The following is a 72089-nucleotide window of genomic DNA, read 5'->3' as shown; positions in this document are numbered from 1 at the left end:
GATACTAGAAAAAGACTCTAGCATTTTGTAATTTTAATACATTTTAAAAATCCAAAATATGGGGCGCCTGGGTGGCTCAGTCAGTTAAGCATCCAACTCTTGGTTTCAGCTCAGGTCATGATCTCAGGTTCATGGGATGGAGCCCCATGTCCGCCTCTGTATTTAGCCTGGAGTCCGCTTAAGATCCTCCCTCTCTCCCTTTGCCCCTCCCCATGCTTGTGTGCCTGCACTCTCCATAAAATAAAAATTTAAAAAAATCTTTGAAAAAAATTAAAAAGTCTAAAACATACAAAGAATTCATTCAATGCAATAGTAAAAAAACAGTCTGATTTAAAAATGGGAAGATGTGAATAGACATTTTTCCAAAGATGACATGCAGATGGCCAACAAGTACATGAAAAGGTACTCAATATCACTAATCATCAGGGAAGTGCAACTCAAAACCACAATGAGATACTGCCTCTCATCAGTCAGAATGGCTAACAATAAAAAGATAAGAGATAACAAGTGTTGGCAAGGATGTGAAGAAAAGCAAATCCTTGTGCACCGTTGGTGGGAATGTAAATTGATGTGACTATTATGGAAAACAGTATGGAGGTTCCTCAAAAAATTAAAAAGAGAAATACCATATCATCTAGCAGTTCCACTTCTGAGTATTTATCCAAAATGGGGGACAACCTAATTCAAAAGGATATATGCACCCCCATGTTCATTGCTGTGTTATTTGCAACAGCCCAGATAATGGAAATGACCCAAGTGTTCACAGTAAGATAAGACAGAGAACTACAAACACTCTATGATTTCATCAGAATCCTAAAAAACAAAACTGAACTCATAGGCCCAGAGCAGATTGGTGGTGGGTAGAGGCAGAAGGGGTAGGATCTTGAATCATTATGTTGTACAGCTGAAACCAATACAATGTTCTGTCAATTATACCTCAATTTAAAGAATAAAACTGTAGCATGAAGTGCCAACTCTGAAAAAAAACGGGGAAGCTGTCCAAGTATGCCACCTGACTTACATTTTGCTCCACAGCTTTTCACTCCACACTTGGGTGAGACAAAAATCGCCCCTTCACTGATGAAAACCAGCCCGCCAGAGCCTCCTTCACTTCCTTTCTCTCAACTTGCTCCTCAGAGCACCTTCCTGAAGTACGAAAACCCCTCCGTGGCTCGAAGGACTAGGTAGCAGAAGAAAGTAAAAAAATTCTTTGGAAATGTTCACTTACCCAAGTGGTGAGGATAGATGCTAAATTCCTTCCCGTGCAGCTCCCACGGGACGAGGGGTGGCTGAAGAGGCTTCCCTCAGGTGCGGGGCCGCTCATCTCCCTCACAAAGTGGAAAAAAGCCTACAGCTGACTACTCTCTTGCCCTGGCCCTGTTAGTGAGGGTTAAAAGCTCTGCACTATGAAGCCACGATGCAGATATGATATTTCTAGCGTGAAATGATGTCAGCCGAAAATGGAACCAGGAAGATAGTGAACGGAGAATCCCACAGACACTTTCAGGCATATGAAACTCAAGAACCCAGGTCCTCATTCCCCATGAGTGCCTCATTTATGGGAAACCGGAACTTGTTTCTTGACCAATGAGCAGCCGCCAAGCACATCTTCCCCCATGCTCCAGCCAATGAGCTTCCTGCTTTCATCTGCGGGGGTGGGGGGGGGGGTGGCACTCTTTGCCCATAAATACAGACCGGCCACAAATTTCAATTGGCATTCCTATAGCTTATCGAAGTTCTTTTTTTGTGAATTGCGATTTTTCTGTTAGTGTCGAATAAGCTCAATTTCTGGTAACTTGAGCTTGCCTCAGTTCACTTCTTCATTTAGGTTGACACTTAGTAAGTTACTTGAAACTGTTTTTGTACCTATAGCAAATATTTGTTAAAGTAATGAAGGAAGTGACCGCATAATTTTATAGGCCAGTGCAGAAAAGTTCAAATAAAACAAGACAATTGGGCACCTGGGTGGCTCAGTTGGTTAAGCATTTTCTCTGGGGGGCCTGGGCTCTCTGCTTGGCAGGAAGTCTGCTTCTCCCTCTGCCCCTCTCTCCAGCTCATTCTCTCTCTCAAATAAATAAAATCTTTTTTAAAAATGAGACAATAATAAATAACCCCAATGTTTTTATTGTTCAAGATTTATTTCTGCAACCTAAGAGTATAGTCATGCTAGTTTCTGTCTTATACCAAATTTTCTGGCTCCATCCCACTCTATTTAGAGCCAACTCCATTAAGCTGAAACAGGAGGTTTCACTACACTACAAAATGTCAAAAGAAAATCCACAGCACTTTAAAGAAAAGTTCTTCCTCCAGCAGGCAAACATTTTGAGAATATTAATTGGAACAAATTTTATATTGCAATCTTTTGTCATGTTATAAAATAATCCCTAACCAACTACAGAGATCCTGTTGCTAAGAAGGCACTGTTGTTGGCAAAATTTAGGTGAAGAGAATAATGATGGTGTTCTTTTGTTTAGGGGAATTGAATTGATCCTTGCATATGTAAAAAGATGACAGATTCTAAAAAATGATATGCAGTTTAAAACTCAGTTATTTCCAAACCAAAGTTGGCAGAATGGTAGCCTAAGAGATTAATCATACCATTCTCCTTGATAGATTCATTGACTAAAGAAAATGCATAATCTTAATGTGTTAGATCCTAGTAAATTTTGGAGACTTGATTTCACATCAGATAACTCTGATTGCAATTTAAATAAAATTAAGAATTCTTTATTGGTTAGTTCACCATCTCAAGAGCCAATTGTTCAATTTCAGGAATTTTGTGAACCAGTTGTAGAAATACCCATTATTATAAATAAAATTAAACTTACAATTAAAAATAAAACAAAGGTCATACATACTGAAAACTCATTTCCTGGTGATTTACTACATTTTACTAGTACTTACACTCTCAAGGATGTTTGCATCCATTGTGTCTGTTTGGAGAAAATATATATAACAGGGTGCTATCGAGTAGCATGTTCAGTGGAATATCATGTTAAAATTGGCCATGGTGGGAGTACTTACTCCATAGAAATTAATGAACACTTTAACTCAGGTCTTAATTTATTGTTTTCTGGACTGTCCAGACAAAGGAAGTAATGAAGAAAATAATAATCGTATGGAATAAACTTAAAAGTATATCTGACGAATGTATTGGAGAGCTAGTTGTTAAACATTTACTAGAATGCACTGCAGCTAGGGATTCAAGATTTTCAGGGGCTTTAAGCTAGAAGTCCCATCCCATTTGTTAGTGTCTGCTTTCTCATAATGAAGCTGCCCTTAGGATAGAAGGTCGTCTTCATTATGTTGGGAGTTTATGTTCTCTAGAGCTTGTTTTCTCTTCCATTTAAGTCTTAATCCTGTTCCTCAACTTTTTATGCCTTTTCCCTACAGGAAATGGGCAATTTTTTGTATGCTACCAAGGAAGCCCCTTGGTTTTCAAACTTGACTTTTCATTGCTGAGCAATCAACCTTACCATTTAGATTTTACAAAATCTTTTCCCAGAGTGTTAATTGAGCTCAGCAAGAGCACCATTCAATTCCAAAGTCCTTATAGATATAATTGCGCCCTTATGTCTCAGATGCCTATATAATGTATCACTATCACATTTCTTTTCAGTAGTATATCATCCTGGTTTACCATCAATAAAAAGGTTTAACAATTGCACTGCTACCTAATGTGAGAGACATAACACATTCCATCAGTGTTGGAGTCCTCAGTGCCTGTCAGCCGGCAGGTGTTTCTCCTCCAAAATTCAAGCATCTGTTTTCTCAGTACCACCCCGACACCCTCTTGGGTATGATTCCCTGGTAAGCAGACCATGAGACAGAGCTTAGCATGCAGTATGTCAAACAAGGAGTGCGCCTGAAATCAACATTCGTGGAAAGGAGAGGAAGAAAATAGCAGTAGGCAAAAAGAAAAGTAGAGCTCTGATACAGTCTCAAGGAATGCTTCAGGCAAAGCCATGGGAAGTTCTAGAACTTGGGTGGCCCTTCAGAATTGTCCCACATTGGGGCATGGCATCCAGGACTTTATACCCTTGCATTGATCAGTCTTTGCCAACAGGAAGGGGGGTGACTTTGAGTGATGTTCTTGGTTGTAGGACATCTCTTTACAGAGGCTGACAGGTAGGAACTATCTTTTGGCAGTATTCCCAGCAGTCTTTGTTCCTCAAGGGGAATCTGGGTAGCAAAGCACAGTGCCTACTACATGCCAGGCACTATTCTAGATGCTGGGGTTAGAAGAGTAAGACTACACAAATCAATATGAAAATACATCACATGTCAGGTGGTGATGAGTATCAGGGAGAAATAAAACAGGGCCACTCGTTTCCAAACACACAACATCCATGAGTATCTGCAAACCCATTAAGCATGTTTCCATTTCAAATTCTTTACTGTTGTCTCTGCTTGGAATGCCTTCCCTTCTCATGACTTAAGACCTCACTCCCTTTAGATCTTGGCTCAAAGGTTTACTTTCCATAAAGCATTGTCTGAGCATGCTATTGAAAATTGCAGTGTTCCCCCTATATACACACAGCCTAGCATTCTTTACCTCTGCTTCCCCACCAGTCATTTTTCTCTGCTCTGAAATACTTGTGCTCTGTACCTCCTGGTTACCTACTTCCCTTCTGAGGCCTGAGCAACCTGGCTATGGCCTTGGCAAATCACTTATTTTACTTTCTTTTATTTCCCCCCAACAAGTAAACCATAGCAATAGTAAGGAATGAGAGTGGCTAAGGTTCCATTTGCCCATCCCCCACTCCTACCCCATCCAACCCTCACCCACCCAAGATAAAGTGATCCTTGTCAACACTGGAAAGCAACTGGAAAAAAAACTAATAGGAAATTCTAATTAAAGCAGATGAGGATAAAATGATTTTAAGCAGCTGGAGCCAACTGGTTTCCTATGAGGCAGTTTTGCTTCTCTCTTCTGTGAGAACCAGTTTTCCTTAGCAAAATCCTCCCCGGGTGGGTCAAGCCCTATTTCTGAGTGCTCCTTGACTAATGCAGGTGTTTGTTTAATGGCTGTAACGCCTGTCTCCTTGTCTAGACTCTCATGCCTTCATACTTGCAAAGGGTCTCTTTAAATCCTTTTCAATCTGTTTTTCCCAGCAGATTAGTAGTAGCATGAGCTCAGGCTCTGGAACATGGGGTGGGGGAGAAGTGTAAGCAAACTTCTTACCGCTCGGTTCTCCATTAAGTTAAAAACACAATATTTCAGATCTGAGAAAAAGAGAAATGTCATCTTTTCAATGCTGCGCAGTAAGCGCACGTCACAATCTTCTCGGTTAGAAAAGACACCGGCTTTTCCAACAGGTAAGTATAAGGCATGGTCATTTACAAGCATTGGGTACTTAATGCGTTTTCTAGCCATCTATTTTCCTTCCATTTTATTTTCCACTTCCTTTTCACAGCCAGCCCCCCACGATGCTCATTCCAATGGACCGTTCTCCATGCTCCAATCGACAAATTAAAGTGTTTCTGCTGGGAGCCATATATTCCTCGGGATGACAGGGGTTCACCACTGCAGTTCATGTTGCTGAAATATCCAGATGGTTGTCATAATTCTTCACTTTACTTTCAGTACCTTGCTATTCTTTCTCATTTTATCTATCATCAAAACAGTTTGAAAGTCAACTTCTCCAAAGGATGGAAAAAGTGAAGCTTCAATTAAGGCATTATAAATCAAAGTTAGAAATTACACTTGAGTTCAGATAACAGGTTCTGCAAAACAAGTAGTGACTTGTAAGTAAGGAGATTAACATGTCTTTAAAATATTTGCCTTTTCTATATGAATAACCTTAGGTGTTAAAGGTTTTCAACAGATATTTATGGAACACCTACTATGTGCCAGACATTTTTGTTGGCACCTGCTATATCTGAGTGAACAAAATGAAGACCTTGACACTGTGAGAGCTTATACTTCAGACAAGAATGTTGATAATAAACACAAACATAATAAATTAAGTTAATTGTACAGCTTGTTAGAAGCTTCCCATGTGAGGGGCACCTGGGTGGCTTAGTGGCTTAGGCATCCGACTCTTGATTTCAGGTCAGGTCATGATCTCAGGGTCGTGAGATGGAGCTCTGAGTCAGGCCTGCACTCAGTTTGGAGTCTGCTTGATATTGTCTCTCTCCCTCTCCCTCTGCCCATCCCCCTGCCCGTGCACGCTCCCTCCCTCTCTCTCTCAAATAAATGAAAAAAATAATAAAATAAAATCTTAAGATAATGAGGGTTGCCGGGGGAAGTTGGGCAGGGAGAAGGTGGTTGGGTTATGGACATTGGGGAGGGTATGTGCTATGATGAGTGCTGTGAAGTGTGTAAGCCTAATGATTCACAGACCTGTATGCCTGGGGCTAATAATACATTATATGTTAATAAAAAAGGAAAAAAAACCCTTAAGATTAAAAAAAGAAGCTTCCCAGACAAACCATAAGTGACTCTTAATCTCACAAAACAAACTGAGGGTTGCTGGGGGGAGAGGGGTTGGGAGAGGGGGGTGGGGTTATGGACATTGGGGAGGGTATGTGCTATGGTGAGTACTGTGAAGAGTGTAAACCTGGCAATTCACAGACCTGTACCCCTGGGGATAAAAATACATTATATGCTTATAAAAAATAAATTTAAAAAAAAGAAGCTTCCCACTTGATATGGGAAGCTTTCCCAAATGATGGGGGAAAGGAAGAATGAGAAGACATGATAAGGAGGATCAGGAGAACAAGAGATGTTGGGGGTGCATTTTGAAATAGGGCAACCAAGGCAGGCTTTACTGAGAAGGTGACATTCACATAAAGAGTAGAAGAGCTTTTCAGGCTGACATAACAGCCAGCGCAAAGGCCCTGAGATAGGAATTTGCCTGGATATTTGAGGAATAGCAAGGAGACTAATGTGGCCAAAGTGTAGTGAATTCAGGGGAGAGGAGAAAGAGAAGGCTCAGATAGGGAACAGAGGTCAGGGCACACAGGGCCTAGTAGACTATTGCAAAGACTTCAGCTTTCACTCTTTGATTTTTATTTTCTATTTTTATTTTTTTTAAAGATTTTTATTTATTTATTTATTTGACACAGAGAGAGAGAGAGAGCACAAGCAGGGGTAGCACAAGCAGAGGGAAAGGGAGAAGTAGGCTCCCCACTGAGCAGAAAGCCCCATATGGGGCTTGATCCCAGAGTCCTGAGATCATGACCTGAGCCAAAAGCAGATGCTTAACCCACTAAGCCACCCAGGTGCCCTGACTTTGGTTTTTACTCTGAGTGAACTGGAGAGTCTTTAGAAGAGTCAGAGACATAAACTGATCAGACTTAGATTTAAAAGGCTCACTCTGGCTGCCATGCTGAGAATAGGTGGTGGGAGGGGCAAGGATAGAAACAGCAAAATAGGTTAAGAAACTGGTAATAGTGGTTCAGACCAAGGTGGTAACAGAGGTGGTACTGGGAAATGGTCAAGTTCTGGGTATACAATGAAGATAGAACAAGAAATTTTCTGATGAACTATATAGATAGTGTGAGAAAAGATAAAGATCAAGGTTGATGCCAAAGTTGTGGCCTTGGCCCCAGGAAGACTGTGTTGCCATCAACTGAGATGGGGACAGATGTAGGAGGTGCTAGCGTAGGGGGCATATCAGGCATTCGGTTTTTGACATATTCAATTAGAGACCAAAAGAAGATACAATAGGTCACTACATGTGAGCCTGGAGATCAAAAGAGAGGTCTGGGATGAAGAGATAAACTCGAGTCTTAGGCATTTAAGTGGTATTTAGAGTCAGGAGTTTAGTTGCAATCACCACAGAAATAAGAATAGGCAGAAAAGAGAGGAGGACTAAGGCCCAAGACACTGGAGACCTGCAACTTTAAGGGATGGAGTAGGAGAGGAAAAACCAATGAGACTAAAAAGAAGCAATTAGTAAGGCAGGAGGAAATCCCAGAGGGTGTGATATCCCAGAAGCCTAATGCAGAAAGGTCAAATATATGAGAAGTGAGAACTGATCATTGGACTTACCACTACGGAAGTCATTCATGATCTTGACAGGAGCAGTTTCAGTGAGGTAGTGGAAAGAGGTTAAAAACATGATTGGAGAGGATTCAGGAGAGAATGAAAGAAAAAGAATCAGAAATGTCAAGTAGAGGGGCACCTGGGTTGCTCAGTTGGTTAAGCATTCCACTCTTGGTTTTGGCTCAGGTCATGATCTCAGGGTCCTGAGATCAAGCCCTGCATTGGACTCTACACTCAGTGTGGAGTCCCCTTGGGATTCTTCACCCCTCCTTCTCCCTCCCCCTTCACTCCTCCCCCTGTTCTATCTCAAGTAAGTAAGTAAGTAAATAAATAAATAAATATCTTCATTAAAAAAAAAAAAGATATGTCAAGTAGAGGCATCCTTTTCAACAAATTATGCTGTAAAGAACCCAAAGAAATGGGTGATGGCTTATAGGGAAAGATGGGAGAATAACAGCATGTTTGTGTGCTACAGGAAATGATCCAGTAGAGAATGAACATTTTGATGATGTAAGAGACAGAAAGACTAACTGTTAAAACAAGGGGGAGAGAAGGGATGGGACTCGGTGCATAAATGGAAGGACTGGCTTTAGTTAGGGTCATGGATATGCATCCTTTTTTTTTTTAATATTTTATTTATTTATTTGACAGACAGAGATCACGAGTAGGCAGAGAGGCAGGCAGAGAGAGAGGAGGAAGCAGGCTCTCTGCTGAGCAGACAGCCAGATGCGGGGCTCGATCCCAGGACCCTGAGATCATGACCTGAGCCGAAGGCAGAGGCTTAACCCACTGAGCCACCCAGGCGCCCCATGGATATGCATCTTTGAGAGCAGGTAGGGCAGTGGCATATGGGGGGGGGGGATACAAATGTGAGGGTGGGGAGGTGATTGTAAGGATCAGTGGAAGTTCTCTTCTCTCTCAGGAAAGCAGGATGCAACATCATCAGCCAAGATGATAAAGATTGGCAGGGGGCATTGGAGGTTTGAGGAGAGAAAAGAAGGTAGCAAATAGTCAACGAATAGGGGAACAGATGGACTAGAGAGGTACAGAATGGTTACTATGAGCACTAAGAGTTCATTGGGTTTGTGCTTACGAATTTAAAGTGAGAGCTATCAGCTTGGTTGGTTGTGTGTTCTCCAGCCGTAAGTCACCCAGGTGTACATACAGAGTAGGCAAAGAGTTGGATTTAAGCAGTATTGTGGTTTCTCCAAACAAACATGACGAAGGGGGAATGGAGAATGAAATTAAAGGTATGTTCACAGCTGAATGATTGTTGTGGGTGAAATTCAGCCAGGTGATGGGGAGCCAGGACAGGAAGGGAGTAAGAGGTAGTGAAAAGGTGGCAGAATTGGAGGTCCCAGTGGAGTCAAAGAATTATAGTCAGACTACCAGAGGGGGTGATCCAGAAAGTCAGGAGATATTGGTTAGGGTGGGATACATGACACTGAGAGAGTGAGAGTGACATGCTCTATCAAGGGCTGCCCATGGTAATGGGTGGCTACTGAAGGGAAGGACAACACTGCTAGGGAAAAAGAGGTCAGGGGTTTGAGAACCCACAACATTAGAAGGATCATTCACTGCATACTGAAATCACTAAGAAGGTAATATCTCCAATGGAAAATTAAGGTAAACAAAATTATGGAACAACTGACTATGCAATGAAATATTATGCAGTTGTTAAAAATAGAATTTCAGAAAAATATTTAAGGACGTGAAGAAATGATGAAAGAAATCTAAGGGGGCAAATCCAAGATACATAACCTTATACATAGCATAGTCTCATTACTTTAAAATATACCTTTATGCATAGAGAAAAGACTAGAAAGAGATAAAACATGTCAAGGGGGTTATCTCTGTGAAATTTATTCTCTTCTTTATATCTCTTGTGATTTTTCTAAATTTCCTACAAAATACAAGAAAGAAGTGTGTTAACAAAAAGCAACAATTTGGAGTAAACATTGTAATTCTAATATATTAAATTTCCCATGAGCATTTTCTAAAATTTAATAGAAAAATTAGCTGTGACTCTCGGATTTCCCACTGTCTTCTAGGTGATAGTTTACATAGGTTATGTGGAATATGACACAATTTTGTGAGTAAAGTTTTGAGTTTTTTTTCATCTTCAGAGGAATTTTTTTTAATGATAGTTTTTTTTTTTTTTTTTTCAGTCAATTGGGACTCTGGGAATTTGCTTTACTTTCCAAAAGTTCTATAAATGGATGTTCAAATTTGAAAGATCTTTCCTTCTAGATAGGATAAATGTATTTTACAGGAAACGTGGGAACACAGTACCTATGTTTTGAAAGCTTTAAGCGTCTGGATTTGGCATGGAGAGCCAGAATGGTTACAATTTAGGTTACTTCTTACACCTTTCAAGATTAAGTTGGGAGAACAAAGCTTTTAATTGGAGTGAGGGGTCTTCCTCCCTCATTAAGACACATTCTGGCTGGACATTTTTAGAGAAAATGCAGTTAATTTTAAGTTTATAATGAATTCTGGCTTAAAGTAAAAGCAAACACACACACATCTCCCCACAGGAACAAATGAATATCTGTTTGTGAGCTTAATGGTTGTCTTAACATTACTGTACTTTTACTTCCAGCTTTTCCTAAAGAATATTTCCTGACCTATTAAGAAAAACTACAGGGGAAAAGAAAAAGACTTCTTTTTGACTCTCAGTAAAAGAGATTTCTACCAATCCTTATCTCTAACACCCTCTGTGGTCTCATGTGGACAATAGAGGAATAGGTTAGGGAAGATGTTATAAGAAAAGATTTAGGGTCGAACCAAATGACATTTTGGAAAACATTAATCTCATACTGACTCAGCTTTAGAAACAAATCCTATTTACCATTTTAAAGATTTATTTTATTTTTAATATGTAAGGTTAAAGAGTAAAACTTTTATTTTTACTTTAAAGGAATTGACAATACAGTTGACAAAAAAAAAAAACTAAAAAGAAAAGATGATTGAACTTAACCATTAAAAGTTTGTGTGCCTGGGGCAACTGGGTGGCACAGTCTGTTAAGTGTTTGACTCTTGGTCTCTGACTTGGGTCATGATCTCAGGGTCCTGAAATGGAGCCCTGCCTCAGGCTCTGCACTCAGTGTGGAGTGTCCTTAAGTCCCTCTCTCCCTCTGCTCCTCGCCTCAAATAATAAATAAATTAATTTAAAAAATTGTGTGCCTTATCTTTTCTGCAGAAAAGTCTCTAGGGTTAATTTTGAGGGGGGGAAAAGGCATTTTCTAAAAACTGAAAAATATCAGTTCTAATCATGAAATTTCATAAATCATGAAGGTCTAGGATCACACTGCTACTGAACCCTTTAAATCTTTGACATCCTTGTGCAGAAACCTAGTACCTACAGCCTGGCCAGGGAGGGAGATGGGGATGTCACCTGTAAAAGATTGTGCACATGTCACTTTGCCATTGCTTCTATCCCTAACCACAAACCAAGACAAGGGAAAGAGAAAAATCCTATTTCTAGATCATTTATATGAGACCTTCCATTAAAAGACCCAAGTTTGAGATATCCAGGCAACTCACAACCCTCCTCATATTAATTCCACTTTTTTTTTTTTCCATTTCATGAGCTGTGTAAACAGCATAAAAGGAAGGGAGACCTGAAAATCTAGAGCCCAATTTTGCAGACTAGAAAGGCACATAACTTACCCAAGGTCATGAGGCTGCATAGGAACACTTAAATGAAACCCTAAAATTAAGTTCTCTTGTGTACAAGTATCTACAACATAGATTCTCCCCTTCACACACACACACACACACACACACACACACACACACACACCCCTATACATATACCCCTTCAAAGCGTTCATATAGCTCTATATTCAGAATTGAAAGAAGCCATCGGAAACTAAGTATGTACCATATGTTGGCTATTTGAATTTAAATAAAATAATTTTTTAAAAAAGAATTGAAAGAAGTTAAAACTAAAAGCTTGGTTATAGTTATAGTTACTGGCTCAACCATTTGCCCACCATAAACTACAATTCCTTCTGACTTAAATGTAACATTTCAATTGCATGAATTCAGACACTTTGTATTCTGAGCAATCCTAATGTACAAATATTTTAAAATTATATGTTAAGTAGAAATCTTGTCTTTGGTGAATTAACATTGAGTTTTTCTGTTTTTTCCCATGCCAGTTCACAAAATTTCTAATGATTCTAAATGGGGTAAGAACTTGGTTGTAAAATCCAAAATGCCAAGAACCTCTGGTGTGTATGAACTAAAAGAAATGGAAGTCTGTGTAACTAACATGAATTGGGCAAAAACTTAATTTTTTTTCATTGTTAAATATTCTTTTTTTTTTTATTTATTTTCAGCATAACAGTATTCATTGTTTTTGCACGACACCCAGTACTCCATGCAATACGTGCCCTCCCTAATACCCACCACCTTGTTCCCCCAACCTCCCACCCCCGCCCCTTCAAGACCCTCAGGTTGTTTTTCAGAGTCCATAGTCTCTCATGGTTCACCTCCCCTTCCAATTTCCCTCAACTCCCTTCTCCTCTCCATCTCCCCATGTCCTCTATGTTATTTGTTATGCTCCACAAATAAGTGAAACCATATGATAACTGACTCTCTCTGCTTGACTTATTTCACTCAGCATAATCTCTTCCAGTCCCGTCCATGTTGCTATAAAAGTTGGGTATTCATCCTTTCTGATAGAGGCATAATACTCCATAGTGTATATGGACCACATCTTCCTTATCCATTCGTCCGTTGAAGGGCATCTTGGTTCTTTCCACAGTTTGGCGACCGTGGCCATTGCTGCTATAAACATTGGGGTACAGATGGCCCTTCTTTTCACTATATCCGTATCTTTGGGGTAAATACCCAGTAGTGCAATTGCAGGGTCATAGGGAAGCTCTATTTTTAATTTCTTGAGGAATCTCCACACTGTTCGCCAAAGTGGCTGCACCAACTTGTATTCCCACCAACAGTGCAAGAGGGTTCCCCTTTCTCCACATCCCCTCCAACACATGTTGTTTCCTGTCTTGCTAATTTTGGCCATTCTAAGTGGTGTAAGGTGGTATCTCAATGTGGTTTTAATTTGAATCTCCCTGATGGCTAGTGATGATGAACATTTTTTCATGTGTCTGATAGCCATTTGCATGTCTTCATTGGAGAAGTGTCTGTTCATAATCCTAAAATTTTTATGGAATCAGAAGAGACCCCAAATCACTAAGGAAATGTTGAAAAACAAAAATAAAACTGGCGGCATCATGTTACCTGATTTTAAGCTTTACTACAAAGCTGTGATCATCAAGACAGCATGGTATTGTCATGAAAACAGACACATAGACCAGTGGAACAGAGTAGAGAGCCCAAATATGGACCCTCAACTCTATGGTCAAATAATCTTCGACAAAACAGGAAAAAATATACAGTGAAAAAAAGACAGTCTCTTCAATAAATGGTGCTGGGAAAACTGGACAGCTATATGTAGAAGAATAAAACTCGACCATTCTCTTACACCGTACGTAAAGATAAACTCGAAATGGATAAAAGACCTCAACGTGAGACAGGAATCCATCAGAATCCTAGAGGAGAACATAGGCAGTAACCTTTTCGGTATCAGCCACAGCAACTTCTTTCAAGATATGTCCCCAAAGGCAAAGGAAACAAGAGCGAAAATAAACTTTTGGGACTTCATCAAGATCAAAAGCTTCTGCTCAGCAAAGGAAACAATCAACAAAACAAAGAGGCAACCCACGGAATGGGAGAAGATATTTGCAAATGACAGTACAGACAAAAGGTTGATATCCAGGATCTATAAAGAACTCCTCAAACTCAACACACACAAAACAGATAATCATATCAAAAAAACTTAATTTTTTTTAAAGATTTTATTTATTTATTTGACAGAGAGATCATATGTAGGCAGAGAGGCAGGCAGAGAGAGAGGGAAGCAGGCTCCCCACTGAGCAGAGAGCCCGATGCGGGGCTCAATCCCAGGACGCTGAGATCATAACCTGAGCCGAAGGCAGAGGCTTAACCCACTGAGCCACCCAGGCGCCCCAAAAAACTTAATTTTTAAATAAAAGAGCCATATAATTATAAAGAAGCTGTTTATAATAAAACTAGAAACCAACAGCAATAATAAAAACAAATATTTATTAAGTGATTATTACACTCCAGAGTGCCAGATACTGTGCCTAGTATTTTACATATATTGTCTCATTTAATACCTCCAACAATCCCATGGGGAAAGCTACCATATGCTCATTTTATAGATAGGGCAACTAGAAAAATTACGGGATTTCCCAAGATAACAAGCTAGTGAGTAGCAGAGTTGAGATTGGAACCAGATAGTATAAAACAGTTATTCTTTTGATCAGATAGTATAGAACAGTTATTAGCAAATTTTTGTGGGTGATCAGTTCTTAGTTAAGTGGTCTGTGTATTCAACTGATGGCTGAGACTGTGATTAGCACCCTATACACTCTGGAAATGTTACTTGTCAAGCATGGGAAAATACAGTGTTTGTGCTTGCTCTTCTATTCCCAAGATTAATTTTTAAAAATTCCACTAACATGTGAAGATAATAGTGGTGAAAAAAATTAATTATATAATCAAACCATGAAGTTAAGAGTCTACACAAGCATGACCTACCAATTTTCCAAACTGATGGTAGAAATTAACGGGTTTGTGGACTTTACCCATTGCATACGAACAACCCAACATGCCCCTGTAAATCATTATTGGACTCATTACTCATTACAGATTGTACTTCTCATTATCATGTCACATGTAAGATCTCAACAAGATTTGCCTGACATCCAAACCAACTCCTATAACGCAAGCAGCACGTTTCTCTGGTGTGTCAGCCCGCTGCAGGTGTTTCTCTATCACAATGAATAATTACATCAAACAAAGACAAGAAATATTCTAAAGCTGACAAAACCACACATCTGAAATCTGTATTTTCCACCTCCTGGGAAATTAAAATCTACAAGTATAGGGGCTTCCATGCCAATGTCTTAGGGCCATTCCAGCCTATAAAGAAAGATCTTTTCTTTGCAAGCCCAAAGATTGCAATAATACAGGAAATTAAACTATATTTATAGACTGGACACCAGCATGCCGGCATGGTTTCTTAGCTCTCTGAATCTCCCAACAAAAACAAAAACACTAGCAATCAAACGGGTGAGGAAGAAATGACAAGTGTTTTGACAGCTCTAGAATACTTTGAGGTATTTTTAGCATATTTCTGAGTCGTATTAGCTTAACCTGTAATAGAATATAAATGAGCCCATATGGCACAGATGTAATTATGTTCCATGCGAGAAATCCCTGTGGTAGGTTGGGGAGGGGAGCCGGGGGAGAAGAATACACCAGCCCCACCTCCCTCCCCACCCTCTCCCCCTCACCACATGCGCCTTCTGGAGGGCATGATTTACACATCATTTGCATTGAGAAGAATATGAAGAAACACAATGCTAACAACACAGTACTGAAAAGGGCACAAGAAAGATTGGGGATCCCTAGGGGTGCTGCTCTCTGTGACTGACATCCAGTTAGGAGCAGAGGCAGCTTCCCTTGGGATCACATTTGATGAAGCGATCTTTGATTATGTGGGCACAGCAATCATAAGGCGTAATTATTATTACTGCAAGAGAATGGGCAACAAATCTCTGGGGAGAGCCTCTGTCACAGACACTTTGCTGGCGCACACTGGAAGCAAATGTTCTCCCAAGGATCATTTTCATTCCAACCTGATATTTAGCTGAAGCTCCTTTGACTACCAGTCATGAAACATTAAATATAGATTAGAGCCAGAGAGATGTTGAAAGTTGAAATTCACCGGAGGTGTACGCTTGTGTCCTTGAGAAACAACCCTGAATGCTGTCCAGATGTTGCATCAGCAAGGCAGAAAGGTCCCAAGCTGCAAGGAAGCCACAACAGAGGAGAGAGGGGAATGTTTAGCATTCTACCGGCCTTCTGTTGGGTTTATTTGTACTACATTAATTTAGCAGAGAATCCTAACAGGCTTTTAGTGGTAGTTGTTGCAAAGTGTTCACTACCCCGAAAGAATAAAGGAATGCTTTTGTGCCAGGGAAGGGAGCAATTCAAAGCACATAATTGATTTTCTACAGTTTCAAACTGTGATAAGACTAAGGCCTAGCAACAGAAACATATGTTAGCAGTTTTGTCCCTGTTTCTCAATGAATCCACAAAAAAGAGGCCCCCCCCCATAACTTGTAGATGGTTAACTTGCTTTGAACATCTCACTAGACACTCACAGACAATTGTGGTGGAATTTGGAATAAATTGGCCTGCTTTAGAAGAGTTTGCAGAAGGGCAGCTGTGCTGTAAAGCAAGATTCATTCCCTAGGTGTGTGATGGGGGCACTTCTTCTGTTTTTCCTTGTTGAACTGTGGGTGCCATATGCGCTTAACCATGAGGTTCTCCCTGCTTCTCACCTCCCCCCACACCCCAACTTTTCAGAACATGAATCAGAGGGAGGCTTTCCTGGTAGAAGTTAGAAGCATGTGACTCACAGTATTCAGGGAAGACACTTGGTGCCTAGCAATCTTAGTGAACCAGAGACAAAATGAGTCACCCTAGAGGAGGGAAATAGAGTTAGGAGAGGCAGATAAGGTGATGCAGGGCAGGCAGGGTAGGAAGTGAGAACCAGAGATTCCTTGCTGATGAGGGCTGACAGAGAGGATGCCTTGGATGAACAAAGTGTTTTTCATTCCCATAGATCTTTAGAAACAGGAGGCACTGGTTTGTTCCTCTTGTTTTTCTATAAGCAAAGAACTGAACTGAGTGACACGCTAACCCCCCACACCCCACTTCCAGCTCTAAGACTTTGCCCTTCTATCAGACTAGCTCACAGGATTTCTGGATTTCTCCCCTACCAAAAAAAAGGGGGGGGGGGGAACCAAAAGGTTTGTCTGAAGTTGCAAGTCACTGGGGGTCTCTCATCATTGTGCTTCAGGGCCTAAGGTGACCGTTAACAGTCAGCAAGGCAAGTGCCTGAGGCACAAGGAAGCAGGGAGGCATAGAGTGGCTCTTATCTTGTAAGCATCCTTCCCCTGGCTTGTTGAGTTGATTCTTGTGTTTATACTGCTGGTGGAAATAATAGATTTGTACTGAATAAACTTGAAGTCACATTAAACAAATATAATTCACCAAAAAGGGGGGAAAGCCAGTCTCTACCAATTTGTATCAACCTTGTTTCACTTATATAAGAACCCCAGTAACCGGGCACAACAGTAACCTCAAGAAATACCGCCATAGTCCATCAATGGGCAGGTCTTCCTGTAATAGTTCTAGGGCGGGGGGTGAGGAGTGGAATGGGAAAGGTTTTACCAGACAGGAGCCCTTTGAGTTGGATCTTGAAGGATAAAAAGGATTTTTCTGGGTGAATGGAGTTGGGGGGTATATGGGGCTCTGGAGGGCATTCCTGCAGGTGGAAGGCACACACAAATACGGAGGCTTGGAATTGCAAGTTGTCAGGGAACTGCAAATACTCTGGTATGACTCGAAGGTGGTATGTAAGTGAGAGGTTAAAAGGAGAAACTGAACAGGTAGATGGTGACCATCTTCAGGAGTTTTCCTGCTATTGAAGGGCTTTGAGTAGAAGCGGATCAAGGATTCCATGGGAGTGGTCAGCTCATTTAGATGGGATTACAGTGGTCCCCATGAGAGCTGAGGAGCCACTACCTAGACCAGTAGCTGTGTGAACAGAGAATAAAGAATGGGGAGGAGAGAAATTAAGGTGATGGAAACTACTGCTCTTAGTGGTGTTCAGAATAGGAAGAATGAGGGAAATGGGGACTCGAGGAGGATTTGCAGGCTGAGTAAGCAAATCATCTCCAAATCATTGAAATGTCATCTCCACATTGATTATTGGGTTGCTTGAGTTGCAATTTTTATTTTCTTAGGTCTGATCTTTATTTGATTTGGGGAGGTTTGATTTGGATTTCCCTGGTACCCCCTAAGTGCGCAAAAAAGGGAAGGCCCACAAAGGAAGGTATGGGAAGCAGGCATCTGTGCCAGGAGCCTGCAGTGGAGCAAGGTGAGTGTAATCACTGATAGAGCCTTTTGGGAAAAAATATGGTAATGTGCATTAAAATTCTTTAAAATTATTATGACTTTTGACCAAAAAATCACACTTGTGGGAATCTATCCTAAGGAAATTACCTAAACTACTCAAATTCTGTGCAGATGTTCACTGCAGTTTTACTGTAATGGGAAAAACTTCTTAGCGCTCAATAATTGAAGCATAGTTATATAATTGCTCTAGTCATAGTTGACAAAGTTATATAAGAGAACAAAATGCATAAAAATCTGAAAAAAGGAGGTAAAATAGTCATTATTCATATAAGAGATGGACATCAATGTGGAAAACCCAAGAGAATCAACTTAAAAACTACTATAATAAGAAAATTCAGTAAAGTGACAGATTACAAAATTTGTAAAAAATGTTCACAGTAAATACATATGATGCACAATCACTTAGAAAATACAATAGAATGGGGGAAAATGCCATTTGCTAAGGGGACATAAAATGATTGAATAAATACAAAGAGATACCCTAATTGAAATCTGGGAGGAAATGGGGGCACCTGGGTGGCTCAGTGGGTTAAGCCTCTGCCTTTGGCTCAGGTCATGGTCTCAGGGTCCTGGGAATGAGCCCCGCATCAGGCTCTCTGATCAGTGGGGAGCCTGCTTCCCCCTCTCTCTCTGCCTGCCTCTGTGCCTACTTGTGATCTTTCCCTCTGTCAAATAAATAAATAAATAAATAAATAATAAGAAATTTTGGGGAAAATGAGACAACAGTATAAGGAAGTCAATTCTCCTTAAACCAAACTATAAATTTCATAAGCTTCCTAATAAAGATATTAGCTGGTTGGTGATAGTAATTTAGAGGTATTTTGTTTTGCTTTTGAAAGGGCAAAATTATTTTCAAGTTCACGAGCAGGAGGAAGTCATTCAATAATGATCTAGATATTTCTACAAAATTAAAAAAGTAACGAAGACTAATCTTATCTGCCATATTTCAGTAAATAAAATTAAATATATGGCCAGATCAACAGGAGAATATTGTGAGTTCAGAACAGAATTTAATACACACTGGAATTTTAGCCTATGACAAATTTAAGACCAGAACAACATTGTTCTGGTCTTAAATTCCAGTGAGATGGTGGTCCTGTCAGAAGCAGCCTTATGGTATTTCAAAATTCAGTGGATTTTGAGTAATTACTTACCTAATGAGGAATACTGTAATTTGGTTTTGTTCTTTACAACAAGTCAGGTATGAGGAGTATATTTGTGTCAATACAAGTCTTTTTACCACTTACTGTGTATAATTAAATCACTATTTGTATTTGCATGTAACCAGATACCTAGTGAGCAGTATATGAGTGACATTTTTGCTTAATGCAGACATTCTTGGGGGCCCAAAGAAACAAAACCATTACATTATCATCTTTAGCAAAAAGTTTGATAGGTGAGGCATTTAAAACTTCTGGCTAAAATAAGGTTTGGGGATTATTAACGGATTTAATTTCTGCAAGCCAGCCCCATGACACATTACCATGGCTAGCTGAGCATTAACTGGATTTTCCATCCGTTTCCCATATTGTTGGGCTCAACCTTAACTTGTCAGCTTGGGCAAATCCCTTAACCCCTGTAAGCCTCAGTTTCTTCCTCTGTCAAATGCAGGGGTTAGGTGAATTGATCCCTCTAGGCCCTTCTCACTCAAAGCCTCTGTTATTCTGGGTACAGCAGCTGGGTTGCCATACTCTGTTGCACTAAGCTTAAGGAGAAACAAAAGAAGTGTGCTTAGCGAAAAACAGTGCAGACATTTTACAGAAAGTGGCTACCAGTTAAGAACGATGATTTCCAAGCTTTTGTGAGCCTGCAATTCAGTGTTAAAAAAAAAAAAAAAGAAAGAAAATGCATCTCAATATTTGTAAATATACTTACTTATAAATTACACACATTTATTTCTCTATATGTGTGTGTATGTTTATGTATATATTTATTAAGGCATATTGTAGTGGTATGTTCAATTAAATACATCCAAAAATATGAAACTTAAAGTCCCAATATTTTCTTCCCATTCTTGGATGAATCGTGTGTACCCTCTAGAACTGCTGCTTTAGAGAACAGAACTAGTTCATTCTTCAATTAGTATATTTAATAGAGAGCAAGCTGGTAGGGCCCAAAGTTTCTTCTATCTAATGGCAAAAGGAAAAATACTGAAAATGATTTTGTTTTTCAGCTTGACAGATACCACCAATTAATTTGTGGTTGAGAGGCAGCCAAGTGATGATTAAAAAAAAAATCCCTGAATCTGAAGTCAGAAAACCATGGTTTGAATCCCCAACCCCAGAGGCTTCTACCACTATTCTTGCATCTTAACTCTTTGTGCCTTAGTTTCTTCGTGTATTAGATAGAGTTAATAATACATGCCTACATACCTCACAGAACTGTTGTGACTAAATAGATTATAGAGGTTATATATATATATACATATTACATTATACAAATGTGAAGTGTAAGAATTATTACCAAATTTACAAATAGCATAAATTCCAACCCACCTTCACCTTCTACAACTGTCTTCATTCTTACATACATGTAGCCTAACCAGAGAGTACCATACACTGTATCCTAAACTAGATAAGTCTATTAGGGAAAAAAAAAGAATCAGTAATTAAGTTGAAAACCTTCTGAAAATAATGCTGAGTTTCTCATCCTTGCAAGATTTATTCCTGGGTAAACACCAGATTATCTTGGTAGGAGGGCTCTCCTCCATGTCCTAGTCACACCCTGCTCCCTCCACCTTAACCCTCCCATAGCTCCCCACTTACAGTGGTCCTCCCTGGCAATGTGGGGCTACCACTATCCTGGGCATTGTCCCATGCTCGGGTGATCTCGGTGCCCCATTATCAAACATAACTGCTTTCTGGCCCATCCTCTCAGAATTTTACCATTTCATCCCTGGGAGAACAGTATCCCTAAGCCGATGACATAAGCGCCATTTACAGACGTTAGGTTAATGTATGACCTCCTGCCCCGAGGACATTTGTGTTTTAATAGAGAACAGAGCCCCCACTATACAATGTATTAAGTCAAGGATAGCAAACTAATGGTTGGGTTGTAAACCAGCTCCCTGCAGGTGGGTATGGGGGATGCATTTGAATTCAGTTCCCCCACCATTGCCCTTTCGCCTCTACTGTCATCAGTGCCCTCAGAATACACTCTGCCTCCCATAATTCCCTATCCTGGCAGTCAAGTTCGAGCCTGGGCCCAGAAGTCAAGGACAACAGCACTCTTGGCAACTGTTCTTCCCCACGATTAGGTGGGACTCAGCATGAACCGCTGTGTTATCTTCTCTGACTCAGGGGTGCCCACTACTGGGCTTCTTCATTGTTCCCCAGGCTCCCTGGATGTCAGCCTCCCTGCCTTCCCACTAACAGCAGCTAAAATTTATTGACCACTTGCTATGTGTCACGTTCTACAGTAAATGTTTGCACTCATGCAATCCTCACCACCCTGTGACACTGAAATTATACATCAGAATGGAATATCCAGCTGAATATCAATCCTGGATACGGGTCCAACTAATATTCCCATTTTAAAGATGAAGAAATATTCTTTTATTAAACTATTTTTATATGGCATATAGCTTCTACTGTATGCCAGTCACTGTCACAGGCCCTAGGGATAGCCCTGTGACCAGAACACAAAAATGCAGCCCTCAGAGATCTTCCAATACCGGGAAGGTTAATAAAGATAACTTGTAGGAAGACTTTTGGCAGAGATCCAAAAATCAGACAAGACAGTTAGCTACCTCCCCTGCCAGGCCTTCCCTTTTGCAGGTGATAGCTGCTTATCAACTTTGGTAGAGTGATCAGACTTAGAGTCCGCGGACTGGTGGCCCACCTTCTCTCATATATAGCATCAACTCCAGCTTTATTTGCATCACCATGGGCTCTAAGGAGCCAAGTTTTTAAATCTCATCTGTCTCATAAAGGCAGCTGTTCGAGGAAGTGGGCTGGGACAATGGCAGAAGACTGACCACATAGTTCTATCTGAACCAGCCCCATGGACAGAGGAGAGTTCAATTTCCAACATGGAAACTTCTTAGAAGTTATAAAGTCACTTAGAGCTTAAAACAAAAAAGTATGCTTTGCACTGGAAACTTCTAGCTACATGTTAGAATTCACTAAAGACAAAAACCTTAACTTAGTTTTTAAAAAGAAATCAACTTCTCTTTTATGAATATGGAACAAAGTAAATTAGGATCTTGATCTCAAGGGTACTCTATTTATAAAGAAATTTTCTACCATTAGCATCTTGACAGGACTTATGTAGCCAGCTGTGAAGAGAAGCATTGTGTTTCTAAACTTGACCCCCAGGCTCTTGCCATAAAAATGTCCCTTTGGACTTTGAAAGCCTACTATGCCAGAGAGAAGATGCAGCAGAGAGAAAAATCCAATAACTGAAGCAGTGTATACCGTAACTGCTGGGACAGTGGGACAATTCTAAACAAGGTTGGCTGCTTTGGGGTTGCCAGTGAATGACCAATAATTTGCAGACAATTTTCTAGATGATGATGCAGGGCTGGGGGTGGTACGAAGGTCACCACAACAATGCAAACATCATGCTTCTATTATTGCCCTGTCGCCCTTGTGAGACCTTCTTCCCCTTTCCTTATCTAGATATATTTTCTGATTTAAAAAAATATATGCTTAGGATGAAACTGCAAACATTACAAAACTAACCGAGTGGAAAAGGACAGTTCCTCATTGTGTGACTATACTTTCTGTCTTATTTTACATTTGCTGTCTTATTAGTAGCACATCCTTCCTCCCAAAGTCATTCCTGTTTGGATGACAAATGGCATGTCACCTTATTCATAACCTGTACCCTAGACTTCACTATGGTTACCTCTTTAGTTTTATGTTTTGTTTTGTTTTTTGAGAGAGAGAGAGAGAGAGAGAGAGAGAGCATGCACACATGAGTGTGGGGGAGCGGCAGAGGGAGAGAGAGAATCCTAAGCAGGCGCCACGCTGAGTATGGAGCTCAAGGTGGGGCTCAATCTTACAACCTTGAGATCATGATCTGAGCCAAAATCAAGAGTCAGACATTTAACCTACTGAGCCACCCAGGCACCCCTCTTTTAGTGCATTTCTAAAATATACTTTCACCCACTAATTACAAGAGCTCTGAAAAGCATATCACATGTGTTCAGAACATGATCCTCACAGTTCTTAAATGATGCCCAACATTTTCCTCTTTCTGAGATGAATTTGTGACGCTTGCAGCATCCCACAGAGCTTTTATGAAAGCACACCTGCAATCCCTCTGCTGCCTCCACAGGCACTGGGTCACTACCGTCTAATGTCAAAACAGTCAGTTCCACCTGCACTGATGATGCTATAATGTGATAGCTCTAGTGAGGCATTTGCACCCAAACTGCCAAAGCTGCCAATGAGCCAACACTTTCAGCAACACCAAGTCACAGTGATTTTCATTACCGCAGGGTACCCCCTTCATGGCCTACTTTGTCAATGCAGTGGGGAAGCATGCTACATGTCTTTATAAACTCTAATGAAAACAACACTGTTGGTGTTCATCCTTGGGCTGTCTTCTTGGGAGGCTTCAGGCACAATTCCATGGGGGACCATCCAAGGGCAGTATCCTTGTACATCTTACTCTCCAGACCCTGACACGAATCTTCCACCATGCTGGGGGGATTTGGCTCTCAGTCTAGGTGAGTTGTATCCCAGGAGGTGGCTTGGTCTTCATTAAGACAGAATTCTGGGGGTGTCTGGGTAGTATAGTCAGTTGGGCAACTGACTCTTGTTTTCCACTTGGGTCATGATCTTGGAGTCCTACGGTTGAGCCCTGCATCAGACTATGTATTCTGTGCGGAGCCTGCTTGATGTTCCCTCTCCCTCTGCCTCTCTCTCTTTCTCAAACAAATAAATAAATCTTTAAAAAAAAAAAGACATAATTCTGCTTGCGCTATGCAGGCATGTTTGAGTTACAGTATAATCTCATTTGCCGTATGCAATCATTTCTTAATCTATTTATATCCTTTGTACCCATTCTCTTTATCTTCTGCCTCACTTTTTCCTCCCTTATCCACATTTTCTTGACAGTTTGTAAGTAGCGTAATGTTTCTTCATTTTCTTAATTCTTATAGTTTATTTTTTTATAGTCGTGGAAGGAAGTAGGGGAAAAAAATCCTTCTTGTGTGGAATGATCTCTTTTCGATTGTAAATTTCTTAAGAACAGGACCATGTTGTAGCATGGAGTGCCTTGTGCATGTGAATCCTTAATAACTGCTGTTCTGACTCAGAAAATAAAGCTCAGGATTTATAATAAGTCCTTCATACTATTAACTTTTTGATAGAACATAAATATAGATGTCAAGATATTAAAAATATTGGGTGGGTTTAGGAATTAGAGATTTTTTTTTCAAGGCATCCAGCAGCTAACCTTTCCCCAAAAGGAAAGAAAGTAGACAGGAACAGGATTTTTGTCTCTTCAGCATCTGCTAACAGAAAACCTACTCTTCATTAGGGCTGCTTATGTGAATGTATGTTAAGAAGCAAACCATATTTGAATAACTTCAGTTTCAGTAGTTTTCCACTTCTTAACATTTTTCTGCCCTAGTGTTCCAGACGTTTCTCTTGTCAGTTAGCCAGTAGCTGGCTGTTGCATCCTGATGATATATTCAAACATAAGGATTCAGTGTAAGGTCAACAAAAAGGCTCTCTCAGATCTGGAGGGAGCTTGCACAGCCTGCCTGCATTCCTGCACACTACAGCTCCACATTTCCTAAGACCTGGGCTTTGTTTGTCAAATGGGACAAGTTATAATTTTAAGCAGCCTTAAATTGTACTGCAGCGTTTTTTATGAAGCAACTGAAATTCTGTGCTAATTAGGAATATTTATATCATGGGGATATTTTGCAGAGTGGAATATTTAAAAACCAAATTTTACTGAGATCTCACCATAACACTCTCCTTAGCCTTCCCACTGTGGGACCTCCTTTGGCGTGTGAGTGGCTTCTAATAAGTTCCCTTTAATGCTTCAGGAATAACAACCCTCGAGTAGCACCTAAGACGCCCCTGTTGATTCAGCCTTTCAGCCTAGAGTTTTGGAAAGGGCTCAGAACAACAAATAAAAATAAGCCTTGGAATGATTACATTTCAAACTAACATTTTGTTCACTGACGAATTATTAAATACCTTATTTTAAAAGGTTTTAAATTTTGCTGAATGTAAGTCATTATTTGATTAATTTATGGACCTGAAATAGTCCTATCAGAGAAAAATAATCTGATCTACTGACTGCTTTAACTTTCCCTGAAATTTAATGTCTCTTGCTTTATATATTATCATACCCCCTCTTTTTAGTTACTGACCACATGAAAGAATATAGTATTTATATAGATTATATAATTGATCTAAAGTAGATTTGACTTGAATAAAATTTTAGCCAGGCAATGTGTTAAGCTGATGGGATACTAAATAAAGCAGAAAGAGGTAACTGTACAAACTATTATATAAAATGTGTAAGCTCTAAGATAATGAACATACAGGATGGCACAGGAGTGCATAGTGGGGACACAATGATTGCTCACTACATGTCTGTGGGAGTCAGGGAGACGTATCAGGCAGAGAACACACATATTCAATGATAACGTAGTTTTCCACAGCTATTGCAAGCTTTGGTCATGGTGGAGGGAGAAAGAGATGTGATATTTTAAAATCCTGAATTAGAAGTACAAGAAAAATTTCCCTATAAATAATTAGTTGTACTGGACTTTTTTTTCCTTTGGCACTTAATACATAATTATATTAAAAATGCAAATGCATACACATATGTCATATTATCCTCCCCTACATAGATGACATCAAACTGGATGACAGAGTGGAAATAATGGATGACAAAATTAAAACTGAAATTTATCATTTTAGTCTGACAAGATGAAGTTATCTCTTCCTGTGGAAAACAAAATGATATTCATCAGGGATACAAGTAAAGGCTTAAATTTAGATTAGAAAGTGGAAGCTGAGGAAAACCTGGTTTGCAGAACAGATGGGCCTCCTACACACCAATAGACTAAAATATGAAAAACATATTTTCATTCTGGGAGTCACTTATAAAGAAGGATAGTAACAACTGACCTGTATTCGAGGGAGGGTGGGAAGTCAGGAGCGATTGATGAAAGTGATTTGACACAACCGCCCTTTCCTGAGTGCCTGCTTTGTGCCCCGCCTGAGGGTATGAAAATGAAGACACTTCCCTCCTGTGAAACCAATCACTGTCCACTGGGGAAGGGTGACACATACATGAATCACGGCAATAAATTCTATACAATGCTTACTTACAAAGTGCTAAGGCAACACAGAGAGGAAAATCAATTCTATCTGGGGTATGAAGGACCTACCAAGACAAAAGAACATGAGTTTGGTCTGGAAGACTGGTGTTTGAATTTGCTCCGTGGTAACAGAGGGCAGGGAAAGCAGGGTATACATAAGGACTTGGCAGGTGGGAGAAAGTGAGAGGTTAATTGTAACTCTTCTATCATCTGGAATAGTCAGCAATGAAGTGGATCGCTTCAAGATTCAGGACCTTCTGGAGGCTGGAGGGATCACACAGACAATAGAGACTCTATAACAGTCAGTAAAAGATTCTAAACTGTTTTTAGTCACATAAGCATTACGGATTTTGCAGTTTGTCATTTTATCGTTTTGGTACCAGGAAGCTCAAAGGCAAAATTTTAACCTACCTCTGGTGAGTGTACAAGACTTATAATACACCAGTTGCATATTACAAGTTACCTTACCTGTTTTCTCCTTGCTTAACACAGTAAGTTCTATTACTGAATAGTAATATATTATATTTTTCTACATTTATGTTATATTATATATTTTGATAAGCCATATGTATCCTTTTGATTAACAGACTGATATATAAATAAATAGGTAAGGTATGAAGTTATTCTAGAGTCACTTTCCTTTTTCAGTTAATTTAGAGGTATGAAAACATCATGAATTTCCTTTCCACCACTGAATTGTTTCAAAATACTTAAAGACACAAAATGTAAATCAAAACCACAGTGAGATACCATTTCACACTCCTTAAAATGGCTACAATAAAAAAGACAATATCAAGTGTTGGTGAGGATGTGGGGAAATTAGAAGCCTCAGACATTGTTGGAGGGGACATAAAATGGTGAAGCTACTTAGGAAAACTATTTGGTATCTTCTCAAAAAATTACACATAGAGTTACTATATGATCCAGCACCACTCATAAGGGTAAACACAAGAGAACTGAAAACATATGCCCATACAATTGACAAGGATGCAGAGAAAGGGAAACCCTCTTACACTGTTAATGCAAAGTACTACAGCCACTCTGGATAACAGTATGGAGGTTCCTCAAAAAGTTGAAAAGAAACTACCCTACCATCCAGCAATTGCACAACTAGTTATTTACCCAAAGGGTACCAAATACAGATTTGAAGGAGTACATGCACCCCGATGTTCATAGCAGCATTGTCTATAATAGCCAAATTATGGAAACAGCCCAAATGTCCATCGACCATTGAATGGGTAAAAAGCACGTGGTATATATATATATATACCATGTGTTTATATATATAGATATATATATATGTATATACACATATATATATATATATATATATATATATATATATATGTAACTCAGCCATCAAAAAGAATAAAGTCTTGCCATTTGAGATGGAGCTAGAGAGTATGATGCTAGGCAGACTAAGTCTGTCAGAGAAAGACAAATACTATATGATTTCATTTACATGTGGACTTTAAGAAACAAAACAAACAAGCCTAGGGAAAAAAAGAGAGAGGCAAACCAAGAAACAGGCTCTTAATGCTCGAGAATATACTGATGGTTACCAGAGGGGAGATGATGGGTGAAATTTCACCCACCCAGAAAGGACGGGTGAAATAGGTGATGGAGACTAAGAAGTGCACTTGTGAAAAACACAGGAAGTATTGAATCACTATTTGTACACCTGAAACTAATATTACACTGTATGTTAACTAACTGGAATTTAAATAAAAACTTTAAAAAATATGCCTACACAGCCCCGAGACCCTGGCAGGCGGAGCGATGGCGGGCCGCGAAGAGCTGAGTGTGCGCGGCTTCCAGGAGTTCAGCCGGCCGTGCTGCCGCACCGCGACAAGACCATCTTCGCCTACTTCACCGGCTCCAAGGACACGGGCGGGTAGAGCTGGTGCCCCGACTGCGTGCAGGCTGAACCGGTCGTTCGAGAGGGGCTGAAGCACATGAGTGAGGGGTGTGTGTTCATCTACACCAGGTGGGAGAGAAACCTTATTGGAAAGATCCAAATAATGACTTCAGAAAAAATCTGAAAGTGACAGCAATCCCTACACTACTTAAATATGGAACACCCCCAAAACTGGTGGAATCTGAGTGTCTTCAGGCCAACCTCATGGAGATGTTGTTCTCTGAAGATTAAGATTTGATGATGGCAACTGTGTCTTGATGTCCTGATTTGCTCTAGTATGAAGGCAACTGCATACCTGCTTTGAATTCATGTTAGCAATAAAGAAATGATGTGAAACAAACTGGTTCCTGCTCAGCAGGAAGCCTGCTTCTCCCTCTCCCGCTCCCCCTACTTCTGTTCCCTCTCTCGCTGTGTCTCTGTCAAATAAATGAACATAATCTTTAAAAAAAAAAAAAATGCCTACACAAAAACTTGTACACAAATGTTTATGGCAGCATTATTCATAATAGCTCAAGGCATCCATTAACTGATGAATAGATAAGCAAAATGTGGTATATCCATACAGTATGCTATTATTTAGCTACAACAAAGAGTGAAATCCTGATACATGTTAAAACATGGATGAACCTAGAAATCATTATGCTAGCTGAAAGAAGTCAGACATAAAAGTCACATGTATGATTCCATTTATATGAAATAGCCAGAGAAAGCAAATCTATATGGATAGAAATAGTTTAGTAGTTGTTAAGAGAATGAGAGTGGGGTGGGAAGGAATGAGGTGTGCCTGCTAATAGATCAGGGTTTCTTTTTAATGATTTTATTTATTTATTTATTTATTTGAGAGAGAGAAAGAGGGAAAGAGAGAGAGAATGAGCAGGGGGAGGGGCAAAGAGAGAGGGAGAAGCAGACTCCACACTGAGCTGGGAGCAGACACAGGACTCCATCCCAGGACCCTGGGATCATGACCTGAGCCGAAGTCAGATGCTTAACAGACTGAGTCACCCAGGGGCCTGAGGGTTTCTATCTAGCATGGTAAAATATTCTAGAATTAGGTAGTTGTGAGGTTGTTTAACTTTGTGAAATATCAAAATCCACGGAACATTTTAAAAGGGAGAATTATATGGTATGTAAATTATATCTCAATAAAAAATATTGAAAGAATTAGTCGGGCAGGTAGAATGTGTAGGAGATCAATTAATTATATATTCCTGCAAAAAACTTTGTTTGATACTTTCAGGTACTTTCTTTTGTAACTTTAAGAACTTCACTAAAAAAAACCATTTTCCTCAGTTCTGAAATTTATACAATTTGTTATTTGGAAGAAATGGATACTTACCAACTCTTTTTTTTCCCTTATTAATCATAAATTGTCTTTTGAATTGAGTATTAAGACTATTAATAGTTAATTCCTAATTAATTAGATCTAATAAATATTTATTTTGAAATCTAATATCCATCTTTATTTAGACTATAAAACCATTTTAATAATAAACAAAATTATCAAACACTGTTTTTCGTATTCCCTAGCTAGATGCTAACATGACATTCACCACACCTGAAGGAAGTATTTCTTACAAGCCTATTCCCAGCACAAAGGAAAAGGCTGCTTGAAACTTTCCAAGCTCCAATAAGTTTTATGGAATAAAATTACTTCATTCTTAAAAGATGTGACTGTCCTCTCCCCTGTACTGTAATTATTCTTTCCTATGAAGCAAGTTCTTAACATGTTTAAGACAACATAAGTTTAGATATCTTAGGCTTGGGTTTGTTTTTTTTAATCTTGTAAAATCAGTTGGGATATGGTTGAGCCCTGTCTTACTCACATTTCCCAGTCACCTGGATTAATTGATGTGAACAACAACAATGGTGCTTTGAAGCCCTCAGGTACAACAGTGGAAATGATCACATTTCTTAGTTAATGAATGAATTTCTCTTTCATAAAGCTTTGTTTGTGCAAATAAATAGAGTATTACCTTGATTAGTGAATTCCCTGGGAAGTAAAGTCCTTCTAAGAAGTCATTTGTGTTAAAAACCTAAACAAACAAAATCAGAAGGGATGGGAAGGTAAGCTGCCTGAGAAGCCAGTGTGCTTAGCTTCTCCAGTGGCGGCTCCACTGAAAGGCAACAGGACCAGCCTGGGGGAACAGGAGCCTTTTGAAGTCACACCTCTGCCTGCCCATGACGCCTCCACCTGCTGCACTGTCTCCCTCTCCGTGTTGCTGTCACAAACAGGTTCTAAGCAAGAGACAATCTATACCCTTTTCCTGCCTGGTAACTGCTGAGCTGATTCAATTATGAAAGTCTTGAGCTAGAGGACTAACTCTAAGTTAAGCTTTAACCTCTAGTTATGAAATTAAGGCCCTATTCTTTCATTAAAAAGTAAAATTAAAAGAATCTGAGACCTGGGCAAACCACTCAGTGGCCTCAAAGAGGGGTCTGTTGGGCAGACCAGCCTGGCATCTGGCTGTTTCTGAATTAGATTTCTGGGGACAAAGACAATGCAGGCAGGGCGGTCTGTTTCCTACGGAGAGTCCTAAAAAGCTAGCTCTCAAAGCTGTTTTTTCTTTTTTTTAAGTTTTTACTTATTTATTTGTATGAGGGAGAGAGCACACAAGAGAGCAAAGAGCACAAGGGTGGGTGGCGTGGGCAGGGGGAGAGGGAGAAGCAGGCTCCCGCTGAGACGGAAGCCTGATTTGATTCAGGGATCCATCACAGGTCCTGAGATCATGTCCTAAGCTGAAGGCAGATGCTTAACAGGCACCTCTACTAGCTCTTCTAGTTTTGAGTTCTGGAGCCCAGTGAAGTTTCCACAACACCTTTATAAGAGGAGGTATGCAAGTGGGAGGAATGGTTAGGGGTTTGCCTTGAAGTTGTGTTTGCCAAACACTTCCTAAAGCCTGAGAAACATGAGTTGTCCCTACCAAAAACTAGGGGATGGGGCGCCTGGTGGCTCAGTGGGTTAAAGCCTCTGCCTTCAGCTCAGGTCATGATCCCAGGGTCCTGGGATGGAGCCCCGCATCCGGCTCTCTGCTCAGCGGGGAGCTTGGTTCCTCCTCTCTCTGCCTGCCTCTCTGCCTACTTGTGATCTCTGTCTGTCAAATAAATAAATAAAAATAAAAAAAAATAAAAACTAGGGGAGAGGCTGGTGGAGCAGAGGGTCATACTGCCACTGCCACTCTTGTGTATCTTGTCACCAGTTTAATCCAGGATCACCCTGTCCCTACTTGGGTCCACTAGTGGGTTTCTTCTCTAAGCCACGTCTCTTCCTCCACTGAGCACTATTGGTCCCTTACTCATTTCCTTAGCTTTACTTAACCCAATGTTTCAAAAAGCACCTTCGGCAGTGGGGAGGGTGCCTGGGTGGCTCAGTCTGTTAAGCATCCCACTCTCGGTTCCGCTCAAGTCATGATCTCATGGTCCTGAGATGGAGCAGCATCAGGCTCAGGGCTCAGCAGGAAGTCTGTTCCAGAGTTTCTCTCACTCTCCTTCCCAGTCTGCCCTTCCCCTGGGCTTGAACTCTGGTGTGCTCTCTCTCTCAGATAGATGGATAGATAGATAGATAGATAGATAGATAGATAAATAAATAAAATCCTTTAAAAAAAAAAAGCACCTCAAAAACCTCTAACATCCAAACCACCAGAATGGAGGTTCCTGACCACCTCTCTGGCCATCAAACTCATCTTTAAAAGTAAGGCCAGAAATCCTCATATTTAATAAACTCCTCGAGTGATGCTTATGCTTAAGTATACTCAATTTTAAAAATTCTTAGCATCCATTGCTACCTCTGACAAATATTGCATATTTTGAAGATCATCTGCTTTTTTTTTTAAAGCTTTTATTTATTTATTTTACAGACAGAGATCACAAGTAGGCAGAGAGGCAGGCAGAGAGAGAGAAGCAAGCAGGCTCCCTGCTGAGCAGAAAGCCTGATGTAGGGCTTGATCCCAGGACCCTGGGACCATGACCTGAGCTGAAGGCAGAGGCTTTAACCCACTGAGACACCCAGGCTCCCCAAGATCACCTGCTTTTATTTTAGTTAACACTGAATTAGGTTTCATTATAACTTGCTTATCTTCAAACATATCCTATACCTCATATGTTAATTCAACTTGGTTCTAATGAAGCAAGTATTAGAACACATTTTCTCTATTTATATAGGTATGACTGTATTCAAGTGACCCCTGGTCTGTTACTGAATTATCCCTACCTGGGGAGAAAAAACTATAGAGTGGATCAATAGTGTAAAATTAAAAAAAAAAAAATAGTGGTATTAGACAACCCTTTGTAGATGTTAACTCACTACTGATTTCTAGAAATTGTACTATATCTTTATACAATCCCTGGAAATTTAGGTGCTTGCAAATAATGCATATTTGGGGATACCTATGAATATTTGAAATCCCTCTTCTTAAATCACTGCTGAAAAAGGCTTATTTTTTCAGAGAAATTTATATGTATAGGGGAAGAAAATGTGTACTTTTAGCTATAACAGCCTGGATAGAAAAAAATTTTGCAGTTGGTTTCTAGTGTAGACTAAAAATTATATTTTAGAGAACATTTTTAAAAATGCATTTGTAATGCTAGAAAAATTTCCTCTCCAAAAGTGTCAACGTAACATTTTAAACTAGGGCAGGCGTATTCATTACCTGAATTTGTATAAAATGCAACCCAGGCAATTGAGATTTTTCTTTTTCTACAAGACATTTAAATTAAATATCATGAGAAAAAAATGTCCCTATAAACATGATGATAACTTCATGAAGAATTAAAATCTATAATCACAGCTAGAAATACAGATCAGATTAATTAGCGATGGGATGAACTATGTTCACTATCTCTCACATCTAGCCCTTCATCAAAGGGCAAAAATGCAATCATTTGAAAGATGTGTTTCTCAGGAAAACCATAAAGTTATATCTGCAATAAAAAGTGGTGGGCTTATATGTGTTCACTTGGGAGAAGATGGTTGACATCAGTCATTTACCATCTCTTTCTGACCTATTTCTGGGACACACAAAACATGAATCTAGAGGGATATGTATTGAAACGACATATAGGGTAACATAAAGGATAGCAGAGGAGAGGATGTATAGCAAGGAAGAGGAAGAAAGATGACATCTGGAATATAAAGAAATCTATATAGTTAGAGGATTCAGACTGGTCTGTAGAGTGCTTAACAGAAAATGATGTAAAGGGAGAGGGGGAATCAATGAGGAATTGGCCATTGACAGAAGCATACTTTGAGAGAACAAAATGGAGAACAGAAGAAATTCAGGAAGCCGGTTTTTAAAAAACAGAATTGTGAAGAATGAGATTGTGGTGGGAATACTTCTAAAAGAAAGATCCTCTACCGTTTCCAATAGCTGAACATAGATGTGGCAGATAGAATAATGGACCCTCAAAGCTGTCCATCATCTAATCCTTAGAACCTTATCCTGTATCGATCTAATCATATGAGTCCTTAAAAGCAGAGGACCATTTCCAACGAGACAGAATCAGACAGTAAGAGAAAATACTTGACCCAATATTGCTGGCTTTGAAGATGGAGGAAGCATACCATGAGCAATGGGGGCAGCCTCTAGAAGCTGGAAAAGGCAAGGAAATGGATTTTTCTTTAAAGCCTCCAGAAAGAAACACAGCCACACACCACCTTGATTTTAGCCCAAAGAGACCAATGTCAGATTTCTGAGCTATAGAACTATAAGATAGTACATTTGTGTTTTTCAAGTTTCTGGTAATTTGTTACAGTGGCAGTAGAAAATCAATACACTAGACCACAGGAATGACCATGGCACCAAAATTGCTAGCTGCTCTTTCTATATGATGAAATAATGAAATGACCAATCAACTGCTTTGATACAAGTCCTCAACCCTGCTCAACTTCACACATCAAAATCCATTTGGTATGCTTCAGTAGTATCAAAGGAGCATTTTCATGAATGCTATTGAATAAGTTCCCTCCAGCAATATAGTCAACAAGGACAAACATAAGATACCTGCAACTCTTCAATTAGTTATCAATCCAGTAGAAGAGCATATTTCTAAAAGGAAAATATGAGTCTCTTTCTAATCATAATTTAGAGTGGCCTCCAAGAGCTCTTGCCATGTTATCCAAATGTACAACCTATCAATTAGATCTGAATTGTCAGCAGCCATAAAGAAACTGAATTTGAAACAGTATATCACAAAGCGGACATGAATGCATAGAAATGCACTCATGCTTTAAGAGCAATATCATTAGTTGATTAATATACAGAGCATTATTTGTGTCATTTAAACTTAAGGCTGCCCATTAGCTTAATCTTTTATCTGAATGAGTCCTGTAAGACAGGCTTAGCCTGAAAAGAGGATGCAAAAAAAAAATATGGCATTAGTTTGCATCATGCCTTTTCAATTTCCACCAGTGATAATAGTGAGTTGTAGAAGGTTAAAGAAAAGAGATTGGGAATCATAAGAGATGAGAGAGGAGAGGAAGAGCAGTGATGAAGAAGAGATGGAAGAGGAAGAGAGACAAGAAATATTCAGTGGGGAGAAGGAGACTGCAGTTTACTCTCCAGGGCTAAAAATATCCTTACATACTTTATTTCTTTGATCCTCCCAACAGCCTTATGAATTAGCAAAAAATTGTTATTATTATCATTTGAGATAAATGGATCTCAGGCTATAAGCTAGTTGGGATTCAAGTCAGGTATTACAATTCTAACATTCTTTCCAAGATGACATTCAACATCTTTATGTCCAAAAAATTGATTTTTTTTTAAAAGGAAGAAGATAGACAGTCATATTTCTAATCCAGGTCCATGGCCCTATTTGAGTGATGTTTCCATTCAACTACTCTACTGTACTCACCCCATGACGACTGGCCCCAGGAAAGAGTAGTTAACTTTGGTTTTCCTTATACCCATTCTTCTTTCCCCCTTCCACTGCCAAATGACCCCAATGTGACATAAAGCACCTCCCACCCTAGCTGCTTCTCTCATCAACCCCAACTCATCAATAAACAAATGGACAGACAGCTCCTGGGACACCTGTGCCACTCTGTAAGGGCTCTCAATCCAGTGTCCATCTGTGAATTTGCCACATTTCAGTCTAGAACATATTCCTGGCCCTCTTACTTCTCTGACTTTCAAACATACCTGGAAAATATTTTCCCCCTAACTAGTCCTCTTGAACAAGGGCTTTCTTTCTCCTAACCAGGACCCAGCCCCATTCAAATGGCACAGTAGATGCACTAGAGATTGATTTATACTAAATTTAGCCAGAGTCTGATAAAAGCTGGGAAAAATTCTACACGTATCCAGGAGAACCAAGTGTAGTGATAAAGCCAGAAAATGGGTGGCCAGGAAGACTGTAGCAAGCCACCCACCCCCAGTCACCTTGAGTCACTTCAGTCACTGAAACATCTTTTCCAGAACCTGTAGCAGGTGGAATTGGAGAGGAAGGTAGTCAAGTAAGGAGGAACCTTCAAGATATCTCAACCTCTTTCCTTAATTAGCTCAGTATGAATGATAGTGAAAACCTCTCACATTTGTAGAGCTTCACTGTTTATAAAAGGGCTTTCATACATATTATTTCATCATTGTCTCCATTTGCTCATGAAACCCTGTAGGTCAGACTCACCTGAGGTACCTTAACCTGATTAGCCCAGAGTTAATACTGGAACACAGGTTTTCTGGCTCCCAGGCCCCAGGCTTTCCTCTGTACTGTAGGTCCATGGCCCTATTTGAGTGATGTGTTATCCCTTCAGTGACACAAGGAAATGTGTAAAAGAAAATAGAAATGTGGGATATGAAGAATAATAGAATGGTACTAACAGACACCTTTCTAAGACTTTTCAATAGACTTGTTTAATGTTATGTACAGATTTCTTCCCACTAAAATCATGATACTAGGTTTAAAAAATAAAAGCAGGCATTTTATGGACTGTTATGGGTTGAATGTTTGCTTCCCTCAAAATTGGTTAAGTTGAAATCCTAGTCCCCAGTGTAATGGTATTTGGAGGTGGAACATTGGGGAGATAATGAGGTTTACATTCTGTCATTATTATGGTATCCTCATGATGGGATTAGTGCCCATGGGAGAATAGAAAACTCTCTCCACCCCCATGCAAGCCATAGGAGCACACTGCAAGAGATAGCAGGCTGTCTGTAGGCCAGGAAGCAGGATCAGGAACTGAATCTGGGGCTACCTTGATCTTGAACCTCCCAGGCCCCAGAACTGAGTCTATGGATTTTGTTATAGCAGCCCAAGCAGATGAAGACATTGACTACTATGCAATATCTTCAAACTACTCATCAATTTAAAACAAAATTTGTAGATCAAAAGCAAAGCACATGCTGTAGACGCAAGTAAACCCATATTTTTTCTCAACTCTATTTTATAATTCTAATATATTTCACTATTTAAAAATGTATAATTTCACTATTTTCAGTATTCCTCCAGATCCAGATTTCCTATCTTTGGCACTTTGGATCAGATAATTCTTTGTTGCCTGGGGTTGTCCCGTGCATTGTAAAATGTTTAGTAGCCTCTCTGTCCTCTCTACTCACTAAATACCCATAATTATTCCACACAACCGTCATGACAATAAAAATTGTGTTCAGATATTGTCAAATATCTCCTGGGGGAAAACTGACCCCTGTTGAGAATCTCAGCTCTAGAAACTAATGTGTGGGTACCTCCTGAAATAATTACCTTATCTGCACATCTTTTTTATTCTTTTACATTGTGCGTGGTTAAAAGACAGCAAGAATAGTGTATTTTGTTTCAACAACAAAGGCAGTGTAATTTTATGTGCATTGTAAGAAGGATGATAGAAATGGATGTATGAGAAGGATGGCAAAAAGGATGAACTCAATATAAAAAGTGTGGAGCAACTTGGAGTTTTCGTATGAATAGAAATGTGAAGACCATGGCATGGGTTGCATGTTCCACTTGCTGCCTTCCACCATTCCCAATAACCACGGTAGAACTGTAAGTTTATCTTCTTCTTTTCCCTTCCTGTAGATACTTTTTGTTTTGGGAAAAGTATGGGTGCTAGACCTACTTACTTCTGAGAAAAAGTATGACAATTAAATTAAGTGTTGAGATATTGCTATTTGGGATAATCCCTAACTTGAGGGTGAAAACTCATTACATTGGACTGTATTATTATATAAGAAAGCAAAATAAATATAAACATATACAAAAGCCCAACAGGTCTTTACAATCTAATAAACTTTAACATTAATTAAAAACAAAAAACAAAAACTCTATTCATTCCAGGAGAACACTTTTGAGATATTTTTTAAAACAAAAATATCCACTTAACCTGATTTCATAAGTACTAAGAACAGGGCTCAGGGTCCAGTGAGATTCTTGTATCTATGAACCACTTCTTCAGGAGGTAGAAGGCAGAAAGACCAAGTTATCCGTATGGTTTCTTCCATTATACTTTCACATTCCACTCAACTTTTGTTGACTGGTACTCGCTGTGAAGATCAGTTACAAAGGACTGCGTTCATTGGCTTTTCATTCGATATTTTAAAAAGGCTAATGCTGCAGTGGAATACTTGTAACGCTGTACCAGTGACCACCACAGAAACTTTCACTGTAATTTAGGAGCACAATTTAATCCATGAATCAGGGTGACCCATCATCTCAGCTTGCATAGGACTCTCCTGGTTTGATCATTGAAAGCCCAACATCCCAAGAAACCCCCCAGCCTTGGGCGAGCCTAAACAATGGGCCGTCTTAGCTGAGCTTTGAGTTTTTGAGAGAGGATTTATTGAAATTAACTTTTAAAAAAAGCAAAAGTTTTCCAAGAGTTGGAAAGATAAGGTCAAGAATAGTCTCTAAATCTACTTTTAAGGGGAAAAAAAAATCCTTCTAACAATCAAGTAGCACTTAGCATTTGGAATATGCATTTCACTAGCCTATATGACTTCCAGGTATTTGCTGCTATATTTGTGAACATGAGCATTTCCAAGGGCAAGAGAACAATCTGTCTCAGAGTGCTTCATTTAAGCAAGGACACACCGCCAGGTTGAAAGGAAATGAAGGCCACACTGTCTATGGGGGGATCCTGCAATTATTCCCCTGCAAATTTAATTCAAACAGGTATTGAGATCTGAAACATGGAGATATCCACAAATTAGAGGCTACTTGGTTTTTAAAAAGGAAAGAAAAGAAATCCAGGCCACAAAGAACCATCTCAAAGCAGCAATAGCGGTTCCTTTTCATGTTCATCACTGTATTCCTAGGAACATGTTTTGAAAGTCTATACTGGGAATAAAATTTCTTGAGATGGTCTTCATACGAAAAATGCATATCATAAATTTTAAAATTTTAAATTACCGTCTTCAAGTCAATTTTATTTAAAAAATAGCATATGTGTGTAAAATGTGTAAAATCAGTGCTATTCCAATCTTTGATTTTTAAAATTATTAGTTATACAAATATGCCATTCAACTAGTTTACTGATGATTCCTTTAGAAAATGCAGTGTTATTTGAATTATCACTCAAAAATAGACCTCTTTAGAAAATCACCATCTTAAAACAAAAGGATTTATTAAGAGAAATCTCTATTGAAAAAATCTTATTTTTTTCAAGCAATTTAAGAATCTGCTTGACTTATAAGACTGATAACCTTCAGAATATTTATTATATGTTAATTATAGGATATGCTTATAGATTGTACCTGAGCCAGTTCATTACATGAGAAAGACTTCTGTGAGAAATCGTTATTTGGCCCATTACTTGGGTCCCAAACCAACTAATAAACAAAAATCTCCAACAGGAGAATCTTAAAGAGGAACTTGGTTCTGTAATGGAGTACAGACAGCTGTCACCAAAGATTGTGATACTACTTAAGAAAATTGGTCTAGAGTCGACCTGTTTTTTAGTCACTAGGTTCCAAATAAGCTATTTTGTTACTATAATTATTGTGGTTTAATAAACCTATTGTCAAAAGTGACTATGACCAAAGTGAATAGAAATATTTAAGCCCAAAAAGATTAAGGAAACTGAGTCATGATCAAAGCTCAACTACTGTTTTTCAAACTCTAGGGGCTGTTAGCACATGCCAACAGTTCAAAATATAGTTATAAGTCTTAGGAGTCACCAAAAAACTTTACCTTTTTTGGCACATACCTTGTAAGACCTCATTTCAAATGTAAGGGCCTTTAAATAAAACCCCCTGAATTTAAGATAGTATTGCAATTCCTTTTCAGTAATATAACTGGAGAATTCTTATATGTAGCCCACAACTTACTTTGGCTCCTACAGATCCTGCAAGACTTTGAAATTACTATATTCTGTATTCAATAACACTATCACTAGCGACCACCTCAAGACATATGTAATGATCATATTTTGATTCTTATCTCTCAAGCCCCAGTTACACAAAATGTTACAATCAGAAATGGATCAGAGACGCCCAGTGTAATATCACTAGTTTCAATTAATTACATGTACATAAAATGTGGCCCCATAGCCAATGGAGAGATTGATTAGAAAGCAATGAAGGTAAAAGGAGCTGGAGTTAACAGGAACACACACACCCTGAAAATATGACATCTTCAAAAAAAAATTTTTTTTTTTAAGATTAAAACATGGTATCAATGAAAGTGATCGGAAGTCACCCAAGGCCTGAAATGGTTTGTGGTTTAGGCAATTTTTTTCTTAATTGGCCACCAACTTCCTCACTGTGGTCTCCTTTCCTAGTTAAATGTTGGACTTCGGGAATGATGTAATTACAGCAGGAGCCTTCATTGCTCAGTGGAGACAAAAGGACCAGGACCGTAAACCCAGGCTGACAAGTGACTACCCCAGACAAACTGAAAAATCTGGTCCAGCTGTTTTTCTGGTCCAGCTGTTTTGCATATGTTTGACACTGACTGACTCTGAGAGTAAAAATATGACTTTCTGCTCCCACAAAGTTTAAGTGAAAAATGGCCTTTTTAAAAAAATTATTAAAAAGAGCATCAGAAGGCTTTCATACTCTGTATACATTTACTATAAAAGCTGAATCAAGCACACTGTGAGGGGGAAAATTGACTCCAACTGATAGCTAGTTTTAAAAAAAAAATAGGCAAACCAAACCATCTGAAAATACGGTTTGTCATGGAAACAGCATGCTAATAGGACTATATTCCAGGTACCTTTATAGTTTTCCAGGAAAGACTCGTTTTGCCACTAGAACGAAACGAAACAAAAGAATACACTGGCTTTCTACACGCTACACAATTTTAAATAAGTTGTTTCCTAAAAACAAAGCCAGATGGTGACTTAAAAATGTCTCTTAAGGCTATTTAAACCCAGTATTATAAAACCTTTCTGCATCAAATTTATAGTTACATTATTATAAGGACACACACAACAAGAATGCCTTATATTTATTTCTTGGATTGAGACTAATAATCTTAAATTTTTTCCTCAGAAATCATCTGATTGAAATCCCTAGAGAGGAGACATCTTTTAATTTGGCCTAAGAATTGTTTTTTTAAAACGTCTACACAATAAAACCTTCACATATCTACTATAGTAGATTAATGAAACAAAGGAAAAAGACTATAAAATTACAACTTGCTACTTAAAATTAAATGCTCTACTTTCAATTAGATTTAATTTTTTCATTTGCCTTAAAATAAATAGCGATAATTACTTAAAAGACAATTGCATTAATACCACAAAACCAATTCAATTGTATCAATGGTCTTCATTTTAGTTCCTTGTCATTTTACCACAAAATATTTTCATGGAAAATTTTAATATAAATATTTTTAGTCTGTAAAGGAATAAGAGACTTGTTTTCCAAAGGTATTTGAGGTTTTCCGTCTGGCATTTTCCATTTCTCATAACCTATGGAAACAATATTTCCATATTGTAAAATATATAAGTAAACTTTGCACCTCTATTTTATAAAAATTGTGTGTGTATACTTATATATATCTGTGTATATATGTATATATATACATGTCATCTACATATCTATATATGTATAAATTCTGACTAAGAGTAGACCAACTAGATAATTTCTCTGGAAAAGGATCCTTGAACAATATAAAAATGGGGACTTCCAAAGCAAACAACAAAAACAACCATATATACCCAACTACTGTTTAAAATGCTTATAAACACACAGTCAGTTAACCATTTATTGATTACCTATTCAAGGTTTTGGAATACCCAAGATTATGAAACAGACAGTACCTCAAAAAAATCATGACCAAGGTGGTGCCTGATGATTTAAATAAACCTCCATATTATAAAAAGTCATGTAAATTTACCCCTTGAAAGGAAAAAAAAAAAGCTTTAATATTAAAATTAGAGTTCTCTTTTTAATTATCCTCTTTAAGTAAAGAAATAATTTGGAAACTTCTATTTTATATTGTTACTGTCATGAAAGCAGATGCTGTCTAGGAACTTGGCAATGTCAGTCGCAACACTGCAAGTAGGACACTTCTTTAAGGGCTGGTCTGAATGTTTAAGAATAGACTATTTCATTGAATTCCTGAATTTTTATACTTTGGGACTGGCTATGAGACACTATAAAATGCAAAGATAGTTCAGACAGTTCCAGCTCTATTATTTTCAGGCACAAAAACCATATAATTTTGTACAAAACTTTGATTTTTTTATTTGTGAAATTAAAAATATGGTATTTTATATATATAAACTTCTATTCCTCTATAAATATAGATGATTTTGTGATAGTGAACAGAATAAATGCATACCAAATCCAAAGACCATTGTCATTTTACGGTATGAAAGACATAGATAAATTTAGGTCCTAAGTACTGGCATTTTGATAAACTCTTAAAATTTAAAACAATACAATCAAGAGGACTGTCTTCTTCCTCTTTTTCACAGAGAACTAAAGTGAATATTTTTAAATGGCTTTGAAAGATTTACATTTGACACATTTCTGTAAATCCAAAAAGGAGCACACAGGATTCAATGCAGGAGAAGGGCACACACTTTCCCTTTACCATGTGCATGCCCATATTTTGTTTATTTCAGGAGCTAACCCCATCAATTATTTCACCTCCTTTACCTCCCCAAATTTTACAAGCTTATTTTTAATGTGGATTGTTCTTCCCTCAGAATGTGTAGCTGAATAATCATCATAATAATATGCTGAAAGTGTACAACTTTTACATTTTAAAGTTTCTGATCTATGTCTAATTATTATTTGATTAAAAATAAGAAAGGAGCACTTCATTTGGAGGAAGCCCATTGCACTGAAATCTCCTTCAAGTTTTCCTATTCAGCTTACATCCTGCTGTCCGGTTAAGGAAAGCAGAGATCAACTCCTTAACAAAGCTTTCCAGGTGACCTCATGTTTCCATTTTACAGAAAGGTAAAATCTAAATGCGGGCTGTCTCAGTCCTAGAGGCAGTTTGCCAGGCATCAGTATGCAATTAAAATTAACATTTTATAAGCCCCATTTTCAGTCTCTCCGGACTCACACAAAGCTTTGTGCCTCTTCCCAAATCTCAGCAACCACATCTTTCCGAGATGCCGGCCAAACCCATACCAGGTTTTAGACACTAGAGAATGAAATGAGCTCATCCACCAAAAATTAAGACTTGAAAAAGTTTGGCACTGGTCATCCCACTCACCCTCTAACCAACTTAGATGGAAGGAGAGAGTGCCTGGGCGTTTGGAGGCCAGTGGGAAGGGAGGCTGGGAGTGCCATAGCCCATATCCAGTGGGCCTCCTCAAAGCTAGGGGGAAGGCTCTCCACAGTGGAAAAATTCAGTTTCGGATAGTCAAAGGGACAAGGCCTTCACAATCTGCCCCCTCCCCCAACAAGAGCACACCTGGGATGGGCAAAGGCCTACCCCCGTGGAGTTCTCTATCTAAAGAGCCCTGACGCCAAACACCGAAGGGAAAGTGGGGAGCAGAAAGAGGAGGCGGAAAGTGACCTGGGCCGCTCAGCCCCAGACGCACCCGACCGCCGTAGGGAGGGGCGCGCCAGAACAGCGAGAGCACCGCGAGCTCCTGTTTTACCTCTGCAGTACTTGGAAAAGGGAAAGAAGGAAAAGCCTCAAAAGGTTAAACAGCCCTAATTAATTAAAATTTAAACAAACCAAAAGGGGGGGGGGGTAAAGAAAAACGCGTGATCGGTCATTTAAATACAAATATACTTACAAAAATCTTACATAGGCTATTTACAATCATAAAAGCGTACAGTCCTGGTACCAGAGTGTGAGAACGAGAGAGGTCTGTCTGTACCCCCTGCTGTAGTTGGGCCCTCCAGTCCGTTTGCCCCAGGGACGGAAGCTTTTGCAGGAGCTGGGTTGTTAAAAGGAGCCTGCGAAAAGTGAATGGCTAGTGAGGAAGCCTCAAGTAGCCAGGTTTGGCAAGGTTTCCACGGGGCCAGCTTTACAGGGGTGGCTAGGACGAAGCCGACAACTGGAAATGGGCTGAGTCCCCGGGTCTCAGACGGTGGTCTCTCCCTGTTTGCTGTTGGTGAGCCTGGTATAGAACTTCCTCCAGGAGTTGAGGGTCTTGCCGGACCAGATCCAGAAGCCTGACGTGATGCCCACGATCAGCGTCATAAGGTACTTGATCATGAAGACTGTGAAGTCTGGGCTCATGGGCGGGTGCGGCGGGGCGCCTCCACCCCCCTGGAGGTGGGGGCAGGGTATGGCATAGCTCTTGCAGCTCTGGGCCACCCAGCTGCGCTCCCACTGGTCCCGGAAGGCCTGCTCATAGAAGTAGCAGGCGATGACGATAGTGGCTGGCACCGTGTAAAGCACGCTGAAAACGCCGATGCGCACCATGAGCTTCTCCAGCTTCTCGGTCTTGGTGCCGTCGTGCTTCATGATGGTACGAATGCGGAAGAGGGACACGAAGCCGGCCAGCAGGAAAGACGTGCCGATGAACAAGTACACGAAGAGCGGCGCCAGCACGAAGCCGCGCAGCGCGTCCACATTGTTGAGCCCCACGAAGCACACCCCGCTCAGCACATCGCCATCCACCTGGCCCAGCGCCAGGATGGTGATGGTCTTGATGGCCGGCACGGCCCAGGCAGCCAGGTGAAAATACTGAGAGTTGGCCTCAATGGCTTCGTGACCCCACTTCATCCCCGCTGCCAGGAACCAGGTGAGCGACAGAATCACCCACCAGATGGAGCTGGCCATGCTAAAGAAGTAGAGCATCATGAAGAGGATGGTGCAGCCCTCTTTCTTGGTGCCCTGCGCCACTGTGCGCGCCCCATCCTCGGAGAACTTGTCGTTACACACCACTCGGTCCTCCAGCAGGAAGCCGGCGATGTAGGCCACGGCAACTGCCGTGTAGCAGCCGGACAAGAAGATGATGGGCCGCTCCGGATAGCTGAAGCGTCGCATGTCCACCAGGTACGTAAGTACGGTGAAGAGCGTGGAGGCGCAGCACAGCACTGACCAGATGCCGATCCAGGTGCGCGAGAAGCGCAGCTCCTCGGGCCCAAAGTACATGAGCCCGTACACCTTGGTCGGCTCACAGGGCGCACCGCAGTCTTTCTCCCCCAGGAAGTGGTAGTTGAGGTAGGAGGGCACCTTGAGGGCGCGCGGGCACGAAAACTTGCCTCGCTCCGACGCGCCGGCGCCCCCCGGAAAGCCGCCGCCACGGTGCCCCCCGCTGCCGTGCTGAGGGTTGCTGGTCCAGAACTCCGGCAGCAACGAGGGCGTCGGGGTGCCCTTGTCCGACGTGTTCTGGCCCACGCACAGCTCACCGGCGCCGTGCACCGGGAACTTCTCACACTTGAGCGTGTCCGGCCACTGGAAGCCGAACTTGTTCATGAGCGCCTCGCAGCCCTGGCGCGCGCGCTCACATAGGGAGCGGCAGGGCGGCAGAGCCTGCTCCAGCACCGTGCACACGGGCGCGTACATGGAGCACAGAAAGAATTTGAGTTCCGCCGAGCACTGCACCTTCACCAAGGGGTAGAACTGGTGTACCTCGAGGCCCGCATCCTCTTGGTTCGTGTGGCCCAAAAGGTTGGGCATGATGGTCTGGTTGTACGCAATGTCCGTGCACAGCGGGATGGAGATGGGCTGGCAGTAGCCGTGGTCCGGGATGGAGATGCCCCTCTCGCCGTTGTACTGTTGCCCGCTCTGCTGCTGCTGAGGCGGCGGCGGCGGGGGCTGCTGCCCCGGCCCGGGCCCTTGGCCCACCGCCTGCCCCCGGACCCCCAGTAGCAGCGGAACCTCCAGCAGCCAAAGCAGGAGCAGGAGCCGGCGCGCCAAGCGTCCAGAGTCAGCTGGGGGGCGGCGGTGGCGCCGGCTGCCCGCGTCGCCGCTCCCCTCAGCCACCCGTCCAGCCGGGAATGCCCCGGCATAAAGTTCCCAGCTCGCGCGGCCGCGGGAGGCCCGGGACTTCTTAGGCGCCTCCTCTTCAGCCATACTTTCTCGGCTCCTTTCTTGGCGCCGCCCGGCTGGGGCTGGCAGTGGCGCAGCCGGCAGCGGCTCCCCCTTTGGCCGGAGAGATCTCTTCCGTGCCGGTGCCCTCCGTCGAGTCTGAGCCGCGCTCAGCCCGCTCCCCCGGTTCCCGCTCCGCGTCCCGCAGCCGCCACCGCCGCGGAAACTTGCGATTCATGAAGCGTGGGCGGCGGGGAGAGCCCGGGTGGCTCCGGCGCGCCGGGGTCTCGTCCCGCCTTCCTGGCCCTCGGCTCGCCTGTTCCCGGCTGGCCGCGCAGCGCTAGTGGCCGCGGCCCGGTAGAGCGCGCAACTCTCCGCAGCCCAGTGGCCTCGACTCCCCCCTGCGCCTCCGCCTCCTTCTCCGCCGCCGCCGCCTGACCATTTGTGTCAATCCCTCAACTCGCCCGCTCTCCTCTCTCGCGCGCGCCCTCGGACCGGTTTCCAGGCGCCCCGCAGTCTGTCTTTCACCAAGAGGGAGGAGCCTTGAAACCGACGCGGAACTGGAGGCTCAGGGACCGTCGCCCAATCGCGGCACTGGCTTCCCGGCGCAAAGGGCGCCCGCTGCCTGCCTCCCTGAGCGAAAGCTGGCGGCGGGCGGGAGGAGGTGGGGGCGGGAGCTGGAGGAAGTAGTAGTGGTGGCAGAGGCACCGCTCAGGCACAAAGAGTGGGTTTGCTATGAAGCGGGACAGGCTTGGTTGCTTTTCCTTTTGCCGAAGAAAGGGCGAGGACTAGTAGGAGAATGGTCCCATATGCTGTTGGAGATAATGAATAGGAGTCGGCGGACCCCAGGACTTAGCTTTTCTTTTCTTTTATCCATTTTCTTGTTTAAAAATACTGCTCTTAACTCTGGTTACCAACAGCAAACCGAGCGCAGCCATCAGAACAGATGCTTTTGACTTAAGGAGCGCACGGCTTCCTTTGAGTTTATGTCTGTCAAGGTTTTGTTTAAAATATGACTCTAATACGTCCTAGAGCTCTAGCCTGGGCTTGGCGGGCTTTGGATGCGCCATTTCCCCAAGGAGAAGTTCACAGGATTGCTGTCAAATGAAGAACAACAACAAAACACAAACACAAACTTTGACGGAATGGAAAAAGTAAAACCAGATGCGCCGTCCACTACTATTATCCTTCTTGTAGTCTTTTTCTCCTCTTAAATCAAGTCAGAAACAGAAGCAAAGGGAGAGTATTAAATACTTAGAAAAATCTAGAGAACCCGACGACCTCTCTTCAGGAGCGTCCTTGCTGCCGGAGACCGAAGAAGTACCTCAGACCGGAGCAGAAGCATCACTGGCGAAAAGCCTGGGCTTTGGGGGAGCTATTAGGAGCCTTCCGAAACCCAGGGACGCCTATGGCACAGGGCCGCTCCTGGGAGTGTCAGACCTGGGCGAGTTAGGAGCCACAGGCTGGGCTGCAGCAGCGTGGTGGTCTTCCACCGGAATGCGGAGCTGGGGATGCCAGTTTAACAAACAATACAGCGAAGTCTGAAAGGAATAGAGCTAACCGCACATTCCCTTCCTAATTCCAAACAACACGATCCACCTCAGCCTGCTTACATTCTTGCTGTTTTCCGCCTACGTTTTTTTTTTTGTGTTTTTTTTTTAATGATGCTTTAACGAGGTGACTCAGTTTTATCAATAAAGTGCCATTGTATTATTAAATTCCACCTAGAATTTGTTGGCCTATGATTAGACTCTCAGGATACTTTTCTACGTTATTTTCTATCTTTTGTTTATCCATTCATTTGTTTAATACACACTTGGGAAGCTCCTCTTATGCTATAAGCAATATTAGGTAGTAGAATAGAAAGATGTGAAAGACATGGCCCAGATTTACAGGAGGACAAAGTGCCGTGGGGCATAGAAAGGTAGATCAGTTAGCCTGTCGTCCATGTCAACACTGAATGAGCACGGTGGACACAGCTAGCCAGTGCAAATGGGTGAAAAGTGTTCTGATAGAGAGGTGGGTGGAAGGTACAAAGACAGAGACGCTCTGAAGTACTTAAATTGCTGAAAGGAGTGGGGGGTGAGAAGTGAGTGTGCCTGAGTTATCCTAAGGAAGGCAGGAGAAAGTTTTAGTCCGTGCTGAAAAGTTTGGGCTGAATGATATACAGACAATAGGGAGCTATTGAGGGTCGCTTTCTCCCATGTACCCGGGCTGGGACTGGTGGTTGGGGGTGGCTTCAGAATGACTGTGAAAGATGGAACCTGGGGCACTCTGTCATTGGGAAGCTTGAACATTAGTCTAGACATAAAGGTCACTTTACTTGAGATGGGTAGTACTCATACCACATACTAACAGGGCACTGTGAATTTCATCACCAAGCATGTTGGTGTCTCTCAAGAATGTGCAGTCATATCTTTACCTGTTAAACCAAAATGGCATCTGTTTGTCCCAGATACATATATTATTGTTTTTCAAGTATTCATGGATATAGTAAATTCATAAAACATGTATTTGTTTTAAAGTATTTCCTGGTTCCTAATATTTTTTAAAAGAAAACGCAACAGGTACTAAATGTACAACATGCATCATATGTGAGTGTGTGTATGTGTATTGATAATAATTCATGAAAAATTTTGATATTGCTTTCTGAGATCCTTTGAGCACTCATAGTCCATATTGTTCATTTTGCCTTCCAGTACCTGGCCTACCAGTCTCCCAGCGACACTTTTTCTCTAGCCTCTGCCCTGATGCTCATTCTTCTGCTGATAGTATCCCATGCTTAGAAACTTTACCAAGACCTCTTCGTTCTACCATTCCTCTCTTGTAAAGGCCTACCTATCATGTGTTCCATTCTCTCAAGGTCATTCTTGGTGACTGGCTGGGTGAAAACTGAATCAACTCTAATGTGTTAGTCACGAGGAAGCATCACATGCCTTAAACATCCACCAACACCACTGCTCCAAACCCTCTTCTCCCCGCACTGGATGGGGGATAGGGAATAAGGCAGAGTGTTCAGTTCTATTCCTCAGAGTAGGTGACACTCTCCTACTTCAAAAGTTGTTCTACTGAAATTCTTAAGCTTATTTTACCTTCCACTGGACAGTGAGGTTTACTAGGGAGGAGGCTCAGAAATGCTATCAGAATTTTAAAAAGAGAGAGAGGGGGAGAGAGAGAGGAGAAAAAGTCTTTCTTGCTAGATCATGGAACTGGCATCACCTAGGAACTAGTTGATTTTCTCCAGTTTATAATGAAAAATACTAGACCCAGAAATGTTAAGGGACAAACTTCTGGTAACTGGCCTTGTTTGGTTTGAATTTCATTAGATGCTTATTTTAGCCCTTTCTATGTTCTTCTGAGTAGTTACAATTCTTTTAATTTTTTTAAAAAAGTCAGGTTTTTTTCAGCTCCCTCTCAATGGATTGTGTCTAAAAAGATCTTGTAAAACTAAAAAAAGAAATCTTTTCCTGAGAGTTGTCTTCCAAAGTTAAAAAAAAACACCCTACATTTTCTATTTATTTTATACCAATCCAGTATTTCATTTACTAAACCAATGTGGTATTGAGGAAGCTATTAAAATCAAGAACAGTTCAGAGTTGGAACTAATGACAATTAGTGTTATGGAAAGTCTTTTGGGGAGGTGATGCAGGCTGTGGATAACAAAATGTTAGAAGAGGAATATGAGCAGCATATTTTTACTTTAATTTAAAATATATTCTTTTCTCAGGATGTGGAAAGGTTTGAGATCCACAGATTAAAAAAAAAGGACTAAGTAAGTATAAACTATTATGAACTTTGTAATAAAAATATTTCAATTAGGCAAGAACTATAAACATAACCCAGTTCCTCCTTGATATTGGTGCTTCAAGCTTTAGACTCTGTCAAGTTTTCTTATATCAAAGATCTTGTTTTATCAGGCCTTTCCCAAATCTTCTGAAGTTTTTCCAGACTGCTTAGGTCAGGCTGAATGGGGATAATTACCAGGGCTAGAGATCCAGTTCCAATTACATACAGTTGAGTGCACATGGACACGCAAGCAATTAGGTGAATATTCCACAAGCAACCTGGAGGACCTTGAACTTTTAGGTGAGTTGTTTTGTGCTGGCTTGTGGGTGGCAGGCTTGAAGCATCTTTGTTGAATAACATGGGGTAAGATTATATTTTTGAGCATCTATTATATGCATCTAGCATTGATTTTCTTCATGTACACTATATACGCTACCTTTTGTCACTTAAATTTTACCACTCTGTGAGGTAAGATACTAATTATTATCTTCTTTTAATAGATAAAGAGTCTAATGCTCAAAGTAGTTAAACAACATGTCTAAGGTTCTATAGCTGGTAAGAACCAGAGTCAGGCCTTGTATACGACCCAAAGTCTATGAACTTCCATTGAGTAACAGAATGTAAACACGTCTACTCCTAAAACTTACAGAAGAAAATGCGGCTTCTGAGATGGGCAGATCATGGTGATTCTTCAGTATTTAACATAGTTTTTATGCCAGGATAATAGGGGTAATACTGTTGGGACTCAGAATGTAAATATTTTGCTGGACACTCATGTTCTATAAAATGCAGTTTGAGAAATGCTGTGTTAGACCTAATATAGTTTGAAACTATAAGATTTGACTCTCACCTGGGTATCTCACCTGTCAGGAGTTCACTCTTTTCTTTAAATTCCTAGTGACGGGATATTGATTGGTTAGGGAGATGAGAGTGATAGAGAAAACTCCAACTATGCCATTCCCTCTGACCTGGGAGGCATCACCTAGGAATCTATCATACTGCGTTTGCAGAGACACTGGAAGTTAGAGACGTTGCCTAAGCTTTCATACCAGACCTCTACCTTATTCCTTCTTGAATTTCAACCCAGGAATTTCTGCATAAGCTAATACTTATCTTCCCAAACATCTGTATTCTCTTGCAACAATTCTAAAACTAAGTGACTTTTCTTTTTTTCCTTCATTCTTACACAAATCTTTTCTTAACACTGGTGTGTCAGTTTTTCTATTCATTTATACACAGAGCCTCAATTTATAAACTCTCTTTCAAAGGTCAATTTTAAAAACAATATATAGCTTTTCCTAAAACAACTTATCAAAAGAGAATCAGTTTGATTATCTTGCTTTTATCTTACAGGGCACTTATAGCTGACTCATAGTAAGATCCTAAACTGACTTATCTTTTGAGAGTCAGCTATAATTTGTTGGAATATACATTTTAAACATGGTAAGACTCAAAAATTTAATATAGCAGACTCAAAAATTTAGTATATTCAGTAGTTCTAAATATGAATCGTTGATTATTTGTACACAAATCTCACAAAACACATTTAAAAAAAATACAAGTATAGAAGGAAAGAGTAATCCCCATCACTAAATTATCATCAACAAGGTAGGATAATAATTACCCAAATTTGTCCTGTAAGTCAAAGATTAAACTATAAAAGAAGACTTTGCTCAATATACTTAAGTCTCAGTTTCTCCAAAGACTAGATGCAAAGAACTATCTCTTGACTCTGCTTTAATTAGTCTGTTGTCATTAGGCAATTAGAAATAGTGTATAGTCTGGGAAAACTTTTGCAAAACATATAGGCATTTGTATTGGATTTAAAATGTAGTCCTTCTGTGAGGCCCTGGGCAAGAAATGTAGATGATCCCTTGTAAATTAAAACCTTATGTTTCATGAGCTGAAAGAGGCCTCTCTGATTGGCTAAGAAGTGGGGAGCAGAGTTTGGAATCATTTTGGTGCGGAAAGAAGTTTTTAAGAGAACAAGTAAAACTTGTGCCTCTGTAAGCAAGCCTTCCAGCTCTTGTTTCTTGACAAATGGACATGTTTTTGTGTATGGGGAAATAATGTTGTGCATCTTTAAAAACCACAGTGTTATCAAATTATTTTTCATTTGTCTATTTGTTTTTTGCCTCAACCTGAAATCTTCTGGCTAAAGGTAACATGAAAGTCAATCCATGGTTTCTAAAGTATTCATACAAATTCTTAAAATAACATCTTTGGGACCATGATTAAGAACAAATGGAACATGCAACCAGGCATTTCATTTCAGATCTGACAACATTTCTTTGGCCAGAGGTAAAGGAAAGCACCAGGCTATTTGTACTTTATTAGAGATCTAAAGCTAAAAAGATCCTAATACTTGAAAAAAAATAAAAGAGAAAGAATGCACTTTTTCCCATGAAAGTTGTCATTGCATCATAGAACCTGACTTAATCTTCACAGCAATGCTGATGCAGATATCAAGATGCTGAGCTTCAGTTAAGAAGCAGAAATGAAAGCTTAAGACATTGCCTTGCTCAGGAAGCCCTGGGTGGCTCAGTGGGCTGAGTGTCCACACTTCCCCTCAGGTCATGATCTCAGGGTCCTAGCATCAAGCCCCCACATGGAGTCCCGCAACACTGAACCCAGAGCCCTGAGCCCCAGGCCCCTAGCTCAGCGGGGAGTCTGCTTCCCCCTCTGCCCCTCCCCCCTCCCTACTTAAGCTCTCTCTGTCTCTCTCAAATAAATAAAATCTTTAAAAAAAAAATGCATTGCCTTGTTCACACTGTCAGTGGGGAAACCAGAATTCAAATGCAGTGACCACCTACCTGCATTACCACAGCAGCATGCCAAGGAAAACAAGACAAATTTCCTGGCTTTTGTAACCAAATTAAAGAAAATTCATTAGGGAATACAAAATTCTGCCCAAGAACCTAGCTCTAAGACAGTTATTTCGATGTTTTAGTAGAAAGGATATCAAACACCATAGGGCAATGTCAGGTGGCCATTTCTAATATTCACCCATAATAAAACCAAGATATAACAGCGTGTCTTAGGTGCGGGAAGGTGTTTCTGTAAGGAGAAGAGAAAAAAAAAGACTAAAAATATAGCTTTCTTGTGATCTGATTTAATGGGGTACACCCCTAGGGGATGTACTTGCCATTCTTACATTTTTCTGCATCAGAAGAAAGGCCTGGACATTGGAGTATTCTTCAGGGATGGGTAAAAAGCCCTTCTTTTATCTTAGTGAGTTTTCTGCTTTCCTGAGCCTCAGTTCCCTCATTTATAAAATCGGGGTGATAATCTAAAGGGGTATTGTGTATCTTGCTGGCTTTAATATTCTGTAATTCTGATCACAACAGAGAGGTATGCATATTTACATTTAAAAGTCAGAGTATTAATCAATAGGCAGGTGCATTTGATAAAACTGCCTCAGCATATTGATTTCAGGAATCTCTGCACTATTGATCTGATAGGTTGGGATGCAATCGGGGTCTGTTTAAACCAAGGGCTCTTCTTTTCAGCTTTCATTTCCCCTCAGCTCTCTCAAGAACAGAAGTAAGAGAAGTTTCTGCTACACAGCCTAGTGTACTTCCCCTCGGGGCTTCGCGGTCTGTGGAGTTTATATGGCATTCTGTTTGCTGCCAGCCCTTCAGATTAACACAGGCATCCTAGCTTAGAAGAGAGTAAACTTTGCCATCATTAAGAATGGATAGATATTTGGAAAGTATGCACACAGATCAAGATCAGATCTAATGATTTTGATATAGTTAATTTTCTCTTTACCCCATGATTACCCCTAAATCCATCATTTTCTAAATGTGCCATATAACTCTTGCTATGTAACAAACCACCCCAAATATGGTGGCATAAAATGATGGCCATTCTATTGTGTTCATGATTCATGGACTCAGGAACTTGGACAGGACAAGTGGGAATGATTTATCTATACACCATGAAACGGGGAGACTCATCTAGGAGGACTCCAACGCTAGGGGGTGACTCAAGCAGTTGAGGGCTGGAGCAGTTGGGACTAGAGCATCTACTTCCAAAACGCCTGGCCCTGAGGCAGGGATGGCTGGGCTCTGGTGTGACTGTCAGCCAGTGATACAAGTCACCTCTCCAAGCGTGGAAGCCTTTCAGTAGTCAGACTTGGTACAGGGCAGTGCAATGTTCCAGCAAATGAGGCAGAAGGTACAGGTTTTTTCATGACAACTTTGGAAGCCACACAGTGTCATTTCTGACATGTTCTAATGGTCAAAGCAGTCCCAAGCCTGATCAGATTCAAATGGAAGGGATATCGATACCACTTCAAGGGGAACGGTGTCAAAAGATTTGTAGCAATTTTTATAAAAACCTGCCAGATGAAGAAATCTGAATCTATAATATAATTTTATTTTATATTCCAGGGTTAAAGATAGTTACAATAATAACATTTACTGAGTACTTACTATGTGCTAACTATATCTCACATTCATTCTCTGAGGGATGTCCTATTATCTTCATTTCACAGAAAAGGGAAATGAAGCTCAGAGAAAATTAGGAGCTAGTCACACCCTAACGAACAGTTGAAGGGAGATTTGAACCATGGCTCTCTGCCTATAGACTACAGGAGCTTAACCACCCTGCTGTATAATTCCTCCTTAGCTAAGTACGGTAAAGCTTTTTAAGAACAGTTAAACACAAATTTTAAAGCTATAGGCCCACACCAATACTTGAAAAAAAAATATTTCAGATAAAATTGCTATTAAAACAGATTTTATGGTCTCAGACTCAGCAACTGAACATAATGTCTCACCTCTACAGAGACACCTGTACATAGGCAAAGTAGTTCCTGACAGGATTGGACAAGCTCAAACTGGTAGAGCTGGAACCTTCCCCAAGAAGAATGGAGTGAGTCATGAGGCCTGAGGGTTTACCATATTAAGGGGAGGGGGGGCGGCCCAGTAGGGAGGGAGAAGGAGAGGACCAGGCTTTTGTCTTTGACTCTTAGTTAGATATCATTCCAAAGTTCAGAGTCAGTTTTGCATTAAGCATTGGGCTATTATCAAGACATATTCTAATGCAAAGTTGTTTCATCTTTTAGGGCAATTAGAAAGCAGATAGCTTAACTATAGAAATAAAAAGCTCCTATTCTTTTTAACTCAATTTTCACACATCAGACCTAGCTATCTAGCAGGTTCATGTTCTAAAAAAAAAGAAAAAAAAAAGAAAAAAGAAAAGAAAAATGACAAAGAGACACACCTCTGTGATGAATTAAAAACCTGTGTTCTGCAGGAATTCTTACCAGAATACCCCAGCATGCAGCTAAGCTAGTGTTACCCTTGTGACACTAGCTAGGAAGTGCTAAGAGCTTGGGGAGTAGGGGGCAATCCTAGAACTCTGTGTGGTTTTAGAGCCACGATGGATACTGAAATTTCAACTCTGCCAGCCCTGCTTCCAGGGAATTGTTGCAGACAGGAAATGAGCTCACCTCTGGCCCCACGCTTCCATCCACCTCCAACTGCTTTCCCTGCTGCAAATGGCTGTCACGGCTGCTGCAAGCTTACAGCCTGACCACCAGAGACTCTGCCAGCCTTGTTCCTGCTACCAAGCTGCCCTCTCACCGGTCTGTCTGTGATGGGCCACCCTGCCCTGCAGCATCCACTGGTTCACAGAGCTACCATCCCCCTCTCCTGCACTGCCTAAATTTAGAAAGATTTTACCATCTATAGTAAGAAAGCTCCATCAGCTAATCTTGGCATCCAAAGGTAAACAGGGTCTTTGTACTTTATTCTTTTTGCCATCAGATAATATAGGATGTCTTGCAAAGGTTGAGCTGTGTGACTGCCTGAGTAAACCAATCAAGAGCTTCCACTCAAAGCATTTCTCACTCACATGGAATCGAAACCCACAAAGGTCCGGTAAGCCTCCTGCTCAAAACATAGTGAAATCTCTTCCGAAGGAGCTTCATCAGGTTTGAATTTCCACTTATTTCCATTCAATATATATTTATGGAGCACTTTCCAAGCACTCTGCTTGGTGTTCAAGATACAACACCAAACAAGGCAGACATCAATCCTGCTATATATAGAGAGAGCTTTTATTCTAGCACTGGAAAGGACACAGAGTATACAGTATACTGTATAGTAAGTATACAGGTATACTTACACGTCTCATTATACATGCATATGTGAGTTCACTGCAGTTGCTACAAATTATGTTATGTCTTTGGTTGGGAGCTACAGATAACTCTGGATAGCTTCATCAAAGAAAGGGATACATGGGAAGTTCACAGAGATGCCTAACAGGATCCAAGGAGGAGATGATTAAGCAAGCATCAAATGAGCTCTACCTCTTTGGTAGGAGTTTATGGATTTTCCTTCTGATGTGCTTCATTAATGTGACTTAGTTATCAAAACTCCAAGTCTTTCAGTTCAAAAGGGAATGTCTTTTGTCCACATTGAGTGTAGCGTCTGTTCCTGGACTAGCTGATCAGAGCCGGGGAAGCTGTTCTTCTGGTACAGACATAGTTGTTGGGGGTCACCCCTGAATAATGGGTTAAGATCCCAGAGGTGAGGTAGTTCTGCAAAATAATTTATACAACAGAAGTAGGAATTACCCCAAGAACCTTTGACCTAATTTTGGGAAGTGGGTAGACCCAAAGAAAATTTCACTGTGGATAAGAAATATAAACCCATCAGCTAAAGGGTGAAGAGGAGTTAGCCAAGCCAAAAGGGAAAGTGTGGGAAGGAGAGAGAGTAAAGAGGAATGGTTTAAAAACTGAGAGGTAAGAAGGAGCAAGACCTATTTGAGGACCCATGAGAAGGCTGGATTACTGCCAACAGTATATTTGAATTCTGGTAGACTGGTAGCATTATCTTGAGCCCCACATCTCCTTCATTAGCCTTCCCAAATAGCCAGTGGAACGCCTGGTGGCCAGTAAGGGCCCTGCTGAGTTCCTGGGCAAGGTTTTTCTCTGCTGTTCATAATAGAGCTTTTGACACCTCTGATTTATGGTTGCTTTTGTCTTCCAGAAATACTCATCTTCTGTACAGAAATATATTGGCTTTTCTTTTTGGAAAAGAAAGGTTGATTAAAATTCACGTTACCTATTTTCTCTAGATTTTAGAGATATGCCACCTGATCTTTGTATCTATAAAACAGACCTATATAAATTCTACCTGGATTTTAAACAATTTTTTAAAGCAGCTCTTGAATTTTAAAATTCAAATTATAAAATTTATAATTATATTTGTTTATATTTATAAATTAATATTTATAAATTAAATTTATAATTGAATTTAAAATTCAATTATAAAACTACTATCTATTAACCTAAGGCCAGAAATTGAGCTATTTTGTTCTTTTGGGGAAAAAGTAACCATTAGGAGTTACATAAGATGATCTGACCCAGATTTGTTAACACTTTAAGGAATTCCAAATAGCCGTTGTGATAGCTGTGGTGATTTGAGCTGAGCAAATATGGAGGTCTGCAGGGGTTAAAGATAACCACAAACTCCTTGTGTTCCTTGAATTAAGTGATGGAGTCTATTTCCCCTCTCCTTGAATCTGAATTGGTCCAGAGATTAGCTTTGACAAGCAGTATAACACAGAGGGAGTGACACTGTGCTAGTTGTAAGCTTAAGCCTTCAAGGGTAGGCAGTTTCTGTCTCTGTGATCTTGGAAGCCAGCTGCAATGCTGTCAAGAAGCTCCAGGATGGGGCGCCTGGGTGGCTCAGTGGGTTAAAGCCTCTGCCTTCGGCTCAGGTCATGATCCCAGGGTCCTGGGATCGAGCCCCGCATCGGGCTCTCTGCTCGGCAGGGAGCCTGCTTCCTCCTCTCTGCCTGCCTCTCTGCCTGCTTGTGATCTCTGTCTGTCAAATAAAAAAAAAAAAAAAAAAAGAAGCTCCAGGATTACTGAAAGTTGAGAGGGAACACAGGAAGGTCTTGGAGCTGAGGCACCATCATGTGCATTCAAAAGCCCCTCCTGAGTGATCTCAGTTATACCCTGTGAGCAGAAGAACTGCCCAGCTGAGCCCAGTCAACCCACAGAATTGTAAGAAATGTTACGTTTTTGTTGTTTTAAGCCATTCAGCTTTGGGGTGATTGGTTATGTAGCAATAGCCACCAAAGAGATTCCATATGGATTTCTTTTCTATTTCTTTAGGAGGCAGTGGATTTTGTGTTACTGTTGTTTTTGTCTGCTTGTTTTGGGGCCTTTTTAAAGGCATTTTATTTTACTACTGCTTTCTTATTGTTTTACTGCCAATCAATAACAAAACGTCATACAGCAAAAAAAAAAAAAATAAATCTTCCTCTCACTCCTTCCTCTTAATCTCCCAGTTTCACTCCCAGAGGAAACCGCTTTTGGAAGTTCCTTAGGTATTTAAATATAACCACAAGCATGGTGCGCTTTTTCCCATTTTTTTTTTTTCTTTTTACATGCAGATGGTAAGTTACCATACACATGGCTTCACACCTTCCTCTCATTCCTTCCCACTGTATTTTGGAGGTAGTTCCATACTCTACACAGATAGAGTTACCTCATTCTTTTTAATGGCTACATATTATTCTACTGCATGATTCACCACAATTTATTTAACAGTTCACTATTCATGGGTGTTTCCTTCTAATCATGTATTACAAATAAAGCTGCAAAAAAAAAAAATCACTCTGGATCTATATCATTTTGTACATGTGCAAGAACAAGAACATGTTCCTAGAAATGAAATTATTGAGGCAAAGTTTATGCATATTTTAATTTTTAAGCTCTTTCCAAATTGTTCTCCATATGAATAGTACCAAATTACACTCTCACCAGCAAAAAGTGAGAATACCTGTACTCCTACGCATTGTCTAATACATCTAGACCAAACTCCTTTATTGTTTGTTATAATTTTTCAGTTGATTCTCTAAGATGTTCTCCTCCCCTTTACTAAGTTATATTTTATTTTATTTTATTTTTAGAGAGTTGACCTTTTTTTTTTTAAAGATTTTATTTATTTATTTGACAGACAGAGATCACAGGTAGGCAGAGAGGCACGCAGAGAGAGAGGAAGGGCAGACTCCCTGCTGAGCAGAGAGCCTGATGTGGGCCTCCATCCCAGGACCCTGGGATCATGACCTGAGCTGAAGGCAGAGGCTTTAACCCACTGAGCCACCCAGGTGCCCCTATGTTATATTTTATTTATTTCTCTTATCTAAATGTATTGGCAAGTACTTTTAGAATAATATTAAATAATACTGGTGTTCCTAATTAAGCATAATTGTTTTCTTCTTGATCTAATGAGAATTCTTCTACTGTTTTCCCATTAGGGATAAAATTGACATTTGAGATGAGAGACATTTATTTTATCATGTTAAGGAAACACTATCCACCCATTCCTAATATTGAAACTTGTTGTGTGAAGGGATGTTAAAATTTTATCAAATTTCAACATCTGTAGGATAATCATATGAGTTTTGTCTCCTTCAATCCATAAATATGGTAAATTATATTAATAAATTCCCTAATACTGAGATATCCTTCCACTCTCCGAGTAAGCCTCATACACTTGGTCATGGTGTATTAGTCTTTTCATATTTTTCTGTTTTCTGTTTGCTAAAATTTTTATTTAGGGCATTCAATTTTTTATTTTTAAATAAAATCAATCTGTTACTTCAAAGGAAACGTGACAAAATATTCCATCAGACACAAGGGTAGTAACAATGTGATGGATAAACCACCAAAGGAGGAATTCTAGGAAAGGATAAAATATTGAGGACTAAATTTCGGAGAATACTTGTGTTTTAGGGTAGGGAGAGGAATGCGAGTAAATGGAACAAACTGCAAAGAGACAAAAGTCAGGCTTTATTGTCCTAGGAGCCAGCAAAGAGAGTGTGCCACGAAGAACAGGAAGGTGCAGAGGAATTCAAAGGGCTTAAATCTCTTGGTGGATAATGGGAAATGTTCCAGGGAAGAGAGAAAGGCTGAGGCACACAGTGGCATGGGAACATTGGGGAGGATGTTTGTGACTGAGGGAGTGATGTTCTCAAGAAGAGGGACTTGGGAGAAAAATCCAGAAAATCCTGAGGTGGCGGGAAGGACAACCGAAGAAACTCACATCAGACAACTAGATTCTAGTCAAGCGGAAGTAAAGATCTTATGCTGAGGAGGAGAGAAGCCAATGCCCGCAATACTGACCTATTTGGAAGAATATCAATAATAAATAAAATAATAAATGGGTCGGCTAAGTATAAGAAATCTGAAATAACAAGTGATAATTCACTGCAATTGTCCCAGAAACCAGATGAGAAGAATAAACAATCTTCTACAGAAGACATTTAATAGAGAAAGTAAAAGTTGACAGACCTCCAGGGTCCAAAGCCCAGCCCATATAGCACTCATTTGAGTGAACTGCCTTTTCATTCCTTCCTTAGTGAACTAATTCTTCACCACTGCAGTGGTGAAGGGGACAAAGAACACATTCCCGAAACAAGGGAGACCTAGACCTTCCCTTCATTCAAGCAATGGGCAGCGTCTGGGCGAGTAAGCAAGTACAAGTCCCAGGTCTGGTAGGAGTAAGCACACAGGAGCCCTTCTTTTGATGACCCTGGAAAGTCTATTTCGTGTTCTCTCAAACAGGAGAAGGTAGCTAAATGTGGAAATCGCTAAATGTTCTCAAGTGTCCTGTGTGTAATCCCAAGTAGGAATTGTTCTGATTTTTATTGGCTTAAATGCCCAATTTTAGCAATGATATCACCAGAAGCTATTTAGCTTCATATGAGATGAGATAATTTATAGGGCTTATTAACATATGACACTGGACATATTTTGCTCCTATAGCTCATTAGCTCGGTGACTTTGGGCAAGTTTATTTAATGACACTGAACCTCAGTTTCTCATCTGTAAAATGGCGCTTATAAAAATCGCTTCCCTGATTATCTCACTGGGCTGTTGCGTAAGGATCAGATGAGATAATGAATATACAGAACACAATGAAAACCCTCTCCAAATGAAAGGTATATTGCATAAGTCATCTGTGAGAAATAGTTCTGCTTACTTCCCAATCCTGGGATGAACTGGTGGAAGAATTTCACTCGTCTTCCTTTTCCAAGGCACAAATGAAAAAAAAAAATTCCTTTTCTTCTATACTTGTGGGAGGTGCCCTGACAGACTCTGAGTGGAAAGGATTGATGACTGCCCTCTTTTCTAGCCATTCTGCTAGAGTACCAACTGGTCATCCATTTAGAATATAGGCACAGTTGGGGTGAGGGCAAAATCATTGGCTAGATGAGAAGATTATGCCCAGAATTAGAATTAAGAGGATAACTACTGACAAGAAACAAACAATGCAAAACAAAACAAAACAAAACAAAAAACAACTTTGGCATGGGAGAGAGAGAGACATAGTGCATTTTTAAACAAATAACTATTAAAAACTTGAGGGCAGCAGAAAGTTCACTTTAAAGGCATGAACTCAGGAACCAGATTGAGTGGATTTGAATCCCAGTGCTGCCACAGTCCCACAGCTGTGGGACATTTGGGCAAGTTGTCTAGGCTTCCTTACTTTCCTTCCCTGTACAATGAGGAACGTAATGGTACTTAGAAATTTATGAAGCACTTGGAACAGTGCCTGGTACAAAAAGATTTATTAAATAAATCATCTGGCAGATGGTATTTAGTATGTCAGACTCCAGCATTGGACCTCTATGTTTGTTTGCTAGTTCAAGAAGGCACACATCGTTGATTCCACACAGAATGCAAGGTTTAAAGAGCCTATGAGTTTACAGACCTAAATGTAAATATTTCCAGAGACATTTCCTACATTTGGTGTGAAACCCAGACACAAATACATTACAGATACTTTCTTCAGACAACATCAAACTGGGTTTGAGATCTGTGATCTCAGAACTACTCTCAGGCTGGGCAATGCATTTAACCTCTTCACACCTCGGCTGCTCTCTCTATAGCAATGCAATAAAAAATGCTTGCTTCACAAGGGTGTCATGAAGATGAAATGAGATAACATTTGTAAAACGCTTAGTGCTTGCCCGGAGAGGCACCACCTAAACGCACAGACTATAATTATTAACATCATCTCATATCCTAATGGAGACTGGTTTGAATGCCATTATCTTATTCAATAGCTAAAGCCAACCTCAGAAACAGTAATGCTGGCAGGTTAGTTAGTTAGGAACATAGCACCAGACAGCTTCCCGCATGAAAGCTGTTGAGAAGGGCGCCACCAGACTTCGTGGCCTTAAAACTCGCTAGTAGCACCACCTGGATTCCCCTGGGGCAGACTCTAAGAGGAAAGATTAAGCATTTTACAAATATGACTCTCTTGGGCTTGCCCTCTGTTTCTTGAATGTTGTGTTACCAAGTCCACAGGAATCTGGAGCAGGGAGACTAGGAGCGTGAGTTTCCTACCCGAAATTCACTGGGCTCACAAAGCTTTTAGAGAGGCTTAAAATTTTGTGGAACCAATAATGTTAATCTTCTCCTGCCTGTTCCAGGTTTACATGAGATAGACAGTGAGTGACAAATGTCCAATGAGTAAATTAATAGACTGAGAGAGGCAGAAAATCTTCCTATGAAATTCTACTATTCCGGGGCAGGGGGCAAAATATTCTAAAATGGAAGACATATAATTGGTGATAAGCAAGGTGATTTTAGATGGGATAGAGATGCATATCAGATATACAGATACACACACACACACACACACAGACGTATATATATATATATATATATATATATATATATATATATATATACAAAATATACATACACCTATATATGTATATATGTATGTGTGTATATGTGTGCAAAGTTAAATACTAGGACATGAGACCTGTGCATTCATAAATATTATTACTTAGGACAAAGGTAGAGTCAGTAGCTGACAAAGATAGTTGGTAGTCGGGAAAAAAATGTATTAGACTTAAAAAAAGATCAGACAGTTAATAGTAATAGAAAATAATAATGCAGTTTTTAGAGCAAAAATCATGACTACAGTTAAGGAAACAAAATCTTAGGAGAAAGATAAGAGAGCCTCTGTTCCTTGGTTTCAAATTTCTGAGTATGAGACTTAGATCCCAGGGCAGAATTTAGAGAACAGTGATTTCTTACATCTGGATTGATCACTCCTTTTTGTAAAGCCCCTTTTTCATGCTTTTGCTTATTTTCAGGTCAGGCGTAATTATTTTTGTTTAATAGATCAGGAAACAGACTAAGTGTCCTTGAAAAGTTGTGCAATAGCAGGCTGGCGAGTGAATAAAAATCTGCATATGTTGTAATACTGTTTAGGGAAAAGAATCATATGCTAAGTAGTTTTTACAAAGTGGAGAACTGTTTACTAAAACCAGCGGTCATTCATTTAACTCCTTGGAAACCCGCATTGCTGTCAGTGGTTCTGTTCACCCCGGGCCTTTTACCCACACGCGCCCAGCAGAGTGCTGGGAGCTGAGACTTCAGCAGGTGTCACTTGGCCCGTTATTACAGGAGCTTAAATCTGGACACAGCCCAGTTAGGCCCCCAGTCATGTTTTACTTGAATAGTAGGGTGTTAAATTTTTTTAAAAAATGTATTGTCAGTATTTAAGAATCTGGAGATTCCGCATAAAAATCTGGTGCCTGGCTTAGCTTAAAACCAATGTGAAAATCTGGGGCGCCTGGGTGGCTCAGTGGTTAAAGCCTCTGCCTTTGGCTCAGGTCATGATCTCAGGGTCCTGGAATCGAGCCTCACATCGGGCTCTCTGCTCAGCAGGGAGCCTGCCTCCTCCTCCTCTCTCTCTCTGCCTGCCTCTCTGCCTACTTGTGATCTGTCAAGTAAATAAAAATCTCAAAAAAAAAAAAAAAAAGTGAAAATCTGACAAAACTGTGTCTTGGGTTCCTGCTTAGTTGGCCTTTTGTGAGGCCTGTGTGCTCCCCAGACTGACACTGTCCTTTGCTGGACTCACATGTCTTTCATAAATTTGCCTTGGAGAGCCCAGGTGTGCAAAGTGACCAGACAAGTCAGCAGCTGTTACAAATCAGCTGTTGCTACGGAGTGATAAAGTGAGCAAGGTAGACATTAGCCTAAAGTGTAAAAGACACAAGTTGGTAGAAGTCAACCCTATTTTCATAGAACCTAAGGTGAAATACTAAAATAGGTAATACATCATGTTGCCTGCAAAATATTCTTATAGCTTTGGCTGTTTACAAAATTCTTCCACATAATTTACTATTTCCACCACAACGTTGAGGATGAGAGTAAGCAGGAATGATTTACCTACGTTTTATTGATTAAAAACTTGAATGGCTAAAATTGAAAGATGTTTCCTAGGAACACAGCCTGAGACTGGGATTTGAGTGCCGGCAATTTCTTGAGCAAGTGCTCTTCAGGAAAACCCCGCAAAGGGCAGAAGTGAAGCAGGAGAGGGAAGCTGAGGGGCGTGGACTCAGGCAGAGGCCATCCAGGCCTGGGCCCGGTTGGAGGGTGCTCTGGAACATTAAACACACCACCCAGCTGCTCTCTCTTGGGGTCAGGGTGCCAGCCTCTTGTACACTTATCAGTGAGCTATGAACTGTGGCCTCCTGCCACCAACTCCCTGAGTGTGGTGGCTCCTCTAGGAGCCCAGGACAACTTTCCCCAAAGCGGGGGCACGTGTAAGTCTTCAGCAGCCAACACTCGGAGTGGCTGGGGGAGATGGCAGCAGTGGGAGGGGGCGTTACAAGGGCAGCTATTCACAGTGAGATATAACTCCTAGCACTCAGATGGTATGCACAGACAGACACACATACACATGCACACACCACACACAATGTGTTTTAGGAGTTGGCAATTTCAGAATGTACACCAGGGTTCCTTCCAAAATCAAAAAACTCTCAGTCTACATTTTGAGAAATTGTGAAGAAATGGTTTCACTTTTATAAAATCCAAATTCACAGTGTATGGTGGGCAAACTATGGAAATTGAAAATTAAAGTCTAAGATTTTATAAACCAATAGATAATATCATGTATATCTACATAATACACATGACATCATATATACACATATACATAGGAATGGATCCATAGTATATGTATGGATATAAATAGAGATATATGATGTGATTGTTAGTGTTTGGGAAAAATATCTTGCCACAGAAAATGGAAAAGCTTTGTGTTCAAAGGATTTAGAAAGTAAATTCTCCTTTGACAGAGCCTAGCCCTTTGGGATTTGTCAGAAGAAGGAAGAATGAATTTTCAAGAAATACCAAGTTGTCCTTCTGGCATATTCCTACTTTGTTCTGAAACAATTTGAGCTCAGAAGCACATTTCATCAAGTATAGAAATTATAGGTTTTGCTAAGTGTGAATAGAAGAGAAAAAAAATGAGATGCAGGGTTATATTTTTAACCTTAAAACAAATTTTAGATAGGCACTTAATAGGATTCTCTTTATTAAAGGATGCTAATCATGTGTACATCCTTCACAATTGACAGGACATTGTCAATATTAGTAATTGTGGCAAACCAGAGAGAAAATAAATGGGCAAAAGTCCAAGGTAAAATGCAGTTTATTTCTTCCCTGATTTCTTTCCCTAACACCTTCAAGATGCCATCCTAAAGCTATTATCATAACTGAGTATTTTACATAATGGAAAGCAGAAGCACTTCAGATCTTCTTTTGCATGACAAATGCTTAATTAGAAAAATAATAGGATGGAAATGAAATTGGTATTTACTATGACTGGAACAGAGAAGTGTCCTGGAGAAGAAAATTTAGTTTTAATTCACCAAAGGCAAAAAAGAAAAAAAAAAAGAGAAAAAGCAAGCAAGAAAGAAAAGAATCATACATGATGAATAGTGGAAACAAATCAGACTCGTTCATTGCTTGTGCCTGTAACTGGGATGGAACCTCTCTCTATCTTTTGTGTTGTCTCTCTCTCTCTCTCTCTCTCTCTCTCTCTCTCACACACACACACACACACACACTACAAAGCCCAACACAATAATAAAAAAAAAAAGAATGTGACACTAAAGTTAAGTTGAAGAAGTCCTTTTTAATTGCTTGTGAAAAGTCAAGCCCTCTAAATGTTGCAATTCTAGCAGATTAGATAAAGTATACACCAAATTAGTGTATCTTCCAATTCGGCACCGCATTAACAACCTAATTATAACTGTGAAATAATTCAGTGTGGAACCATATGCTAAAATATGGTAATTGCTCTTGTATGGTTTTTGAAGAACTAGTTGTATTTTCCTGTGTCTCTTTGAGTTGCTGTGGCTTATTTGTTGCCTTTGGCCAGTGAGTCAAAGGCCACAGGCTCTTCCTTGCCACAGTAGATGAGAACTACATTAACTCAGCCCCACCCTCAGAATTTATTTGCAGATTCTCATTTCTTTAATAGGAATACATTTTGTCATACGAAAGGGGGCAGATTTCCACACAAGTGAGACCTATGAATCCTTTGTCCATCTCAGTCCTGCTCTCCTAAAGCAATGTAAAATGAGCATGGGGTGTACACAGTTTGTCAGAATTCTTTTTTGGAAACATGCACACAGAGTAGAAAGTCTTGAGTTATTAGCTAAAGTGCCGGGCCATAGAATATTATGTGCATGTCAGCCCACTGAAGCTGATGTCATTAAGGTCACTCCATAGTTGTTTGTTCTGATTTGGCTTTCTTTATTTCTTTTTTTAAATTAAGGCTTTATCTTTTTGAGAAGTTTTGGATTTATAACAAATCTGAGGGGAAAGTTCAGAGATTTTTCTATACACTTCTGCCCTGCCCTTGTGCAGTTCCCCCTATTATCAACATCATTCCTCTGAGTGGTGCATTTTTAAAACAAGGATGAACCTGTACTGATACAACGTAAGCACCCAAATTCCAGTGTACATTATAGTTCACTCTGTGGGTTGAATAAATACATAGTGAGATATATATGTCCATCACTATGATATCGTACAGCCTGTTTTCACTGCCCTAAGACTATGCTGCCTATTCATCCATTTACCCTGCCTGGCAACCACTGATCTTCCTACTGTCTCCATAGTTTTGCCTTTTCCAGAATGTCATCGAGTTGGAATCGTACAGTGTGTAGACTTCTTGGATTGAATCCTTTAAAGTTCCTCCCTATTTCTCCCTGGCTTGATAGCTCATTTCTTTTTAGTGCTGAAGAATATTCTAGTCTGGATGTGCCCACAGTTTATTTAACTGTTCACTTACTGAAAGACACCTTGGTCGCTCCCAAGTTCTGGGACTTAGGAGTAAAGCTGCTATAAATAACCGTGTGCAGGTTGTATTTACTTTTTAAATTTTTTACTTCTTCTAGATCAAGAAGAAATTAAGACCACCAGATGAGAGAAGCTATTCATATCATGAGCATGAATTTTGTTGCCTTCAAAATGCTACATAGTAGGTCTTCAACTTCTGGGAATATCTTAGTTGTTTCTTTGTGTGTGTGTGTCCAGTTTCACCTGTCACCATCTCACCAGGCTTTGGCCCAATGTTTTATTAGGAAAAGTATGAAGAAAGGGCCCATCTCTGCCTGTCTCTTTATATTATGAAATTGCACAGAAGAAACCTCTTGAATTCTACTTCCTTCTACTCTAGCTAAGTTGTTTGAGGTATATACTTTTTGACATTTGTCACTTAACACTAAGTGTCAAATCTAGGACAGAGGAGATGATCCTACATATCAATGAGTATCTGCACTGTGACAGCCAGGTAGCTCATATCTCATCCTAGTTCAGAACATCTTTCCAAGTTTCTGTATTATGTTTCAATGAGGGCAGCAACAAGACTGCAATGGTCTAGACCGTGGGTTTTGTTAAACAGGTAGGAAATCAGAAACTATTTCAACTCATTCATTGTTCCATTCAATATTCCTTTGCTAAGTATTACTGCTATACGAGGCTCTGGGAGTTGAAAATAAAATGAGATGCAGTGTAGGGTGTGGGAGGGTAAGGTAACCCCAGACAGATTGAAGATACGATGTCCAAAGGAGCCCTGGAGGCTGAGTTGGAGGAGCAAAGTGGGAAGGAGGAGGTGTCCAGGGGATGGAGTTTCAAGGGAAGAGCAGTGGGAGATTCCTTCCTTTGTGTTCCTATTGCTGATGCCCAGATTCAGGCCAATATCACTTTTTTACCAGGATTATTGACTACTATCTCCCTATCCCTAATTCTATGCCTGCAAAGCCATCCTCCTCACTATGGCCAGAACGGCCTTTCCAAGATGCAAATCAAGCAGCTCACCTTCACTTTGAGGACCATATGGCCAAGCTCATCAGCCAGGCCTCCACCATCTGGCCCTGCTTGCCTCTCTCCATGCTTCACCCCACACTCATGTTCTGGCAAAAGTAACCACTTCTATGCCTATCACACTGGACCACTCAGGACTCCTCCTACCACTCAGCTTGTGGTCATGATTCTGGACTTAGCTGTCACACAGCTCTGGGTTTGATTGCGGGCTCTGCTGCTTCCAAGCTCAGTGACCATGAAAAATTTTGACTCGTGAGCCTCAGTTTGTAAAGTGGGGATGGTAAGAGAATGTGCTTCACAGCAGTTGTGGGAATTAAATAATGAATGTACAACACATGTCAAGTTCTTAGTCTATAAAAAGTGTTGAACATATTTACCTATTCTTATTATTTTTTTTTAAAGATTTTATTTATTTATTTGTCAGAGAGAGAGAGAGCGAGAGTGAGCACAAGCAGATAGAGTGGCAGGCAGAGGCAGAGGGAGAAGCAGGCTCCCTGCTGAGCAAGGAGCGCGATGTGGGACTCGATCCCAGGATGCTGGGATCATGACCTGAGCCAAAGGCAGCGGCTTAACCCACTGAGCCACCCAGGCGTCCCCTTATTATTTTTAAAAAATTAAGACTTAGGTTAGGCTTAACCTCTTCAGGACTTTCCCTTGTTTTGCCTCCAATTTCATAGGCTTCTCATCAGTGGTCCTCATTACCCTGGGCATAGCTAGTATTGTAGTGGACTCTAACCATTGCTCTAGACCCAAATTACTGTTTCAGACTGTGAACCTCATGGAGGTAGGGGCTGTGTCCTTCTGCTCATTCCCACACCCAGTGTCCACTGTACTTAGCACTAAGCAGCACTCTGTTTGTGTTTGTATGTCGAGTGGACACAGCCTGGGGAAGACAGCTAAAATATGAAGGAGCAGGTATGTGCTTTGCCCTGAATAGGCACACTCTACAGCCATAGCCAGGAATCTGGGCAGGCTGGGTGATAGAGCCACAGAGGGTCAGGAAACCCAGTATATGCCCCGGAAGTAAGATGGCAGAATACATCAAGAGTCTAGACAACGAGATCAGAAGCCAGTGGTAGGATGGGGAGTCCAGAGCTCCCTGAGGCACATCTCCCTCTGCTCTTTCTAGGGAGAGAGGCCCCGTGGGCTCTTCCTGACTTGATCTGGGAGCTGGGGCTGGAAACAGGGCAAATTCTCACAACAGACGCTAAAAAAAAGAAATCCTGGAAAAACCAGCAACACCTTCTCTGCTCAATTAACATTTCCCTTTTATAATTAAAAATATTGTGGAAAGAAAAGATGTTTTCTGTTTTGGAAAGTTCCATGTTGGTGACCCACAGAAAAAGAGATTTTGGTTATGTGTCCTCCACGCCGGCTTTGTGGTTCCAAATTTTGATTCAAAGAGAGAAGAAAGATTGTGAGATGGTCGTGAACCATTGCAGGTGTTCTGGCTTAGCCTGAACCTCACAGAACAGGGCAGCAGGTTGAGAAAAGGAATGTGACCTCAGCGGAGATGAGCCTTCCTTCTGCCTATGGGTCACAAAACTGATGTGTATCTTTTATGGTCAAGTCTGGTTTGGGCATCTTTTTCTATATGCCCAACAGAAAACACACAGAAAGTCAGACAGACAGAAAGGCAGGAAGTTCTGAGAGCTGCTTCATGGTTATTGTTACTAAGGAAACCAATTCTTTAGTATTCATGTGTTCAGCAGACGGCCGCTCTGGATCTCTGAGGCTGAGGTGTTGTCACAGAACGGCACAAGGGAAAAGAAGGGATGAAAACAGCCAAACAGATAAATAAGGAAGTTGTTTAAGAGTATGTGGGTGATTTAGCCACCATCTGTGGTTTCTGGTGGCTTTAAAAATGAGATCATTGCCAGCATCAGAAGATTTAAAGAGTGATCAGGAGCACGTCTTCCCACTGCATTTATATAATCATATTCACATACTATACACACACTGGGAAGAAAAGCCTCTCGGGAGGGGACAAAGATCCTTGAGGTCTGTTTCCTTTTCAAGAAAATCATCATTGTGCAAAAAGGGCCTCTGAAATGTATCACTATCTGTTATCCTGATTCTAAAGTGCTTTTCCCTAAGCATTCGAAGAGGGAGGTGGCATATTGCTGATTCCCTTGAATCTTCTCTCACAGAAGATGGAGGCATTTACCATAGTTGCTGAGCCTCACTCCCCAAATATAAGAAAAGTCGGTCCCACAGAAGTCACAATTCCCAAAAGACACCCATAATCCTGCCTACCGGCCTGTGGGTGGCAAGGGCCTTAAGAACATGAAAGAGTGAAGTCAGGGGACACGGAATCCTGCATTGTTGATCAGACTGACGTAGAAGATACCAGGCATAGAGACTACACTCCTCACCCCACTCACCCCCGATCCACAAAAAGATGCTCAGGGAGTCTTGCAGTTGAGATCGTGGCTGACTCGTAATTCTCGTAATGAGAATCCAGGCAAAAGGATAGCTTTCTTTCCCTCATAGAGAAATAATATAAACAGAAACATTTCTTAAGTGAAAGACAGTGCCATGCCCCTTCACATCTCATCTGCATGGCCTAGGTGAAAGCATTGTGGAGTTTTAGGAACATCTCACGGTCTGGAGATACAAGTATCCACTGAACTAGATCATCATTAACATCCCAGTACAAGGTCATGTCACAGGCCTCCTTTTCCATATTCAATTAGCATTAATCAAGCACCATTTGCATTCAAAGCCCTCTGCTAGATGCAGTCAGAGATGTGAAAATGAGTATGACATGGCCTCAGAATTCAAAGAACCCACAATCTAACTGACGGAGAACAGTGAAAAATTCCTCAACATTCTTAAAAACTCATCATACGGGGCACCTGGGTGGCTCAGTGGGTTAAAGCCTCTGCCTTTGGCTCAGGTCATGGTCCCAGGGTCCTGGGATCGAGCCCCACATCAGGCTCTCTGCTCGGCAGGGAGCCTGCTTCCCTTCCTCTCTCTCTGCCTGCCTCTCTGCCTACTTGTGATCTCTGTCTGTCAAATAAATAAATAAAATCTTTAAAAAAAACAAAAAACAAAAAAAAAACAAAAAAACAAAAAAACACATCATACGACCTGAATGTCCTTGGCCCCTGTCTGGCTGTCCTTTGCCTCTGTGGCCCCAGACCAACCCTCTCCTGACACTGGCATCTGCAGCTTTCCGGCTCCTGTCTCATCGGTCAGATCGCAGTTCAAAAGTCACTTCCTCTGGGAAACTTTTCCTGATTCCCCAGCTCAGCCACCTGTTATATCATCTCCCTGTACCCTCTTTTTCCTCTGCTGTGCTAATTACACTTGGATGCCATGTGACTGGTATGGTGTGTCCTCCCCATGAGACCCCACATTTCATGGAAGCCAAGGCCGAGGGGCTTTTCCTCCTCACTGAGTTCTCACGCCCATCACAGAGCCTGGTCCAGAGTGGGCTTTTGGCAAATATTTCTTAATAAATGAATAGATGTTCATAATGAAATCAATTTGAAGGTAAGAGAAACAAGACCCTGAAGCAGAGGGCTGGCAAACAGTGTGGCTGGGGGTGGGGGGTGCTTGTTTCTCTCCCAAATGTTTGCTAGGTACCAGGTGCCCAACATATGGAATGCTTGTGAGATGAGTGAGTGAATGGTGAACTAGGAGAAAATCAGAGTTCTCATTTTTCTTTGTTTGCTTGTATGATTATACTTTATATGAACAGTAATGTTCAGTAGCCTTTTCTCTCTCTCTCTCTCTTTTTGGTGCAACAACCCTGTAAAAAGATAGTTAAAAACTAAACAATAACCAGTCAAAAATCTAGGATCTGGCTGAGCAACTCTTCTTTGCCATTTCCACCAAAAAGAGTTTTTGGCCTAGAAATCTCTGTAGCAAAACAATGGACAACTTCAATTTTGTAGGAGAGAACTCCTGCCTGCTTTGGTTGTGAACGCTGACCTGAGAAGCTTCTCTTCCATATGTCCTGGAGCTACTGTTCATTCATTCATTGGTTGTTGACTCATTCATAGATTTAGTCAACACACATTTACTGAGTAAACACCGTATATTAGTTCTAAGCTATGACATCCACCATATACCAGGGAAAAAGACCATCAAAGCCTCCTAAGTTGGATAACTAGGTCTATAAATAGATGATTCCACCCTAGCAGCTGACTTGGGAAGCAGTGCCTTGAGCACACAGTACCTCCCATTTGTGGTACTAGTTACACTCATTATCCTCCTTCCAATGGCTGTGAGCTCCACAAAGGCAAGCCTGCCTTTAGCTTACCCATCTTTGTACTGCCAACAACTAGCACTATCCCTGGCACAATAAACATTTATCTATTGACTCACTGTTGCTCACATTCATTATATGACCCAAGCCCTGTGTGCTGCATGTTAACATGCATGACCTCCTTTAATCTTCACGTCACTACTCTGATATAGTTGCTCTGATTATTTTCATTTTACACATGAGGAAACTGAGGCACAGAGAAGCTAAGGAGCTTGACAAGGATACACA

The 72089-nt window shown here is 40.7% G+C and overlaps 1 protein-coding gene and 1 pseudogene across 1 annotated transcript; one reads left to right on the top strand and one right to left on the bottom strand.

Annotated features, from left to right (window-relative positions):
- The first annotated feature begins 28160 nt into the window (after nt 1-28160).
- LOC111147436 lies at nt 28161-28530 on the top strand (annotated as a pseudogene).
- A 14883-nt stretch (nt 28531-43413) lies between these two features.
- On the bottom strand, nt 43414-45957 carry LOC111147325 (frizzled class receptor 1). The gene has a single exon (XM_022503315.1). The coding sequence runs from the start codon at nt 45667-45669 to the stop codon at nt 43726-43728; it is 1944 nt and encodes a 647-aa protein (XP_022359023.1). The 5' UTR covers nt 45670-45957; the 3' UTR covers nt 43414-43725.
- Nucleotides 45958-72089: the final 26132 nt, after the last annotated feature.

This window comes from Enhydra lutris, unplaced genomic scaffold (assembly GCF_002288905.1).
Source record: "Enhydra lutris kenyoni isolate GAN:26980312 unplaced genomic scaffold, ASM228890v2 scaffoldscaffold16, whole genome shotgun sequence".
NCBI lineage: Eukaryota > Metazoa > Chordata > Mammalia > Carnivora > Mustelidae > Enhydra > Enhydra lutris.
This window is presented reverse-complemented; position numbering and strand designations above follow the sequence as displayed.

Coding starts and splice junctions, on each gene's coding strand:
- LOC111147325 (XM_022503315.1), bottom strand. CDS start 45,669: ATGGCTGAAGAGGAGGCGCCTAAGAAGTCCCGGGCCTCCCGCGGCCGC.